At 42.4% G+C, this 70,008-nt stretch overlaps 9 protein-coding genes across 10 annotated transcripts in view; 5 read left to right on the forward strand and 4 right to left on the reverse strand.

Annotated features, from left to right (window-relative positions):
• The first annotated feature begins 3,305 nt into the window (after positions 1-3,305).
• LOC128304367 (chitinase-like protein 3) lies at positions 3,306-4,847 on the forward strand. Its single transcript, XM_053041549.1, has 2 exons — positions 3,306-3,378; positions 3,454-4,847. Exons 1-2 carry the CDS (start codon positions 3,306-3,308, stop codon positions 4,845-4,847), a joined length of 1,467 nt encoding a protein of 488 aa, XP_052897509.1.
• A 797-nt stretch (positions 4,848-5,644) lies between these two features.
• Positions 5,645-7,548, reverse strand: LOC128302528 (brahma-associated protein of 60 kDa-like). The gene is made up of 3 exons (XM_053039368.1): positions 7,367-7,548; positions 7,104-7,288; positions 5,645-7,032 (listed from the first exon to the last, which is right to left on the reverse strand). Exons 1-3 carry the CDS (start codon positions 7,490-7,492, stop codon positions 5,835-5,837), a joined length of 1,509 nt encoding a protein of 502 aa, XP_052895328.1. The 5' UTR covers positions 7,493-7,548; the 3' UTR covers positions 5,645-5,834.
• Positions 7,549-8,104: 556 nt separating this feature from the next.
• LOC128303480 (uncharacterized) lies at positions 8,105-8,869 on the forward strand. Of its 2 annotated transcripts, none has more exons than XM_053040447.1 (3): positions 8,105-8,251; positions 8,316-8,395; positions 8,471-8,869. In XM_053040447.1, exons 1-3 carry the CDS (start codon positions 8,158-8,160, stop codon positions 8,825-8,827), a joined length of 531 nt encoding a protein of 176 aa, XP_052896407.1. In that variant the 5' UTR covers positions 8,105-8,157; the 3' UTR covers positions 8,828-8,869. The 2 variants fall into 2 exon arrangements, with proteins under 2 accessions (XP_052896407.1, XP_052896408.1); XM_053040448.1 differs by having other exon boundaries at positions 8,534-8,869.
• A 51-nt stretch (positions 8,870-8,920) lies between these two features.
• Positions 8,921-9,717, reverse strand: LOC128305810 (C-type lectin 37Db-like). Its single transcript, XM_053043424.1, has 3 exons — positions 9,512-9,717; positions 9,368-9,444; positions 8,921-9,303 (listed from the first exon to the last, which is right to left on the reverse strand). The coding sequence occupies exons 1-3, from the start codon at positions 9,615-9,617 to the stop codon at positions 8,941-8,943; spliced, it is 546 nt and encodes a 181-aa protein (XP_052899384.1). The 5' UTR covers positions 9,618-9,717; the 3' UTR covers positions 8,921-8,940.
• A 520-nt stretch (positions 9,718-10,237) lies between these two features.
• Positions 10,238-20,105, reverse strand: LOC128302781 (C-type lectin 37Db-like). The gene is made up of 6 exons (XM_053039632.1): positions 20,096-20,105; positions 19,421-19,452; positions 18,119-18,272; positions 11,356-11,456; positions 11,174-11,282; positions 10,238-11,109 (listed from the first exon to the last, which is right to left on the reverse strand). Exons 1-6 carry the CDS (start codon positions 20,103-20,105, stop codon positions 10,868-10,870), a joined length of 648 nt encoding a protein of 215 aa, XP_052895592.1. The 3' UTR covers positions 10,238-10,867.
• A 2,241-nt stretch (positions 20,106-22,346) lies between these two features.
• Positions 22,347-45,400, reverse strand: LOC128305809 (uncharacterized). Its single transcript, XM_053043423.1, has 6 exons — positions 45,319-45,400; positions 33,619-33,642; positions 31,948-32,415; positions 29,383-29,397; positions 22,748-24,543; positions 22,347-22,680 (listed from the first exon to the last, which is right to left on the reverse strand). The coding sequence occupies exons 1-5, from the start codon at positions 45,398-45,400 to the stop codon at positions 22,886-22,888; spliced, it is 2,247 nt and encodes a 748-aa protein (XP_052899383.1). The 3' UTR covers positions 22,347-22,680; positions 22,748-22,885.
• Positions 45,401-48,071: 2,671 nt separating this feature from the next.
• On the forward strand, positions 48,072-49,956 carry LOC128303568 (regulation of nuclear pre-mRNA domain-containing protein 1B). Its single transcript, XM_053040558.1, has 4 exons — positions 48,072-48,398; positions 48,468-49,078; positions 49,147-49,290; positions 49,356-49,956. The coding sequence occupies exons 1-4, from the start codon at positions 48,248-48,250 to the stop codon at positions 49,509-49,511; spliced, it is 1,062 nt and encodes a 353-aa protein (XP_052896518.1). The 5' UTR covers positions 48,072-48,247; the 3' UTR covers positions 49,512-49,956.
• A 565-nt stretch (positions 49,957-50,521) lies between these two features.
• Positions 50,522-55,953, forward strand: LOC128304736 (intraflagellar transport protein 172 homolog). Its single transcript, XM_053041953.1, has 4 exons — positions 50,522-50,560; positions 50,618-52,656; positions 52,733-53,073; positions 53,150-55,953. The coding sequence occupies exons 1-4, from the start codon at positions 50,522-50,524 to the stop codon at positions 55,951-55,953; spliced, it is 5,223 nt and encodes a 1,740-aa protein (XP_052897913.1).
• Positions 55,954-67,875: 11,922 nt separating this feature from the next.
• LOC128304571 (uncharacterized) overlaps positions 67,876-70,008 on the forward strand; it is a 15,861-nt gene continuing 13,728 nt past the window's right edge. The window contains exons 1-2 of the mRNA XM_053041770.1: positions 67,876-68,080; positions 68,187-68,324. Of these exons, the coding sequence (XP_052897730.1) occupies positions 67,876-68,080; positions 68,187-68,324 (343 nt within the window). The remainder of the gene's footprint in view (positions 68,081-68,186; positions 68,325-70,008) is intronic.

Below are 70,008 nucleotides of genomic sequence, written 5' to 3' on the forward strand. Positions count from 1 at the left end.
GGAAACGAGAAGCGAGAATTTCGTGCAGCATAACTGCCCAGTGAGCCAAATTTCGTTAAATTACTCTTAAGTCCTCCCTAATTTACCGGGTAAGTAGCCCTATAGTAGCCCATCATTTACACTTCCGTGCAGTTTTTAGATGTTTATATTGGGTCTTTGAGGAATGCTGATTTTCCCTTAATTTAGCGCCCAATTAAACGGTAAATTAGGGGAAAATCTTTCACTAAGCATGCACCACGGGTAAAGTAAAAGTTGTTAAACACTTTAAACCCATTTTAAAAGCATAGACGCATGAAAAACATTGTTTTATTTGGTGCATTTAGGGATGTCCAACCCGAACTGCCTCCACAACACACGATCGAATGATACAACCTGACGTAGCAAACCGCTCGAATGGGTAAATTTAGAGCGCGCTGTCTGGCGCTACAATTTATTTTTCACACAGAACAATTTAGACCACCGTGTTATGTTTCTTTCTAGCTGAATAATGAAGTCTTCACTTGTCTGGATGTCGAGCACTAATCCTGCGCAGCGCTCACTGCGCTTCCTTTTTATTACCGCTCATCTATTCACTCATCACTCATGGCATCTCATGAGAGATGTTATACCGCGGTCTATGCACGTCAAGCTCTATAACAACCGCATATCAAACTATAGACCAGAGTGCAATTTCAATAATCCCTAGATCAAGCGTTCGCACCACGTCCTATCAGTACGACACAAGCGACACATTTTATGCAAGTGTAATCGATCGTAACTTGAATCGGTAGTTTGATCGAAACCAATAGCAAACAGGAAACGCATTTATAACCATGCGTGCCTATAACGAACAGGTGAAAAAACTGTAACAACGGCAACAAAATAAAGGAAAAAACATAACAGAAAAATAAGTTAAAATATGGAAACTATTGAGCCTGTACACTCTGGTGGTTGCTTATCGACTAAAGTTTTATTATAAATGACACGCACCTTACATCTAACTTGAACTAATACATAGATAAAATACTTAATACTATCATAATGGCATTCGATCGTATACGATGCGGTAACTTGAATAAAATAGTTTGGGTCGTCAGGCTGGTTTTTATTCAACTCAATCCACCCAACCAGGGGTGGGACATCAACATGAACACAATTTAAATGATAATGAAAAAAATGAGTTGATAAAAATACATTAACGTAATGGAATTCATTTGGATCTTACGTTTAATAGGAATTCAAATAAAAAAAAGTTTCAAAGCATTACCGGGCGACCATACCTTTGTTAATGTCATTTAAAACCATAAAGTTATTGGATTTAACTCACTAATCTGATCTGTAGTTAGAATTTGGTACTGATTTGGGCATTTACGTCACTGGCGTTGCTATCACTGCACCACATTCTGATTTAAAGCAGATTTAAGCTTTTATACCCATAAATTCAAAACTCACATCATTCGATCTTTGTTGCAGAGTCAACTGTCTGATTGCTGCAAATTCTTTTAAGTTTATCATCATTATCTTCTGACTTTCTCTGGTACCAACACTGATATTCTTATTCTTTGCCAACACTCTGCGAAACCTCCAGTATCTTATACATGCAAATCAGCTCAAGGTCTAAAGATGATACAATCTAAAAGTCTATCCCATGATAGATTAGGTTTTAATATAATATAAAATCCATATAATCTGTGTATTTAATCACAATTATAACGATTCTATCCTAGGCAACTGATTGGGCAACACGAGAACCCAATATTGGAAAACATGCTTAACCTTGAAAACAAAAAGGATAGGTCATTAGCCCCCTAAAATATGCATGCAGATTTGAGCAGAAGCGCCGTAACACTTGCTATCCGTTGCCTACCAAAAAAGTGACTACATCCAATTGGGTGTTAGAAGGTTAAATTAAATGATTGAACAGTTGGTTTGTGCAGATGTTTGAAGTACGAGAACAGTGTAAAATTTGCCAGTTTGAATAATTTGCCATGCCATGCAAAATGGGAATGGAACGTTCTAGAGTTTCGTAGCTGATTCTATACTGCAGATGTTTGGTCAATTGATTCAGCTGAAAAAGAAGTATGTTTTGCAGACGTTTTTTGACACAATTTGCGACAATTTGAAAGGAAAATGACACGATGTAAGTTTTTTTATGTATTCGGGTAAGAGCTGCCGATGAACATATAAGGTATGACAAGAATAATACTTTATGCACTATTGAATTATTAAATAACGATCGTCAAACTTTGTAAATGACTATAGCACTACTAAACACAATTTTAACATAAAAAAATAAAAGCGTGTAAAATGGATTCAAAAAAGGGCTCTAAGATTAATTATTGGTTACTTACAGTAGGTATTAGTATCGTACCGCGATTATTCCCTACGTTGTGATATGTTTTGCTTGTTGTTTAAGTTCGATTTAATTTTGGGTGGTGTATGGCTATATCCTTTCTATTCGACTGCTAGGACATGACTGAAAATCAGTACAAAGCGTCACACCTTGTTGTTCCCACTCATACCAATACTGATACAATACCGATAACAGTATTATTCTAGATTTCTTTAAACAGTATTAATTCTAAACATGAGAAAATTTTAAATAATCGGAGTTTTCCATTATTTTTTAAAATTATCGATAGAACGGCCAGGCCTTACATCAAAATTTCCCATTGGAGATTGGGGCGACTCCAATGCGGGTAAAATAAGTCAAAGAAAGCCAGAAATGGTAGGCCTGGAACTCTTGAGGTTGTTGTGCCGATAAGGATGGAGGAAGGAAGAATGAGATGGACAATTTATATTGCTAGCACCAACTTGCTTCTCTGTAACATGGAAAAATGACCTCAGACACATGATAGACGCAGTCCTGGTAGGTTTACACTGCTTTGGATGCTTCCGAGAATTACACTCTTTTCTGGAAAGTAATTGTACCACAGCCAATGTGCTTCTTACACTTGCTATTACTACCGATGGATTAATGTAGTGACACATAGATGAGATATCTGTTTAGATATATCGTTCTTTCTTGTCTATTTCCAACTTAACTCACCTGTATCACTACCGTTGTTCACTGAAACTCCCTATCACGCTACGCAACTGACGCTTGTGTTCAGAGATATACGACGTATGTTGGGTAAAATGAACGTTTATACAGTTGGCACATATGGTGTATCGAATGTATCACATGTGTTCCTGAAACGTTGCATTTTTTCGCTTTTTGGAGAAGTATAAAAGAGGCCTACATTTCGTTCCATTACCAAATTACAATTGGCATCAGGAAAAGGTGTTTCTGCTGGGAGCGAATTGGTGCAGTCAGTTTTTATAAAATGGTTCATTTCATATCTTTGTGGAGCTTGGTACTTGTGACCATGAGCTCGCTTATGGGAGCGGTTCAAAGCAGTAAGTACAATTCCAGCATTTACCAATCGAAATCAAGTCTTCAAACACTTTAACGGTTCAAATGTCTACTTCCAGAGGAAGTTGTATGTTACTACGGGACATGGGCTTCTTATCGGGTGGGCAACGGAAAGTTCACCGTAGATGATATCAACCCATTGCTTTGCACCCAGCTAAATTATGCCTTCTTCGACATCAATTCGAATGGTACGATTAGGATAATGGATGAATATCTGGGCCTACCGTCCGGTCTCAACGCGATCGGAAAGTTTAATAATCTGAGGCAGAAAAATCCCGCTCTAAAGACATTTGCCGCCATCGGTGGGTGGGATGCAGGAACAGCTAACTTTAAGGCGGTAGCCAGCGATTCCCAGCGGCGTGCCACGTTCGCGAGAAACGCCGTAGCGTTCCTGCAGCAATATCGGTTCGACGGTATGGACATAGATTGGGAATTTCCCGATGCCGTCGACAAGGCAAACTTTGTGCTGTTTCTCCAGGAACTTGCTAAAGCTTTCGCACCGTACAACTATCTGCTAACGGTAGCGGTGGGGGCTACAGAGTGGAGAGCTAACGAATCGTACGACATTCCTGCTATCTCGCGCATTGTCAACTACATAAACTTGATGGCGTACGACATGGATGGCAACTACGGTGTCACTAGACATCATGCCGCAATCTTCCAAGGACCAGGATCAATTGATGATACGGATTTCAAGCGGCAGCTCAATGTGGATGCTGTCATAAGGTATTGGCTGAGCAAGGGTGCATCGGCAAACAAGTTGAATTTAGGCGTTCCTTTCTATGGACATACATTTAAATTGGCCAATCCTGGGGTGGACGGTGTCGGTGCGCCTACTAGTGGTGTTGGTAGTGGCGTCATGGCATACAACGAATTTTGTGTATCCTCATTTCCTCGGAAGCAGTTCGACTCGGTACAGGGAGCAGCTTTCGCTTCCGGCAACGGAGAGTGGGTCAGCTATGATTCAGTGGAAAGCATCAAGCAAAAGTGCAACCTGATTGCCAAGTATGGACTTGGTGGAGGAATGGTATGGTCTATCGAACAGGATGACTTCAAGGGCTTATGTGGTGGTCCCAAGTTTACGTTACTGAGCACCTTAAATGGATGTGTAAACACTGATGGTCCTGCATCCGTTACCACTACCAGTGCAACTACTCAAGTAACCACAACGACCACAACAACGACTACTGCCAAACCAGCTACAACGAAGACTACTCCCACACCGACCACAACAATAGCTACTAAACCAACCACAATAACAACTACCAAAGCTGTAACTTCAGTCTCTGGTTCTTTCGTTTGCACACGGGATGGTTACTTCCGGGATTCATATGATTGCAACAAGTATTACCGATGTTACGCTGGTACCAAATATACCTTCAACTGCCCTTCCGGACTGTACTTCAATGAACCAGCGATCACCTGTGACTGGCCTTCTAATGTGAAATGTTAATGTATTACGAATAAAATTAGTTAATGAAGTGTTTTATCCAAACTTACACAACTTTACGTGTTCTACATTACGAGCGCTATTGAAGCACTGGAATCTCCTAGACCTGGTAGGGAGTTAAGCCTTTTTGCAGTGTAAATTGTGGAGTTGCGACGTACAATATTTAACAAGACGTAAGAATATCACTAACAACAAAGAATTTTTAGTAGTAAGAAGGCATACAAACACGACTGATCTATTTCATCCGAAAAATCCATTCGTTTCCCACAGCAACTTCGATGGCAGAGCACGTGTCCTGAGGCTATAAGTTTGGCGGGTTATCTGTGGATCAGAAAGATTTCTCGACTCAAATCTGTCATTTTTTTTGCTTTAACATAGCCAAAAATGTGATCGGTATAAAAAAACCAAAATACCATCATTACATACTCAAGAAAATCTGCTACAGTCTCAAGCATATGTCACACAATTAAACGTCTTGTAAACATTGTAGCAATCAGAACAAGCGGTGCAGCTAGGCCTAATTCACTATCAAATCTGATCATTAGCTTTGTTTGTGGAGACGCTTGGTCTTTCGTAGCCATAAAATATAGTTTGGCCAAGTAATACATATTGAATCGTTGAATAGTCTGTTCGATCCGGCCTAGAATCTAAAGTAACCAAGATAAACTCAGACTAAGGCGTCTTAACGGTGCTTTGTGATACGTGTATGAAATCCTACTTCTTAGTCCGACTTCATCCTAATTAATTCTTTCTATGTAAACCTTGTAAATGAACCTACAACACTCGAAACCTGTCTGCGGAATGGGAACTCACTCCTAGAGTATTTATTGAATTCAATTACGAGAGCAGTTCGTAAAAATAGCGTTAAACTGATTGCAGATAGTAGAGACACCTCCGGAAACGGATGGGCTGCCAGCGTCTTAGTATAATAAAATTGATTATAAGGACAATACAAAATGTGGGATTTCAATGCATGAAAGTCGGACCGAGTTATGAATTCCGAATGCCGAGCGCTTGTTCTAGCTCGGCTCGCTTTTGGTTCACCTTGGTGAAGAAGTATCTGGATACCGCTTCCTGTGTCCATGGCTGGTGATAGAATTCGGCTCGCCGTTCTTCCTCCGGATTACCGACTATGTCGGTCATCGCCTTCAGGTCGCGCGTTTGTGACACGATCCACTTCTGTATGAACGTTTGTGGATCCTTGGCGAAGCTTAGGAAGAACTCGCGATTCGTTTTCAGCTGGTTGATCGTTTCGACCGTGTCGTGAATCTTACCGTCAAGTGTTTGTATTTCCTGCTGGCTAGCTGTGCTAAGCAGGAACGTATTCATCTGATTCTTAAGCGTGTCGTCGACCTCCACGTCGATATCGTAGCAGGCTGTTTGCTTATTTTCCAGCCCACCTTCTACCGTAATCACGTGGTTGATCACGATCGGATCTGGTGGGTGCAGCAACGGGTTTAGCCGCTGCGGAATCTCAGCAAACTTCATGCGTGGACAACCGAAGATCTGTTCCAAATATTTGTCACACGCAATGTACTCGCGCTCGTGCGCGTCCTGCAGCTTGTGCGTTTTGATGTACTGCCACAGCGCAGAAATAATGACTGGGCGCGTTTGTGTGTGCACACCGAGCAGACGGGCAAGGCGTGGATCAAGCTTAAACTGCAGCGGCTGATAATCGAGCAGCAGCAAAATGGTACAGCGTACATTCCGATCTCCCGGACGTTTCACCTGAAACCCGTCCGTTTCCTGTGTGGAGTGGGTACGGTGCCACTCGACCAAATGATTGTCCGGGCCATATAGGTCTTTATCCAGTTCGATGACGAGCGATTTAAAGAAGCTGGAAAACTTACGCTTTATCTTGGTCGGATCGGATTTGTTGTCCTCCAGCAGGCGACCCTCCACGCGCAGCTCCCACGACGCTACGGAACCGTCTGGGTTCGCATCGCCGTCACTTCCATCCTTGCTGGGATAGAACGTGTTAGAGATGAAGATACGCAGCTTACGCTTCTGCTTCATCGGACGCTTCAATGCTTCCTGAATGTCCAAACGCTTCCGCATAATAGTGGCATCCAGCTTGCGCTCGAATGCTAACAAATCCATGTAAGCCTGCGATTCGGGTACGAGATCTCGCACCTTTTGGGGTAGAATTTTATCAGCTAGCTTTTTCTTCTTTTTTACCGAATATTCACTGGAAAGCACGAAATTGCATGATAAAATCAAACCTATCTTATCGCACTAACGCCAGTTCTGCACACTTACCTCTTCGGCTGCACTTGATTCATCGCGGCCCGACTTTCAGAACTACGTTTGCCTCCGGAAGAACTAGACATTGGGGAACCCCGCATACTACCACCCTGGAAACCGGGTTGCATCGGGCGTTGATGTTGGTTCTGAGCCGGTCCCCCGCCTCCCCCCATTTGTGGCGGTGGAGTGTATGCACGTGGCTAGAATATAACACATGAATGATTTGCAAATGTTGTCCCATATTTAGTCGGGTTTGGTGAGAAAAGCAATTAACTTACTGAAAAATTATTTCCCGGTCCGTACGGGCGCATCACTGGTGGCTGATTGTTTTGGCCCGGAGATGCCGGATAACGCTGCGAACCCGGACCAGCATTCACATTAGCCGCAGGAAACCGTTGCGACATTATGAAACGCTTCGGTATGTAGATGTATCGTATAAATTGTGTAGTTTAGGACACTTTTCTTCGCACAAAGAATAAAGCCAAGCCAAAGCTACATCAAACGCCTTTGACAGTTTTGACACTTTTGACAGCAGATGTTTTGTAGTGGTGGTTCGCTGTTCGCAGAGAACGTATGTTCCGGTTGCCGGATCGAACATGATATTGATGTGTCAAATTCAAATTTAAAATAGTTCGGTAAAATGTAAAATGTAATATAATCTAATGAGAAATATGCAACGATAACCCTGCGTTATAAACAAAGCTTCATTTAATTTCTGCTAACAATCTAATTTCGTTTAACTAATTCGACAATTCGCTGTGTTCAGATTTCAAAACGTCCAGTATTTCAGTTTAAATCATAACAAAACAATTGTCATAGCTTTTACCACATCAATGAACACGAAATCTCTAGGGAGATTGGGGCTCAGAAGATTATGTTTTTAAATATTTTCTTTCTGTACTTTCTTACTTTTGCATTACGTAGCCTCTTCTGCGGAGAGTAATCGATTTACTCTACAGCAATAGTACGTACACGCTTCAAGAGGGAATTGCTATCAGCAAACTTATTTGCGGGCATTCCTTCATTTAGCATTTATTCAATAATAAAAAGCGTATATCTCAAGTGCAAAATGAAGCTAAAAAATACAATTTTCGGTGGATTTACGGTGGTAATGTTTTATATGATTATTAATACAGAATGTTACAACCCGAAAACTGCTCTCGGTAACTAATTTGTGCGAAAAGACTTGAAAAGAGTGTGGGAGTTAAAAGATGCTTTACATTACAGAAATGATCCATCAGAAGCTTTGTGTTTGCCCGTGTGGAAATAAACAAGGAGGAAAGCTTTATACTGTGCCCAGTGTGCGTGTAAGTACAATTACGTTCCATCATTTACATCTTGAAAAAATGCACCACATTACACAGTTCATACTCTAATTTCAGCTTAACTGGTTCGATGCGATGGCACACTGTAACTTAATTGGGATGTCTCTTGCTACGATAAAGGATGCAAATGAGCGACGATTGTTGCAGCTGTATTTGCAGCAAAACAGAATCGGATTACGGTCATCTAAAACAAATCCGGTACCGTATTGGATTGGAGCTAATAATCTTGCTGCTGGCAGTGGTTTTCACTGGAGTCTAAGCAATAAAGAAGCAAAAACATCTGAATGGAATTCAGGATCAGCTCCGCGCAATGCTCGAATGGAACGGGTCTGCGTTTACATACTGGGTGACACTATGCAATGGGTTCCAGACCTTTGTGATAATGAACCGCGGCAATTTATTTGTGAATATTAACCAGCATGAGATCACCATCAAATTAGCATGAGGTCGTTCTTGTTCGACAAAAAAAGACAAAAATTGATCACGATCAAACAATAAATGTTGTTGCATTTTAATCAATGGTCATTTTATTCCGCTCGAAATTGTTGGCAAACAAACTTTTTCCGCTGTGTGCATTGGAAATCATTCCAACGGAACGTATCCTTTGCAATGGCCACGCATCTTTCGGACTGCTGATCCTCTCCTAGAGCATTGTTTGGTTCACCATCTGTCCAGTTACTGTATGTTACCGGGCGTCCAGTTAGAGCCCAACGATGGGTTCCTTGTACACCCAAATCATTTGCACCGATCCAGAAAAATTCCACCTCTTCGTCGGGATCTTCTTCCCGAATCGCTTGTTGCAATGCTTCTGCTTCTTCCTTATTTAACACCTCAGCTATCTCCATTTGGACGCTATTGCAGAAAGTAACTGCACCGAACCAATCACTGATCTGGGAATAGTCAAATTACTGTTAGTGGAGCATACAGGATACATTGCCAGTATTGCTATAGTACCCGACTGATGGGAACATAGTACTCTTTTTGCTCAAACGGCTTGCAAGAACAAAGGCATAGATTTTGCTGTAGTATACCTTAAACAGGATAGTAGAACGACAATTAATTCTGCAGAATAGAATGCTTAATCGGTCGTGTGCTTACCCTCCACATTGTTTTTTTCAGTTAGATTGCTCCAAGCAACGGAAAAACCAGCGATAAACACTAATATTGAGTACAAACCCGTTACACTCCCGTCTTTAAAAGCCATCACTTGTATCCGATTGTTACAATCCAACTAGAAACGAATTAGAAAACCTTACTTTATGTATGGATGAACACAAAACCTGTTGTCAAAAGGGTAAGTTGGTCTAGGAAATCTTTGGTCGGAATAAATCTCCACTACGATGGGATGGTCGGCGATAAGACGTATGTCGAAAAGGCTACATACAGGTCAGCTCTCTTTACTGGGTATTGATAAGGCTGGGTATTCCCCTTGTTTGTTTTTTGAATCATTAAATGAACCTTTTTACTAACATTAGTACGGAAAAGTGTTGAAATAGTATTATGAAGTAGAAATAGTAAAATTTACTTTAGCTTCTAGATTTTTTTGATACTATATTTTTTTCTTTTCGATTGAAAATCGTTACTTCATATATTGGGTTAAGAACAGCCTAGAAGGATACAAATTGCATATTTTTAAAATCCCTAATCAAGTCGTAGACCGTCACATTCGTCACCGTCACCGGAACACATTCCAACGAAATAACGATGGACAAATTAATTTCTTTTCAGGATTTCTACATTTCTAGAGGAAATGTTCTACGATGTAAGTTTTGGTAAATTTTTATTTTTATCAATTACACTACACATTTCTGGCCAGTAATGCGAAACCTTATGTACATACACTTAAAAACGTGATTGAGAGCGAAACAAACACATAAACGAGCACGATGCCGGGTGACAGGGACAAGGGCACAGGGACAAAACCTAAAGCAAAAACAAATGATGTACTATTTATGGAATGTCGACGGAGGAAGAGGATAAAACACGGATGACAACAGTGCACGTGCAAAACGCGTCCAGTGTTGTCCATTAACTGCATAACGCCTGATTTAAACCGAGAGTGAAGAACCGGTGAAATAGCTAACTTAATTCACTATACTTTGTTCCAAGTCCATCGTACACGACCATCGTGATAGTTGCATCGGTCTCGTATATATGAACTATATAAATACTACACGATAGAATAGAGTGGAGCGACTTCGAGGTGAGGAGCTTGGAGTGTGGCGACATTATTATCTCCGAACACTCGCATTTGTAATGACACACTTTCATTGAACACAAATAGCATGACAGCAGGAAACAGAAGCATTGTTAATTGCTTCCAGTGCCGATTTGATGAGAAGTTAAGAAGGATTCAACGAAGAACCGGGATTGGTAATTTCCATTTACTTCGAGGTGGAACAAACGGAAATGCTGGTGGACGGAAAGGCAACTCAAAATCAGTCCGACAATCGTTTAGACCTCGCAGATGAAGTACGTTTCGAAGCTACAGGGTGTGTCATTCCACTTGAGACCCTTGCCATCACGGTTCCACAGCTCGAGACAGTGTTCCTCCTCGCCGTTTTCGTAGCGGAAGTTATTCGGTTCACCGGCGTTCCAATTCGTGAAGGAAAGCGGTCGCCCGTTCGACACCCAGAAGAAGCTGCCTTCCTCGGCCAAATCGGTACCAGAGGTCCAGAAATGTTCCGTAGCGAGACCTGCGTTAGAGGGAGAGAGATTTAATGAAGTGTAGCAAAAAAGCTTAATTTATATCAAGCTTACCATAATCTTTCACATATTTCTCCAACCGATCGTTTTCTTCCTGTGTCTGTATGCTAGCGAGCTGCATTCCGTGGAACCGACAGTACTGCAGTGCCTTGAACCAGTTAGCCTATAAAGAGAAGTAAGCAGATATGAGTTTGAATAACATCGCAGTTCTACCTTGCTCGATTCTTAAAACATACTTTGAAGAAAATGCTAAGATAGTAACGCTTTTCTCCGAGCTTCAACAACGGCATAGTCCATCGAGGCGGTGCAGACGATTCTTCCACGCAGTTCGGACAGTCTGTGAATTTTTTAAGCAAAAATAAACGTATTTTAATAATCAATTTTTTATAATTCAATTATTTTTCTTACATAATATCAAACAAGCTACGAATATAATTCACCTTAAATAAATATATTGTTAACATGTTTTGAGTAGTAACACTTTTGTTCTGTTTTCTTTTTCACAGCAAGTGTCTTCAATTTCTGAGCAAGTGTCTGAGCTATTTTAAGGCGATATTTGCTATCATGCTAATTTACTATTAATGTTGTACCCGTATTAATGAAAACATTAAAAGGACGCAAACGGGGTTTACTTAATGGAACGCATTTTGCTCTGATATACACTATCGTCTGTTATAGGCTCCTACAATGGCTGGAGTAATTATATTTATATGGAATTACATTATCATTATTTGTTGAAGTGAAGTGACAGTATACTGTGTGCGTGACATATATACAGCAGTACAAGCAGTGTTACCACCGCAAGCCAACATATAGCATAATGCGAACTAAGCTATTTGAAACAAGCTCGATCGACGATCAAACTTTCGATCGATCGACAAATAGAAACAAAAATAATTAAATGTAAAAGTGCTGATCGCGATCGGCCAGCAGTTTTTATGTATAAAAGCGATATGTTGAGGAATAGCAGGATGTCATTTCAACTAAACGAAACGATTCAGAACTTTTGTTCTCTGCTCGGCATGACCAGCGACTGTCTAAAGAAAAGCGTCGCGAGGTAAGCTTCGCGCACGCAACAAGCAGAATAGAGCAATGAATTTAAAAGATAGTTGGTCGTTGATGCTAAATCTATTGTAACATAGTTTAAATTAACTTTAAGCTGCAGATAACTGTAGTACATTCAAAGTCCGATCCACCAAAATCCCATTCGGACCAATCCCCCGTAGCAAGGACTGACTATCCGGCTACGTGGTAAAGATTGTTACGGTAGGATTGTTACTGTAAGCGGATAGAGATGTTTATATGATAAGAATGATTCATAATATTTCCCATTATATTTTAGATACATTGTAGTTTGAAAGGAATTACTTATGTGTTTACGCAAGTTTTTGATAAAAAATCCATAGATGATCCACACTTCTTAACAAGGATATTGTATAAATCAGCACCAACCAATTTTACACTGACAGTAAAAATACATTCTTCAAAATTTCTATCAGTTTTTTTTTCTAAAAAATTCGTTTTCATAGAATACATCCGAAATGTAATGCTTTCTGGAAATACGTTTTGCTCGAGGTCCCCTTTAGGTCTGGGTTCCCCGCGGTTGCTCAGTCCGCTCATTGGAAGACCCGCCTCTGAATACTTGTTCAAAAATGTAAGTATAATGCAAATGCAACTAGGAGATTAATAATTTACTAAATGTTAACACTTGTTACTATATCAAAATGCGTAACAAAGGCAACATTTTGTCTACCTAATTATTCACTTACATTGAACAATTTCTGCCATAAGTAAAATGGAATGAAATTAGCTATAACACTCACTCGCCATCATTGCGACAAACTAAATTCCCAACAGGAAATGATGATGCTTAGTCTCGAGCAAGCATGCGAGAATTAAGGGGATTCATTGCTTCATTTCTCATTTTACTTTTTCTGCTCTGTTTTCCCCAAATCGTAATAGAGAAACATGTCCATTCGTTTCAGGCCGTAGACAAATGAAACCACTATTTTAAGACGCCGTTTAGAAGGCCAAGGTTTGGATGTTGATCAAACTGAATAGCTAAACCAGCCACAGAGAAAAAAAAACAAAAGCTTGCCAAAACCAATGTGTTGGGGAGGATCATTTGAATAGGATTCCGATAAAGCCGCATTATTTCTCGAGAGTATGTTTTTTCAGCGAGGATATGTTGCAAGCCACCATAATACGGCAGACGCGAACAAGATTAGATGAACCATGACATACGGTGAGCAATGCACCGTGGTCGGATTCTAGCGAAACATGATCGATCATTATGTCTGCTGGACGGACAAGAATTCATCCTGAACCATGCCGTTTCCGATCACGTACGTGCTGTTAATCAACAGATTCGTACGACACACAGGTGCATTAAGGTTGAGGTCATCCGACGAAGTCTCCGACAGGAGGATCTGCTGTCGGTTGTGCATTAATTAAATTCCTTCAGCAAACGAGCTCTCATCGGGCAGGTTTTGACGGACAACGTGCCAAGGTTTCGCACAGCAGTACCGCGGTACAGTTTGACAATGTGAAATATGACATGGAATATTATTACAGGCGATTGAAGTGAAAGGAGTCTGTTCACGGGGCCTCTTCAGTTACGTGCGGGAGGTACCTTTGACGATATTTCTTCTGGTTTTTGTTTCCAGCATGATCTTTTGCCATCAATGTAGAAGCCTTCACCGTGATGATAGATGTTGTCTTCATCGGGTAACAAATTAGCGTACTTTAGGAAGTGTTTCTGACCAAAAAGGTACGTATCTGCAGTTTTGTTCGAAACCTGTCAGATGATGAAGTAAATGTACGTCAATACCTTGCCACTACCCATAAACTCGCTTTATTACTTTTTCTCTCCTTTACGCTAGAACGCACCGTTGCATGATGCACCGTTCCGACTATAGCACTACACTTTTTCATTATCCTTTCAATCTTGGAAAGCTACATTAATCGTAACTGAAATAAACTGGAAACATTACGCCAAACAAATGGCGTTTTGATTTGAGGACGAATCATGCACACTGAAATATGATCGCATTTCCCAACCTTTCTACAGACGATCATACTGTAGCACCCACCGTACAAGGGTGCTCCCTTCGGAGCGCAACATTGGGATTCGTGATCTGTGTCCATTAAAGCTGGTGCTTCTTATGTAAGCGTTGTTGTAGTTGGTCGAATTGGATGAACACCGCTACCGACCTCGGTCAACCCCCGTTCGGCCGAGTACCCATTGCATAATGGCGTGGTGAGTATGGAGATAATTCAATTTTGACATTCCCGTGCAAAGACGGAAACCTCGGTAGGACGATCATCTCGGTACTCAAAATATTCGATCGAAATGGGAAGGATCGCATCAGAGATATGCATTTTGCTTCCCGCTGGAAGATGGTAGGATCGAGAGAAAGAAAAATCAACCACCCTTCTACTCGCACACATTCCCCCCCGAAACTCTTGCACCTCTCCATTTCGACCCCCATTGACATCCGCACAAACTTTTCGGGAGGTTAATGTGAGATTAATTGTGCGGTTACGCCTTGACATTTATTTCACAGGTTATGGTGACAAAAGCGGCACATTTATGGGAAGCTGCGTGCGCAAATGGCATGCACCTTGAGGAAATGTCGTTTGCACAAGCGGTCAAAACACTTCATCTTTGCCGTACACTTCACTTTTACGCTGCCAAATTGGTAGGATGAACTTTGGCGTTGCTGATGGCACGGTTTGATTTTGGTATTTCGCACATTCATGCTTAGCGAGGTATTGTGAAGTGCAGAAGTGCTTAAGGTCTGCATGTTAAGCTATCAAGCATTTATTTGTTCGCCTGTCTAATCGGTTTGAATAGGCCAATAGGCAGATGAATGATTTTATATTTTCTGTTGAACAAAACCAAGGATAAAATAATTTGTTCACATGTACCAATTTCGGCTCTCTTTTATTTTTGCTTTGATAATATTTTGATTAAACTAAAAGCTTGCAAAAAAAATGTAAAAAAATATATATTATACTTTTGCATACAAATGAATGAAGAATCGTCAAACTGTTTTGTTGGAAATATAAGCTTACTCAGTTAGGTATTAAAACTCACAAATATATATTATCAGTATATAATTCAAGCAGAACCATCATTTGACATAGGATTCCTCTAACAAACTCCTTCTTCCTCTAGTGATATCTTTCTCGTGACCAATCTTTTTTCGCCTCAGGGAAGGATACGTCCATGAAACTCAATCATCCTTGTAAATGTATCCGGTTTTATCTTCGCTTAGCGCATTAACCACACTATCATAAAAGCGGTCCATGACGTATAACAAACTCTCTTCAAATGGTCACGGGGTCATTCAGGGTTGGCTTTGGTGGGAGAATCCTTTGACTATTCCATTTCATTCCATTAATTGTATTGTGATCTACTCGCTTCATCTGTCGAAGAATGTGCATTCGTTCGCTCCTTATGCCCCTCGGTGTGTCTCGTAAAAAGATATCGATGAAGATCTTGATGGAATTTGAGCATCGCGAGAAAACGTTCAGTTGATGCTCAAAATGTCATTAAATTCACATGGACACTGGATTAGTTTGTGGGCAGTTTCGGGGATGGAAGAATTAAATATCACCTTGTAAAAAAAAAAGACAATGACAGCGTCCCTGAGCCAGGTTAGTGCTGGACTCGTTACGAAACTTTCAAACTCCACCGAGCAAGGAAGTTCATTGAGATCTTTGATGTCTGTGCAGTACGGCCGTACAATACAACCGATCGATCCACAACGCCAATCGGTCTCTTACACCACAATCAACAAATGCATTGAGTGTGCGTACGCTTTAGCCCCAGCGAGCTCAAACCCTATCTGTGTGAAACAATTAATTCGGGCAGCTTAAAACCGTATTATGATCACGCAAACAAACACATTGCAAAGAGAGCATGTGATTGATATGAGGCAATGCAGGTGCGTTAAATGGATGCTTGCCACAAACGACAACGAGGCTACAACATACATCATAATTTGAAGTACGCATGCTGCCACACCAATACGGTGCTCGTGGTAATTTAAATACAATTCTTCGTTAATTTTCTGTCCAATAGGCGCAATAGACACAGCGCACGGTCTTGTCGGAAGGTGTCTCAATAGTGACAAATGTACGCACCGTGATTGAAACGGATCGTGCACATTTTTCCATCATTTTGCTGAGTAGTGGGCCGACTGCCCATAAGTGGGAAGGGCAAATGCATGCTGCGTTTCATTATGTATATGCGTTCGACATTCTTTATCAGCTGATTCAAACCACTCCAAACACCTGCTGTGTCTGGTGGCTAGCCTGCCTTGCGGTAATGGTTCGTTTGCCGGTAATGGATGAAAGCGTTACCTCACACCGGCACCGGTTTTAACACATGTTTGATTAAACCTCCTATTCGCTCTGCCACACGGCGGGGTTAAGATGGATGGATTTTCGATGGAAAGGTTAAGCTAATTTATTACCCCCGCTAAAGAGCTTGTTTCATACGATTCAAAATCGAGATGGATGATGTTGAAAAGGAAAGTATCATTAGTAAAAATCATCAAATTGCTATTTTTGCTCAATTTAGAGTGCGCAATTTGTTAGGCAGAGATCATGACCATGAACTGAAGAGTTTGAATAATGGTTGGTATGTCTTGCAGGGATCAAAATATATCTGTAGTAGCGTTGTGCAGTTTATAGCTAACTTTATTCTTGAAACTATTCAATTAGCAGTTTTAAATGTTTATTGTATTCATTAACTCGAAATTTAGTATGTTATAATTTGTGAAATCTTTCAATCTCGATGGAAAAGAACTTTTCAATTGGTGGAAATGTTAAAAATAATTTTACAAAACCATTGAGAAATTAAAAGAATAATTTTTCAGGTTGTTTGGATGAAAAGAAATGGAACGACAGTGTCTCTCAGTGGATCTCAGTGTAAGTTTTGCACTAAAGTTAAAGTAAACGTTAAACTTTAATAAAAAATAGCTTTAAAGATTTGAAAATGAAATCAAGTACTCAAGGAATCACAAAAAATTAAACAAAGAGCAACAACATATTAGCAACGGAAATCAACAGGGGCTTTAAGTATAATTCACCGTGCACCACAAGGTAACCGCGAGAAAACAAACCACCTAGAACAGCCTTCAACATGTGAAAATGTACCAATTGTTTATTGAACCTTCTCGGTATGAGCCACATGCCTGCACGCACCGGGCAAAGGGTTTTGTTTTTTTGGGGAACGTAACAGTCATTCGATTCGACACCCAACCGGAAGCTTGCGCCATCGACGACGTGGCCCCTTTATTTCACGCAACCAACCCTCACGCACCGTCTCACGCACCGCTGCGATTGAAATCGAGAATGACAGTGGATGGGAAGTGTAACGCACCGTACACCGTTGCGAGATCAAGTTTCAAACAAACGAAGCGATCTGGCGCACCACCATTTGCCTGTAATTAAGGTCATTATTGCGAAAGGACATGTAAGCACGGTAGCATAACATTGAATCAATCTAGCACGACTGTTCCCATCAACAACAGGGTACCCGCGAATCAAAATCGTCCCCAATGTTTCCAACACGTAACGTAATCCAAACGATCGGCGTAATCCTGGCCCTATTCCATCATGCCACAATCGGACCGGATAACACCGTTCCCCCGTGGGCCCCCCTGTGTACTAAACCAAACCGGATTGTTTCGGCATGTGGCGAAGGGTCACTTTCTTCGGCATAATTATGTTAATCGTTAGTCGCGAGCCCACCATCCGGGCATGAAACGTGCACCGAAACAGTCGGTACTTTTATCGTTGTGATGTCATAAAGGCAGAGAGAAAGGCAAGATGGTTTCATCTCCCCACAAAACGCACCCCAGCTGTTGAATTTCTTTTTTCATTTATATCACACATGCACACACACACACACTCTCACGCACAGCTATGGCTAGGAAAGAATCCACCTACCACCAACAGGGGGGTAAATTAGGGAATAATAATTACTGGTACCGTGAGAGTTGCCCGCAAGAGCCTTTGGAGTTGCGCACTGAATTACACTTTCACTGAGCAGCACGACCAACACTGCCAGGACGAACCCCATCCGATTCCATCGCACACAAACAAGCATTTTTGGTTGCATCATGAAGCTTTGGTGTAACTTTGTGTGAAGATCGAAATTGTTAAGTCAGCACTTTCCAACGGGTACGGGTATTTGCACTGCTCACTTCCAAAAGTGCACTTGGTTTATGTTTGCGTGAAAAAAAAACACCTGTATTCGCACGACCTAGAGAAGCTAATCAGGATGCACTTTACTATTCATGCATACAATCACGAGAAGATCGCGAGCCGCAGCTATAAGATGAACCCACACGCGCCACGGACGTGAGCTTTGTGATCAACGACTGCCAAACCGCAACTAAACACGCACGCGCTCGAAAAAAGACACCAAAGACGCTGTGCTGCATGCGAGCCGGTGTGCCTCCCTACTACGGTGCACAAAAGCCACCCCCTCCCGACACACGATTCGAACGATCGAACGAACGAACGAACGAATCAACCGAAGCAACCGTTCGACAAATGGATGCAGCGGGTGCGCTGCGTCTTCACCCGAGCGAGGTTCGTCGCTTGTCGCGTCCGAGCGCAAGTCTTTCGTTCCATCACCAGCAAGCGCAACCAGAGGAAGGACGAACACGCGAGGACAACTACATGGGAAATCGGATCGGTTTGTGACCGTGCGGGAGCTGGTGACCAAACCTAACCTTCCCCCAGTTTTTGCACACAAGCTAACCGCAAAGCCCCAAGTCCTCCGTTATGCTAATGGTGCTGTTTAAATCATTCGAACGTACAATAACACACGAAACAAAACAAAAACTAAAACAAGACAGGTGGCCTTGGGGGGGTGTGTTTGTGAGAGTGCCCAACCGCCCGCTAATCCGCAAGGTGGTTCTGTTCTGGGGTTTGTCTGTCGGGTTGCGAAAATGAAGAGCACAACCAACCAACGGAATGCAGCATTTGGTTTCGACACCACGGTACGAAGCGTGCGTGAATTCTAGTACCATCTAAGGGTTCCTCTGTGCTTGCAGTGTCCCTGCGTACCCGCGTGGTGGGTCAGCCTCGTGCCGTCTTTTTCGCTGGGCAATATCTGATCGGTGAACCGGTTTCAACCAACTGGTGTTTAGGAGAGATGAGTCGGAAAGGGTTCCAATGTATGGCGGAATGTACACGCGTTTTTTTTTTTGCTGTGAGCGTCTTACATGAGAGCCCCCCCCCCCCCCGTTCACAGGGAAACCGGACGACAATCTTTACATCATCCCCGGGATGATGATGATGATGATGGCCTGAAGAGGTGAGAAAAAGAGATGGTTTACGATTTCGTCGCCACTGTACGGAGGTGGGAATTGAACTATTGAACGAGATGTGTTTGTTGTTTTCTCTCTGCCTTGATCAAATATTTCGAAGCCGCAGCCGTGCGTCCGAAGTAATGAAAAAAAAAACAGAAAAATGGAACACATCTAACGGCTGCTTCACTGTACTTTAAATCCCTCAAGCCGTGTGGCGTCGGATCCCAACCGATGTAAACAAAGTGATTACACAAGCGTGTCTGTTTTTTCGTGCTCTCCTTTTATAGGATGTAGTGCCATTTTTTACATGCCAAGGAAATTTGGACATATCAGTGGGAGCGAGTTTTTTTTTTCTCCTTTTGGTGGTGGTAGTAACCGTGCTAAGTACCGTTACGCTAACTTCGAGACGTTTTGGAATGAAGCATCCAATAACAAAAGATTAAGTAATATGTAATGCAATAAAACGACTTATGTCAGTTGGCTTGGCTTGAGCTTCCTGATTCATTTAAGCGTGAGAGTTGTTCTCTTTAGATTCGTTTCAAAGCCGTCTGGAATTTTGAACAATCTAAACGTGGCACGCATTCTACTTGCCCTCCAGCGACGCGACGCATAAATCACTCTTGGTGGTCAATGGTCATACCGACAGCCATCTTTGTCCCCCTGCAGCCCAACAGAAAATCACATGAAAAATAGTTTCGATAACGAAAGATCGTGCCATAGCTGAAAACGAAAGTAATGTCATGTGAAACGAAAAGGTGTCCTGTCTTCGATGCTGCTTGCCCAACTGATCAGACCGGACGACAGTCATCCTTGAGCTGAGCTTTTGAGCTTGATCTCGGGTCACTGTGAGTAGTTCACATGTGCGCGTCCTGATTACGCTCGGTTCCAATGTCGCAGTCCACCGGTACGGGTATCACCAACAACCTTGAGCAAAAGTCCAAGTGAATGGGGAATACTCTCTTTTTTCCATTAAAAACAATTTCAACCGCATAACGCATATAGACAATTCAAGGATTATTACACTTTCCAGCACCGAGTTTCTGCTACCGGTGAATGTTTTCGTGTTGCATTTTCTGGACGGTGTAACTTCAGGTCAGGGAAACCACATTCTTAACACGTTCCAACGGGAGCAATGCTACTTCACACTGCCACTTTGGAAGAGAATGGCGAGTTGCTGTGCTAATTAACCGACCAGCTGGCAGGGTTACGCTGAAGCTGATTGTTCGTTTGTCGCACTAATGCGAATTGAACATTATGACAGAATTGTGCTTTTCCCAAAATCAGGTCAATTTGCTTAACATTCCCAACAACATGATTTTGTAAATAAAAATAAAATAACAAGCTATTAAAATGGCACCGCTTCAAAATCAATGTCGTCATAGAGCAACAAGCAAAGAGTTGAACACTGTCGGCACTAATCGCAGTCGCGCTAGTAGTTGGTACCGTTGATGTAAACAAACATTTCAGAGAATGCTGATTGGTAATAAATTCCAATTAAATTGGAGCGTTCTTAGCGTGTTACATAAGCTCTCGTTCTGCAGGAAACATTCCAGTTCCATAGTGAATTAGAATCGCGGTATGCGATTCGATGCAGGCCGGGTGCTAAGTAATAATAATAACAATTAGCAAATGTTGATTATTTATGAGGCAATCATATGGTAGCAGGTATCCCTGTCACGACATGAATGTGTTTTGCCGCCAGCTAAATAGCTTGATTGTTCTGCGTTCGTTCGACATACCGTGCGTACGCCGTGCCCAAGAACTGTGATTGGGTTGCCTTCGGAAGTTACTGTTTGGCATTCATTTCAAAGCACCACCAGTACCTAACTACACGTCCTCTTCGTTGGATCGATTCCGTAAGCCGGCGAAAACATGGGATCGGTTTCGATGGATGTTTAAAAATAGTGCCTTCAACCTTCACAGGTCGTAACTGAGCCAGAACTCGTTTTGATTCTCGGTAATTCTAGATCACCGCTCGGTTCCACCTTGGTTGATACGCGCACAAGCGCCCCGGTGTGTGAGGTCATTGTGTTTCGGTGACATTTAAAATCTTCTTACTGCAGGATTCATGTTTCCGGCCAGATGGATTCACTCGCAATTTATAACATATTAGCATATTAGGCTGATTGTGACGCAGAGGGTGCATTAAAACAAATTGTGGATAGCTTTGAGCGTCTTAACTGATCGCTCGAGACATAAAAGTTCAATCGCATGAATTCTTTAGGAGTTTTTAGAAAGCGTAGAATTGTTTTAGAACTATACTACAGAACAAACCCCAATAAGCCTAATGTCAAAGTTCTAGAGATATCTGATCGGTTGGTTGATATTTCAACGCACAGCACACTTTGGGGAAGATCGTTTAGTACCGGGTATGCAAAAGGTGTTAAAATGTCCGTTAATTAGCATTTGACATTTGTGTAAATGGCTTTCATCGTGGAGGAAGAATTAAAATGGAGGAATTGGACAAAAATGGGGAAAATAAATAAAGCAAACCTTTATGCTCTAGACGGTTTAAATGATGCAAACAAATGTTAATGGACAAAGATGGACAAAGCGAAACACTAATTAAATGAGAAAACCCATGTGGGGATCAGTTAAAACACCGTCTCCAAATACCAAATCAAATCGACCGGAGAGAGCTACGATATTAGTGAGGCAATTTGTTAGCACAAAGAATTAAGTTAACTACCAAAGCACCAACCATATATAAATGTTTTACGAATTATAAACAAGACTAGTTAAAGTATTTGAGGAAAATGATGGATTACTCACCAACAATTGGAACCATCTTACCTTGGCTATTCTGCTCAGTGAAAGGGAAAAGGTGCAAATCCACCCTAAAAATGGTGTCTACAAAGCTACAGAAAACAATTCTGACCTTCCTTTTCTATCTTCACAGCTTCAGTTCGATTTATTCATGATGAAAACAACTCAATCAACCCATGCGCAAAAAACTCTGACATGGTTTGGTCTTATGCACGAAATGTATCTGTCTGCTGGTAAGCCCGTTGGTTAGTTTTTATGCTTACGCTGCCATAGTTATCTCTATCCGTTGTTGTAGAGATTGTTTTAAACATTACTGTACGGTCCCGACGGTTCTATCAAGTCGAATTGGGGGGTGCTGCTTGATGCTTCTCAGATGTTGTTGTTTGACGTCTTGTTTGAGATGAAAACGGAAAAAAACTCAATCGGGATCGGGTGACTCAACGCTAGCCTACATTTAATCTGAAAAAACAATAGTCAACCAACAAGCTTCCCGCGAAGTTTCTCGCCTAGTGTTATGTATAGTTACCCTAAAATCATGTTGAGTATTGCAATGTCCAGTAGCAAGTGTCCCGTTGCACTACGCGTGCTAGCTTCGGGATGGTCTACTAGCAACAGGACCTCCGGGAGTGATTGCTCCTCGACGAGAGGTCCAATATTGCAAGTTTTACGTATTAAATATGGTGGTGAAGGACACGCTGAACTCGCCGGGATGCTGTCCGGACACGTACACCTTCGACACGGCACTGGTGGCTGTCGGCGAGGGTGCAATCGTTGCTGGTGCTGGTGAGACGATCGGCAACGTTGGTTCAATGGCAGACAGAAGACGGTTTTGTCGCTCGCGCTCTTCAAGCAGCGGCAACAAAAGACTCAACTTGTTGGACAGATCGTCCGCCGGGTTCGTTGTCGGTTGAATGCGAATCGTGGAAGTCGTCGGGATGGTAAGCGTTTCGGTAATGAAGGATGTTATGACCGTGCTGGTAACGTCACTCTCGTACACGGTGGTAAGGATCTCGCGTCCCTGGAATGTGACCGGCAGTACGATCGATTTCGTTTGCGTGACCGTTTCGACAACTTCCTTCACGTGTGTCTTATAGTCGGTGGCCGTTGTCACCACCACCTGGTAGCGGTTCGGGTCCGGCAAGAATTCGGTCGGGCGCGGTATAAAGTTAGGCTCGGGCGCAACGCCCAGATTGCCGAGCAGCAGCTGGGAAAGCAAAATATTTGCCAGCGGTGCGTTCGACAGTACCGAGTTTGGATCGGCAGGTTTGCCCTTGGTTTGCACGAACGGTGTGGCTTCGTAGATCGTGGTCGAGATGGTGGCGGAATAGGCGGTCGAACGGCCACGGAAGGTGTTCTGGGACACCGAGATCGTAGTGGTAGGCGTTGAACTGAGAATGAACTTGGTGATCTCGAACAGACCATCATTGTTAAAGGACGTTATCTCCTTGTTGAGCACGTGCACGGGCAGCCCGTTCGGGCCTTGTGTCAGTGAGAAGCAGGACGTACATATCTCCTCGATACTGGTGGTAGTGGTCTTGATCAGACTGATCTCCGTCTTGGAGTTGGCAACCACCGATACGGTTGTATCCGTCGGAAGGAAGAACGTCACCGTCAGTGCGGCTGTACTCGGCTGGATGTTGGAACTGCCGAGGCTAACTGTCTTCCGGCGCCAATCCTGCGTCGATGGCGCTGACTGTCCGAAACGATTCCAGTTACGACCTTGCTCTTCTTCCTTGTAGGTACCTCGCGAATTACTTCCGCGACGTGAGTTGCTGGGCCGTGTAGGAACCTTGTTGTACGCTGACAGGGTAAACGTAGGTCGTCGGCTGTTGGCGTTGTAAACATTTGGTTTGTATGCCAGCGATTTTAACGTGTTACGATTGCGCGATCGGGCTGCATTTCTAGCCAGGGTCGTTTGTGTTGTGGTGGCACGTGGCCGACTTGCTTTGACCGGTTCGTTCGCAGCAATGCGACTCTTTGACAATAACCGATATTCGGAATAGTTGTCGCGTAGGTTCTTGTTCAATCGGGGCGTTGTCGGATAGTCGACGTAATCGTCCGCCGTGTAGTATCGAGCGTCAACGCGATTTGTAATCGTTGGTGTGTCACGATAGGTCACTCGACCGCGCCGCGACGTTCGGCTATTGATTGCTTGGCGCTTCACTCGTCCACTGCGATCTCCAGCGTCTTCCGGAGATGCTTTTGCCGCTTCCTGCTTTAAACGTATTTCGTTCGTAATCTCGCTCAGCACGCTCAGCTCAGGATCATCTTCGAAATCTTCATCAAGCGCATTCAAATCAAGCAATTCGCCAGAATCGCGTGCTACATAACGTTGAATGTCAGCCGAAGATGTCCGCAAGCGATAGTGCAGTGCGCATGAAGGGGATTCGGCACCCGTCAAAAAGCACGAGACCATTGTTTTCACAACGCAGTAAAAACGGTAGCACGGAAGAAAAAGAGAAGAAAAGAGAGAAAGAAAAACACATAATTAGGCTAGAGATGACCACCTGGCTGGCTAGTGTGCTACGGTTTGCAAGGTGTATAAGTGTATTGGGCGTTTGTTTTGCGGTCAAGTCCGTGTGGTGCGGCACGTGCTCTGTGGTGTTGCAGACAGATGCAGTCAGTGTTACAGGGTCAGTAAGATTCGGTCAACACACCATACCGACAAACAGTTGAGCCGTCTCCCTCCGGTCGCTTGCGAAAGGTAACATTTAATTTAAAAAAAAACTATTATTAATAACAAAACTCCCAACATAGATGATCCCCATGTCCATTGACTGTACAGGTAAGTTGGTTAATGCCGTGTACGTATAGATACTGAGTGGATATGGTGTGAAAGTGGTGTGAAAGGTGTAAAGTAGTGTGTTAAGATTGTGTAATATTACTTACATCTAAAGAATTTTATTCACATGCGCTAATATTTATAATTTGATAATCATATACTACAGTCTTTCAGGGACTATGAGATAAAATATGTTTAGTAGAATTTAAAATATAGTACAATAATACAGGCGTAAGCATACTTCGAATCGTCACCGTTATCTACAATTGACTCAAGTTAATGAGAACTTGTTTTATTATGAACAAACTTTCTTTTTCTCCATTTCAGCTTTTGGGTTCTCTTGGTTTCTTGCACTCTCTGGACACTCTTAGTTTCTTTGCAAATATAGTTATTTTCCTAATATGATTGGATATAACAGTAACTTTTATACAAAAGTAACTTCTCATAAAAATGACATGGATTGTCTACGTAAGTGATTCCTTTTAACGTTGCTTAACCTGCTTGAATAAATCTTTCCTGTTTCTACGCTTTATCCCAATGAGTAGAATTCTATGTCTCTGATGGCATCTGAAGAATTAGATGTAAACATAATTGATAGGAGACAAAAATGCCATTAGATGATTATAATATAGGTATACAAAGTTTTTTATAATTATATAACTTCGAGAGCTCGGCAGTGCTAGATATTATCGACAGGCAGTCGATTTTCTGATGTTGGCAAGAGGTGGCTACCCAAATCGAAAGAACGAAAGGAAATGTGTTTAAATTAAGGTTGTTGATGATTTATATATTGTTTTACAATGGATTGACTAGATAAAATTTTAGGTTAGAAAACAACCATTTTATCAATAATCGGTGTTTCAATAATAAAAAACCTTACATCCTCTCGCTTGTACGTTCGATTGTAGCTAGGATGTAGCTTGGTCTTACAAAATATACCTTAAATACTGTGTATTTCAGGGCCACACACGTTGTGCTCTTCGCTACGAACCCCAATTTCATTACCATATTATTCGTTGATGTTATACAAGTGCGTATCATGCACCAATCAATGTTCGTTAATGCCACACATTATCACGAGGTGATTGTTATCTAAAATGTTTTCTCGTGCTATGTTTTCTCACATTTTTGTATACGCAAGCTTCGAAAACTAGCACCACTTATCAGACACCAATAGGTACCGTCCGCCAAGACTAGCTCTGTCCTTGAACTTGATGGCTTACCAGCTTCCTTCCTGGTAGGACACTCGTCTACGAGAAACGCAGAGACGGAAGAGGAAACCCCAGCTTAAATGGGCCTGAGAAAAACTGGTACCCGGCGTCGTAAGGGCTTGTGTGATAAACGAGTCAAAGGAATGGTCAGATAATACCCTTTGGTTTACACCCGTCCAAACCATCTCATTCCCATCGTTCGGTGGCATAAACGGAGCCTCGGTCCGGTTCACCAGTTCCAGTCCGGACGACCTTTACGTACGCGTAACACGTCGGATTCCAAACATCCCACGGTGGACCCACCGCGGACTACACCACGGTGCCTCGGGGCTAATTGGCGCGGAATGATAATTGTGCTCTTTTATCGTTTCGCTTGCCCAGTGCTCTCTTGCAAAGTTGATCTTGCGCAGCACCGCGAGGCGTTGACGGTTGCAGATGTATACCATCCACATCGTCATCATCATTTCCATTCATCCGGATCCAGCTCTAGGAAAGCGGTCCCGTCTCATCTTCCCTTTCCTTTCCAGCCGGCCAATTTGACAGAAATGTCAAGGACGAATTTTCTGTTTGATTTACCACCCGTAGGCAAGATGCGCGGAAGAAGGTTTGTCTTTAGAATCGAATTAGATTGTCGTTTTTATTTCACGCATCACAACAGTTGGTGGTAGCACTCACCTTCTGTGGAAGCTCTCAAGCTGCCCCTGTCTATGACAATGAACGTTGCTTATTGAGCATTGATTTCAAGAAGGTTAATTTGTTGAATGTGGTATTTCCGTCAAGGAATGCTGAGACAACAGATGAAACAGATTACATTATACGTGCCTATAATGAAGTCATCAGTGTGTCAATACCGTTTATTTTGAGCTCCATGGGAAACATAATCATGATGTGCTCTTAGAGATGAACTTTAAACTGATTGACAGTCCATCAGGAAGAAGAACGCACTTCTTGAACTGTTAAAAAAATACAATGGTTTGGGAAATAATAATGGTATAACAGCCGCCGTCAACATTACAAAAGTTGTGTTTAAATATTTTTCATAGTTTTGGATTGTATAGTATTTGCAGTTAAATTACTTTTAGTATCACTTTTGGCACTTTGGTAAAAAAAACTTATTCTCATTAGCTTCATAGTATATACTAGTTTTAACTGCAATGTACAGCTTCACTACATCCTGAATTGAAGAAAATTATAGGGTATGGCTTAGATAACAAGTTGCGTGATTTGAAACACTTTAAGCCATATCTTGTTTATGGTCATATCGAATTAGTTACGACTCTCTATTATCAAGACCATTCAGCCAGGTGAATGTAAAATCGTAACCACCTGATTAACTAAATTGCTACTTGTTTAGAATAACTCTCTTACAAAATTTATTTCTCCAGTCTGCAAATGTGCTATTAAACTGAAGTGTTAAAGTTCGTTGAAGCACTTAAGAAAAACGATACCATTTTTCTTTGCAATATTGGGAAAATATTGTACGTTATAAGCGGTATAGTTACAGTAGCCCATTGTATTTTTTGTTTCTTTTGGTTCGCAGCGATCAGTTCTTTTCCCATAATCTTCCAGCTCAACCCGTTCACTTCTGCTAACTAACAGTTAGCTAGATGCCCAATAACAATAAACTAGAACTGGATCATTATCAGGGTTTAGTGCAATGTTCAGGAAGCAGCCCAGCAGATCAATGCCCAATTACCTTGAGCATGAAGACGATTGCAGCCTCAGCCTTGGCTTCGTTTCTTCACGTGATTGCACCTTGAGTTTCATGTTTTGTGTGGAATTCCGTCAAACGATGGCCCAACGAATATGGCGAAGCCGAAACAACTGCAGCATGGGCTTATGCAGTTACCGCTGATGTTAAACTGTCGAGATGGCTTAAAGGTTAATTACCTGTTCTGTTGCTGGCAAGGCATGCTGACGTTTCGCACCGTATGCGTGTAGCGTGAGTGGCGATTCCGCCATGAGAGGAAAACTTTTGTGGCTATCTTTCTTATTCTGTACAGCGGTGGTTGCCAATACGGCACAGCCACAAACTGACGTGGGTGCGAACAGAAGCGATCTCATAATTTGATGTTGCTCATGTATTGCGGAGCACTCATCGCGATAGCCATTTTCGAAATATTGCCCGCTTAGCAGGCAAAATACATTACGATGATCACATGAAAGCGATATGCATATAAGGCGCTGGTTACTGCCGGTGAGGAAAGAAGCTGGGATAGTAAATTCATGTAAAAATCTATCCGTGAAGGGGAAGTTTCTTTGCGGTTTGATCGCTGGCTGGAACGATCGTAAAATAAAACGATGCCCTACAAAAGGTTACTTCGATTGAGACCGCTTAGGCTTTCTTCTCCTGCCTGAAACTCAAGCAAGCGAAGCTTTTAAAGGTTCACCCAATGAGGACAAGATTGTGTCGCGCAAAGGCAAAATAATGGCCTCCCCAAATGAAAATAATAAAGAAAAATCCACAAATAATACCAAATGAAATTTCCACCCAGCGAAGCACCCAGGTGGCATCAGCGTGGAAAGTAGTAATTTTGATAGTTTTTGACGACAGCTACTACAACGATTGATGCGCCCAAATGATGGGTTACAATGTTGGCTCGAGTGGCACTTGATCTTTCGGGGGAATTTCGATACGCATGAGTGGAAACATTTATGAAGCTCGATATGCTTTTTTAAGTGTCGGAGTCGCGTATAAAACTAAATGACGACTTGCACGGCAGCAACGACAGTCGAGTGGGTAAGCTGCACTTAATGTACCTCTATGACATGCTTAACGAAAAAGGCCATTATTGTGAGAATCGATAAGGACGTTTCACGGACGGACTAGATACGACCAAGATATGAGTTAAACGCTGGTTGGAATATTGGGCGAAAAGGAAAACCGAGACAAAGTCAAAAGGTCAGGTAGGATATAAAGATTGCTTTGAAGAGCTTGTTGCTGCTTGAAAATACTATAAAAAGATCGATGTGTTCTCTTTAACGCTGCGAACTAATGCTTCCTTTTCGAAACATATGTATTTATATTATATCGTATATGTATCTATAAAATGCTGTGGAAATAGAAAATCATCACTGAACAGGTGCGTGGAATCGCATTTGAAATTTACTTCAATAGAATTGTCACATTTATCATATTTGCTACAAATGGTTTATTTTTGTACGTACCCGAGAGCTGAGATGCTGTAATGAAAAAAAATGCAAATAACACATTAGATTTCCAAAACACACACACACACACACAGAGGTAGCAATTCAAATGAGTGGATTGTTTCAGGGAAGGGTACATAATAGTGATTGTTTAATTGTTAGAATTATCCGTTCATTTATCGTGTGTCCACCTGTACTTAATTTAATAACAATTCATGCTTTTTTAAAAGACACTGCTCAAACATTCCACTTGATGTGACAAAGTAGCTAAGTCCACCGAACGCCGATTCCGAAGTGCATTAGTCCATTTCCCATGAGTTGATCAATGCACCGCTAGTGCACAGTGTGCCAACAAAGTATTGGGAGACACCGTTGCGTAACCGCTCATTAGTCCCTATCACTCACCACTTATCGACTGTCCGCGTGGGGTGTTTAGAAAATGTTTCTCCAACCAAGGAACATGTTAGCTTTGATTAGTTGTCAAACATTTCATCCGCCATATTATGGTGGCTTGACGTATGGTCTGAATGTAGCAAACACCACCACTGCTGTGTGTCCTAAAATTGAAAAGAATTTACCACTCTACGTTCCCCATTCATCCCATCTGCTCTTGTTGCCATTTGACCATTACGGATCGTGGCTATCGGATTCGAGGTTGCACTGTTGCTGCAATTGGCAATCGATAGGACTACCGTTCGAAGTAACCACAAGTGGAATGGTGGCTACAGTGGAAAAAATACCTATAATTACCACAACTATCGATCGATCATCCGCCACGGAACGAACGGGTTGAAAGGCGACGATAGCTAAAGAGCATTCAAAGCTTTTCCAACGAATCGATAAATTAAGTCTAATCGAAATGCTTACCGACAGGAGCTTTGGGTAATGCTATGGAATGCCGTCTCAAACCTTTCCCCGGGAGCGGTAAAATCGTAAGCGGAAATACGTCTACACTTCCTGATTGTGGCCAAGATAATTTATCTAGAGTCTGTTACATTTCCATTACTTGTCATTTCTGCCGTCTGACAAATGATTTGAACTTGGCTTAGCCCTGTGTCTGCAAAGCTCAAAAGGATCGTTGAAAGAGACGTTTAATTGACGTTTATTAGCAGATGCATGAAATCATCTGCATCATGAGATTTATGTTAATAGCTGGGTCCATTCCATTGTAGATAGTGAAATGAATTAATGAAAATGAAATGAGATAAGTAACGCCAACTAACGCAAATTCAACAAACAAACAGGACGTACACTAAAAAGAGCTAGCGTAATAATCGACTCCGCCGAATCGAATCTCCTAAACCGTTGCCCATCTCTTCCGGTTAGATTTGACACATTGCAAATCGTACTAGGGGAAAGCCCAGTAAAAATAAACAGGTCTGTTAGGCTCACTGGTGACAGCAGACGTAACAGATCATTAGACCCCGTGTCTCATTTCCTGGTGATGTTTTAATTCATTGCTCCACATGGACAGTAGCCGCTAGACGATGCCCACTAGAAAGATTGCAGCAGTGGACATTGTGGAGACAGTTCCATTCAAATCAACTCTTCCCGCTACCGATTACTGGCGAATTGGTTCGTTTACAAGTGTTGATGGTGAAAAAATATATACACGGGTAACTTTCACAAGACACCACCTCTCTGGATGCTGTTGTTATCGGGTGGTAGTTATTCCGGTCTGAGATGGAACGAATAACAACCTATACGCTGGAGTGTTGGTCAATCGTGAAGAGTAGGATTTGCATAACAAGCGTTATAATCGAATTTTACGTTAGACTTGACACATGTCTCTTTGCGGGAACGAAACAAATTTTCTTACGTAGATCTATTATCTACCCAAGTGTTCATAAATCTTTTCGACCAAAAGTATATTACCACAATTACGCAACGAGTGATCATAATTTTACGTTGCTTGTTAGCAATTTTTGGCTTCAAGTATGTACAAATGTGATTCCATTTGTTCGAAACAGCAATCACTTTGAACAACAACAAAATCACGATCGTTCCCGAACCAGCTGATAGCATTTCATCGCTAGCCTAGAGAACGAAGGTCTTTCATTGATGGTTTGTTCCCTTTACAACCGCACACACACACTCTCTCTCTCTCTAACTCGCTCTCTGTGGTTTCTTTCTCTTTCTGTTTAGTCCTAAGTAGATGTGGAAATGTGCTTTAGTAGTGTCGCTAACCACCGTGTCACCGTGTCCTTCCCAAGGCATGCAGCTGTCACTGTTACCGCCTACCGGTGATATCACGATCGCTCTTGATCGTTCGGCTGTTACAAACGGAACTGAACGCCATTGCTCAGCAAATACTGTTTATGCGTCTAATTCCTTCCAAGCACTAAATTATGGGTCAAGAACGGAGTAAATAGAACAGGTATCTTTTGCACCGGCCAACCACACACCACCAGACCCACCACACCGCAATGCCACAAATTACCTCCCGGACATTCGAGAACCGAACGGTTGTTAATCGTTAGAATGAGTTTAGATTATGACTGGAGGACTTGGAGGAAAAGGAAGAGGGATCGTTTGAAGGACGCTTGATCGATATAGATTGGATAGGGTCCGCAGGATAATTACCTCTCTGTTTGCTGTAGTACTTGTCGCGGTAGAACGAGTCCACGTGCTCCGACTCACCGGACTGGAGTGACTCAATGTCGTAACGATCGTTGTCGAACGACTCGCCCAGATCGTCGTACTGATCCAGATCACGCTCCTCCCGGTAATCCTCACCGCCCGACTCCTCGTCGTTGTACTGTTCGTCCTGGATGCCACCGTCTTCCTCGGTCCGATTGTACCGCCGGCCATTCCGACCATTGAACAGATCGTACCGCGAGCCCCCATTTTCACTGGAGGTGGTTTGGTTTTGCTGCCGAACGTCCCGGACGGATGCGAGTGGGGAGAAGGGTTTCGGCAGAATCTCTTCCACCGATGGCACGTGAATCTGTGGCTTGCGGCCCGGATGTAACCGCCGTTCCAGGTAACGCTGGAGTATCTTCTGCGTGATTAGGTTCTGTCGCTGGATTTCCAGTACTTGTGGGTCTATATCTGTCGGGAGGGTGTTTGTCGTTGGTACGTGTGTGGGTTTGTGCGGTTGTGTGTGTGGGACGTTGTTTATGCAGGCAGGAAGTGGGATTGTTGCGTTGCGGGTCCGGTGGCAGATGCGTTTGCGGGTCGGGTTTATCGGCCATAACGGTGTGGTGTGGAATTTGGTTTATAAATTTCAAGTGGCAAGCAAGGTAGCGAATGCAGAAGGAAATCGTTGCGATAGATTTGGAAAAAGAAACAAAAAAGAAACAGAAATAAAGAGAAGGAAAGAAAATACGGAAATAGAGGGAGAGAGAGAGAGTTTGTGTGTGCGAGCTCGGGACCATATGAGTTGTGTAATGGAGGCTCACTAGAGAAACAAAACAAACGGCCCCAAAGTATCCCCGGGATCCGCACATCCGAAAACATCCCCCTACGTTGGGGTGTTGTTTCAAAAGGGTGCTTTATCTAACGTTTATTGAATGCTTAGGAGTGGCCCTCGATCGTTTCGATACGTTTGGTTGGCGGCATTTCCTCTTGAACAGATACTTAAGACGACGCGAGACGACGGTAACAGTAAACCCGATCCGCGTAACATTGCAAACCGAGGTGGGATCGAACCCTGATTTGAGCTCCAATGGAGAGCGATGGGTTCATAAATAAGCAATGAATAAATTGATTATGTTTGATTTGTGTATGCGAACCGTCTCACCGTCACTCGACTGATGTGCTTTGGAATTCTGCCCCATGGTAGGATATGAAGGCGCCACAATGAGGTTAATGGTGAGCATGTGTATCTTATTAAGCTGTTGGTTGGTCGCTTATCTGGAAGGGTTTTGGATGCCAAGCCCCGAAATGGTGACGATCGATGAATGTAATATGTTATTACACGCGTGTGTGAGTTACGTATCCAGCCTGTTTTATGTTTTATGAATCAATGTTCAATTTTGGGACATGCATTATCCCAAGTTTACTGTAATTTGAAGATTACCACAAAAAGGTGGATAACATGGAAACAACAAGATTGTGCTTATATTCCACATATAAATAGTTGAATGAAAAATCGGCAACTGTTTTTCCGATGTTTACTTGAGCGAAATGTAACGTAATTAAAGAGCACTTGTACGATCCCTAAACATTACATCATTTAAACAAAATTGCCGCATTTCACACGATTCCGCTCAATGTGATGCACCGCTGGTACACAAAACAATTATAACTCACCGTAACTTTGGCTGCTTTTGAAACCTGCAAACAACGAAACAAGACAACGAGAGTTTCATTACCATCCAATTCAAATCCGCATACGCAGGGCGCGGCACAGCATTAAAAGCGACAGGCGGTGGTTAGGAGCGCGTGGAGAAAAGGAGGAAGCAAGGAGGATGACGAAACGAATTCTTTCGCCAGCAGCAACATTAATGGTAAAAGCTCCTACACAGCCTCCGTATTTACCAGTCCACCATTCCACCCCCAGGCCAACACCTTGCGCGATCAGTCATTGCCGGAGCTTGGTTTGCGGGTCAAGTTGCCAATAATTTCACTCCGCGTTCCGTCCGATGTCGCTGTCGGGTTGTATCGATGGTGGATTTGCGTTTTTTTTTGTTTAGTTTTCAAATTTTGTAGGACATGGTCAGGTGTGGTTCACGTTGGAGCAGAAATTACACATACAATCTGGCGGCGGTTTGGGTATGGAAGCATGGGTTACGATAATGACAAGAAAATTATTTGCTATTTGGCTACTGTTTGGACGAAAGCATGGAGGATGGTAAACCAAGCCGAGTAGGGAGAAGATGTTTGGCATTGACCTTGGGATTGTGCAATCATACGAGAATGTGTAGCGAGATGAGTGTTGCGGTTGTCGCAATATTTTTACGCACAACATTCGACGGCAAACATTTCAAACAAACAATATTTATTGACTAATTCAAGGGGTTTTATAGCGTATTGAGCATCGAATCTACTGTAATACATAACATTTAAAAATATACAAATAGTCTTTCACCAGTTGAATCATTCATATATTTCATTTTTGATAATATAAAAACACTTTGATATCAGTAGCTTCACAAGCTCTTCTGGGCATGGGTTTTAATTCACGTTTTCCGTTAGAAAATCTTTGTTGTTATTGTGTTTTGTGTGAAAATTTTCGTTTTTTCCAATGTGTTGACTTCGACACCGAGAAGATAAATAAAATGTTAAGAGTAACTCAATTTAAAGCATTACCGAGAGGTTTTGCGAGAAGTGAGATAAATCTAAGTGTTCCGTCAGGAGCAGCAACATTAGAAGATTAACAGAATATTCTTGTGGTATTAAACCAAAATAACAATATTTAAATGAAATATCATCAGAAAATGTCTAATGAAAGTATGGTTATTTTGGGGGCAAATTTAATAGCAATTCCATGCAAGAAATTATGATTGCATATTGGAAGTTCGAGTAATTCTGATTTGACGACCCTGGTTAGCGGTCTGGAATAGTGATGGCATTCAAATTCCGATAATCTTCTTAGATTTTCTTGCTAAGTGTAACGGGCTTGCTCAGTTACTTTTGCATGGTTGGAATTCCCATGTTGGTATTAATTAGGAATTATGCCTTGGCTTGAGCTTGATTATGTTGGCTTATTAGATTGCTTGGATAGATTGCAAGAATACACGCTTGCACATCACTTATATTTCCCGGGAGCCCATCGGCGCAAATCGTGCGCACACATCAACTTAAGTCAGTGGTCATGTAACAAAAAAAACCCTGGAGAACCAAAGTGCAGTTCATTGTGTTTTAAGGCAAAGAAATTCACAAGCAATGTATGAGGCACACCATACCGATTGTCTGGTAATTTGTCAAACGATAATCAATAAGAGTCAATCAATAAGAGAGTTGCAATTGCTTAACAGATAATGTCACAAACATCGCCAAATAAAGTCCTAATATTACTGTCTAATATTAGGAACATTACAACATGAGTTGCACAACAATTAAAATGTTTCAACTTCAAAATAAAGCTCAAATCCACACGCTCTATGCTCTTAACGGATGAAGTGATCTTTTAAACAAACCCCCTTTGCAAAAAAGATATGTTTTTGCTTTAGTTATAAACTTTCTCCTCAGAACTAGCATCAAGGGCTTTCCCTCGGGAATGCAAAATTCCAACCTAACCACTGAAGCTGCATGCAACTTCCGCCTTCAGATGTCTACTAATAAACGTTTATAAATCCCTACCCAGAAGCCATTTCCTATACTATAATATCGCTTGCTTTACGGCCAGATTTTATTTCCCGGTGTCCAACGATCGACCCAGCTAGTGGGCATGATTTCCGGATCACGGGCCGATCCTAAGACCAACTGATGGCGAGTGATTTTCACCCGACCATTGTTGCGATCATAGCCAATGCAACCAAGGTGCAACACTTTCTCCTCAAACCCCAGAAGGACGGTAATGAATCGACGTGGCGCAAGTGGGTGGAAGTTTGTAAGAAAATCCTTCCGCAGTTTGTCGTTGTCCGGTTAGATTAAACTCAAATTTCTGCAACTGATGACTGAGACCCATGGCGTTGGCGGGCTCATGGCGATGAATGGTGGTAAAGCGGTGGGCGATGAAGCTCGAGTTCGTGCCTGCACATTCGCTCTAACGTCTGTAAAAGCGTGTAGCGCTCGGCAGCTCGATAGGGGAAACGAGTTTTTCCACACACCGAACGAATGTTGCTTGCTGCCCACATACTGTCCAACTAGCCGAAGTATTAAGGTGTGTGTTTGTGGTTAAGGATTGTGTGCAAAAAAAATCAACAAGCATTCCAACACCGGTTGACTTCGCTCGGATCGGTAGATCAGTGCAAAAACATAACAAAATGAAAACTATAACATGCCTCCTTTCAGCAACGATCAAGTTGACCTTGCACCGATCTTGTGCCACCATGCCTGTAGTCCCGATGGTCATTGAGCTGTCGTAACGGACCAATCTACTAGATCGGATCAAGTACGTAGCAAGAGCAACGGAGCTCTATTATGCTCGAGCAGCTTTGTAAATCAATTCCATCTCCAGATCTAGCTTCTCTGGCTCTATAGCTTATAAAAAAAAGGATACTTCTTTGTCCGTTCAGGTAGTATGAATTCGTTTGCCAGCGAACTCTCTGTTCGCGTCATCAACCTCCCAGCAGGCAAACAAACAGGTAAATCATCTTTCCGTTCACATTTCTGCGTTACTTTCGGGCCAACAAAACACGCCCGAAAGCAGCCAACTTTGCACTGAGCCGACGAGCAGATGATGATTGTTAACGCAGGTTGCTCCGTACGAAAGGCCAGGACCGGCTAAAGGCGGTCGGTTTGACGTAGAAGGTCGACCGGTCTTCCGGGCAAAAACGGACACCGGTCAGATCAACATTCTTTTGCTCCGTACGGGCTCAGTGATGATCCTTTCGCGTGGATGGAACAAGCGGAACATTGGGTGCGGAATAGTAAGCAGTTGCTCAATGATTGTTGATGCTACTTCATGGCATTTAAGTAGTTGTTTGATGGGAAATTCCTGGTTAAATAATCATTTTATTTCAATTACCATTATCGTAAAACCCAACCCAATCCTCAGCTCTTGGTTTTAGTGCGCTGAATGTAAATATTGTATAAAAGCCAAATTGTTATTTTGATATTTTTGTTCCTCTTTTTTCCATTCGAACGTTCCTGATTTGGGTCTCGTTTCGGTTCTTTTCACACTAGTCGGCTTTAATGTTGCACTTCCAATTTTTCGTTTTCACTTTCACCATGAGGGTGTCTCGATGTCAGTTATTCCAAACCGAGCAGGTTGGTGTTCCTTTACATCCCCTACATCCACCGACTGGCGAGTAGCGAAGGTAAAGGTGCAATTGCATCGTCCACAGATTTGGCTGCCACGGTGAAGTACGTTCACTTTTTTCCTCTGGAACACATTTCGCACGAGTCACATTCCACGCGGCCGCTGGAAAGTGTGCGAGAAGCGTCTTTTGTCCGCTGGTGTTTGTTTCAAGGAGAGGACGGAATTCATTCCCTACAGGCTGCAACTCAACTGCCCGATCCTTGCGAACCAAGCGAATTGTTCCGTCGGTGCAACCAAAGCTAACAGCGCTTTCTTTTGCACAGCTCTCGCTTTGCGTGGAGCACACTACAAAATCTAAAACTATACCACCCGCTAGCGGTCGGGTCGCCCCAGCCGCACAAACATACGGTGCATAGTTTCTCCTTTGCATCCCGCCGCAACTGCGAAACAAACCGCACTCATTGCACAACTTTTTAGCGGAATTAAACGGTCGGTTACTTAACGATCGCGACCCGGTTCCAGGCGATGCGAGACAGGATTTGCACCGCGACCAGCAAAACTGTCTTCGGTGGCTTTGTAGCGCAAATTTTTACCGTTCCTTTCACTATTGTTTCAGTTTGAACATGCGCCGGGTGGGTTTTCCTTTTCCCAATTTTTGCTCACTACAATTCCAACAGGTCCATCCACCGAAGTGATAGTCCCTTTTAGGGGTAAGGTTGATGTACTTTTGCAACAGGAAACGATTATGTAGATTGTGACCATATGGTTTACAAGTAATTGCAGTAGCAGGATCTTGTTAGCAAGCTATCAGGACCGGTTTTTAAATCGATTGTGATAGTTACTCAATCGCATCCGGAAAAGCGATCTCGGTCTGCCTCGGGCAGACCATTGTTCATAATCCATTATCCAGCTAGAAATCTTTTAACACGAGGGATACCACGATCATAAGGTTCATTTAATGTGTTCCCCAATATGATATTCGTGTAAAGCATTGAGATTATTGGTACTTTTATTTTATCAGATGAGAGAGAGTAATTTTCATGAACTGATTCCTTTCAGATAGAAAATATTTGAGATACAAAATACCTGTATATTAGTGGGTTTGATTACATGAGGGTACATTCTTTTTGGGTTGCTTTTGCCATTATTTAAAAATCATATTTCACACGTTTCGTACCATGTCACCCAAACATTGGTGACACGAAATGTTCCCGGGGTCCGAGGCCACCAAATATGGGTGGCGCTCTTGTACACTTAGAATAAAATAATGAGAGTGATAGTTTTGCAGAACGAGTGATATTAGATGGACTAAAAATGATGATTCACGCTTGACTCTCTTTTGACTGTGTGCTGTTTAGTTTTACAAATTTAATTCTAGTTCTTGCAATTAATCGTTATATAATTCACATGCCTAACATATTGCGTCCTGTTAACAAATGTACATTAACATGGGTTGTCAAGTCCGACATGTACAAATTAAATGATTTTATCAATTTACGCTAACGACAACCCTCAAAATTCAACATATTTAGTTTATATTTATGAAATAAGTTCGTTTGGATAAATTAAGAATGAACAACAAAACACTAATTTTAAACTTTTGTAGATAGGTATGTGAGAAATGTAGTAAGAAGTTTTTCTCGGACATCTAATGTAGTTGTTTGTGCCGAAGACTTATATTTGTGAAAACCGAACTTTGATCATTGCATGGAGGTTTTTTTTATTATTGCTATCATTGTAGGGTTTTAGACGATTGGAAATACTTTTACAATTATTATCCTAAGCAATATTAATAAAATTGTCGATATTGTCGATTGATGAACAACGGCATCTAAATCAATCTTTTCCATCTTCTTCATCCTTATCTCACAACCTTAACAGGTCCTTCAAGAAATATTGGTCTTTAATTTAATTCAAACATAGCTTAGAAGCTAAACACGGGGTATGCGCGAATAAAAAGTCCTTATGTGAATGAGTGCTGTTCCACAATATAACTGCCCAGCCGCATAAGCCTAAACAAATGACTCAAGTGATCTGAAAACAATATACTTATTCAAAAGTGTAACGTAGGATAAATTACACTTCATCAATATATTTGTATCTGCTGGGTGTATTAAATGTGATTATAATATATCAATTGCTTTTTTCAAATGTCATACAAGCAACATTCACAGCAAAATCCCACGCATTCAATCTGAATGCGGGAAACCTAGGAAATAGCATCTTCAACCCGTGAGTCAAAGTTGTAACTTATCTCGGATCATCACCATAAACCGATTTACTCTATCGCGCAAAACATATTATAGCATCGTAATTGCTGTACAAATCATCCGTAAAATCCATTGCCAATATCACAATCTCATTCCCTGCCACAGAACCGCGAGCAAGTCACGCGATAATTAAGTAGGTGGGTGTGCGACCAGCGGCGGAATTAATGTGGCTAAAGTGTGGCGGATCTATGCTGAATTGATTCACGTGTGAAAAACGTTATTTACCCAACCCATGCCCATGCCGGTGAAGACTGTAATCAATTTATTGCCGTCGAAGCACACCTCTTCTTCCTTCACAACCGCTCGAACTGCCGTCGTCTTGTTACTTCTCACAAATTAGTTGCCAATCGCAAATTCATGTTCATGAGAGCGTATGGTTTATGTTTTTTGTTTTGCTTCTTTAAGCAACAAGTTTCTGCTTAGCGCCGCATGCGCCTATTTCTTACTACAACAATGGGCCACTGGAAGGGTAGGAACGGAAAATGGATGCTCGTTGCGGTACAGCGGTACACAAATCCGGCAACAATTCAACCAAATGCGCCGCATTGAAGCAGGTCTAGCATAAATGGTTTCATCTTCGGCTCGACCTGCTGTCGGCGGTGGCAAACGTGTTGTCAAATTGTGTAAGTGGTAATTGTCAAAGTTTTCGAAGAGAACGTTTCAACGCGCCTACCGCAGTGAGCTTGCGGGAGCTAATTGATGATTCGTCGCGTACCGTGATCGTTGATGGTGAGATGGAGCTTTTCTTCCTTCCACCAGGGCAGGTGAGCTTCGGAATGCTCGCGAAACGTGCCGATAATTACTGCGAACCTTGAACTGACTGGTAAGCATTGTAGTCCAGCTGGTAAGCACTGCACTGTGATGCTGGTTTTGCAAACGCAAACACCATACGTTGATCAGGGTTTTGCAAGAGCCAAAATTAAGTGTATTTAAAAGGCGTTCATGTGCTTCAAAGATTAAGACAACCGGTTGCAGAAAGAAGAGTATATGCTGTTCGTTGCCGTCATTTTCCCACACGTTGGATGCAATCCTACAAATTTTGAAAAACAAGTAAGAAGTATAAGTGTTTTATGTTGCGGAGCTACAAATTTACCTTTCGTTTCAATGAAAGAACCAAGAATATTTAAAATTATCCAAACGTTCCAACGTTTGTATGGACAGATCATGAGCAGTGGCGTTCAGTGAAGTTATGAACAAGTTCTCGGGGGATTGGCTATTAAAAAAGGGCTTTTGAGAATTGATCATACTGAAAACGAATATATGAAATGGCGGGTTGATGTGGCACTAGGAAGGTGAAAGTCGTTGATTTCGCTTGGATGAACACCACTTTTCGATAACCGAAATTTTTGAACAAAAGAATTGTAGCTTAAAAAACATCGCTAACGTAATTTCGCTTCTTCTGAAAATGCTTTGGAACCCTTCGAATAGGACTAAAAATTAAACATAAAAATCCCAATGTATTAGGAAAAGCATAAAGCTGTATTTGATAGCATGAAACATAAGAATAGAATTAGAAACATTGCTTATATTAAAGCTTGCAGATTTGATTGATCTACTGTTGTCATAGCCCTTGATCACACTTTTTGAGGTTGTCAAACATGCACCAGATCCGCTCCGGCTCAGCGGGTCGTCTCTTGTTCGCAAACAAAAGCCAATGCATTTCATCAACCGCCGAAGCATCTTCTTAATGCATAAAATGCGGATCGGCCGTCACTCGCGCACGATTGCTCAACATTTTGGCTACTACCGAAGGCTTTCCGCAGCACGGTCAGCAGCACGATCATGTTTCGTTTCGATTCATGCTGTGTGCGGCGTTACGCCACGGATCAGACATGCTGTAGGACCGCAGACGGTCATGGAATTCTCCCGTCGTGTTAAACAAAACTAGCCAGCGAGAGAGCAAGAAAAAACAAAAATAACAAAACGCGACAGACCGTGAGCGGCTTCGGTGGTTGGATGGCCTCCGTAGAATGTGCTACCATCGTTCTATCGGCGAGTAGTGGTGGCGATACCCAATCCTATCTGACCCCATCTTCCAGCGCTAAAGATGACCACCGCCGGAGATTGGGTACCGTCGTTGCTTTCGCGTCTCGGTCGATCGTAGCGCGAAGCAATTAATCACCCGGAATGAATTAATTGAAATTCAAATTCCCTCCACAACATGAAACGCCCGACCGATGGCGCACTGCTCGGCGGCGGATGTTAGCCGTGAGGGAAAAAATGTTTTTGCCTACTTTTCACGCGACTACCGATGTGCGGTTGATCAGGTTTCCGTGAAAAGGTCTCGAATGTACCATGAAGCGGGCATGAGTACAGCCGCTTCGGAAGGGTAGTGGGTGCGTGTGATTTTTAAGCGATATGTTACCCGATGACGAAACACAGATTCTTCGCGGATCAACTACCACATTCCTCAGGCGAGGTAAAATGGGTGGCTGTGTAAATGAATAGAATATCATCCACAGCGCCCATTGAACCGTTCTTCTACAGAACAATGGTGTTTTATGCTAATCATAACCAGTCTGGAAGGAGGCGAGACAGTAGCGATCTCGGATGAGCTAATAATAGAACACAGGGTAGGTGGGACTCGAAAATCTCACAAAATGGTGCCATAAGACAGCTTCCTTGTTTGCTCGACAAAGAATGTTTTGTCTGCAGCGGGAAGGAAACAATTCGCAGTTACTTTAAGATTAGATCGCTGATCAGTAAAATTTGATAACATAGCAATGTTGGCGAATCGCCTGGCAACATTTTACAGTTAGTATTGTTGACAGTTCATTGTACCTTTGATGTATTGTTGTACCTGATATCACGAACAGTAAATCGCAGTACTTATACAGAAAGAACTTATTCGTGATAGAATGAATAATTCTACATACATCATGCTCTTCATAGTATACAATTTCAAGATGCTTTTCCTGAATTGGACTGTCATTGAAATAAAAAACCATAAAAACACTTTCAATGCTGTAAAATGTTGATTTCATTACGTTCAAGGTTATCCTCACTGCGTGTTATAACATACAATCGCGTATCTTAGCATTTCATTTTCCTTTTATCTCCTCCATGCGTACCATTTTCACTCCGAAGGTCTAATCAGCAAAGAGGGAAAGCAGCGCTACAGTTATTTTCAGATACGGTGTGACAAACGTCATCATCATCACCATCCGCGGAGCAGCATCGCGTTTCAGTGGGGAAAAAAACAAACCGGTTCATCACTCTCACCTGATCACGCTTGCGCCCATGATAGGTCGCGACCAGACAGACCCATGCACCTCTATTAGATAGCGCTCCACAGGGTACTCCACATTCGAACCAACGGTATTTAGGTCACCTACCGCGTGTGTTCGGTATGTGCGTATTTTGTGTTTTATATAAAATCGATTACGTCAAGACGGGTTCGTCGCTTGGACGCTTGGAGAGTTCAAGTCTTTCGTTTCGAGTGATGTGCGTAATTTTACTGAACGTGTGGGACATGTTGGGATGGAATGAAGTTATTTGGAGTGCAGTCAACAAAAATGCTCTTTTTAAAGTAACATTTTACAAGCCGTATGTTAAACCATTTCTCCCGCTTTAAGTCTCTCCTCTTTGTCTCAATCAAAGCATAACAAATAAACCGGTTTCACTTTTCCGACGACATTGCGCCATCGCTAGCGATAATAGTGATATGCAACTGGAACCCGGAGGGCTGCTTCACTGACGCCACGCAGCTTTAAATGCACTACTTTTCTTAACCGCTCCATAGAATGTGAGACATGAGAGATGATGGCTGATGCGATGGTGCGCTTAAATGTGTGATGAAAGTGTGATTGCATATGCAGAAGCGTACTATGCTTAGATAACACTTCGATCTTAATCGTCGTAGCATGTGGGTTGAGCAGCCGATGGCAGCGTGCTATTAATTCTATTGTCCAAAACGGTAGGGCAAAAATTTTGCAATCGATGGTTATATGTACAAAACTAGAAACATTCCGCGTTGACAAATGGGCGAGTGTTTGTATGAATTAAGTAACATGCAGGACGGGCTGATAGAATTGGCTTAATCAAATTATATTTGGAGAAATGGACACAAATGGTAACACTGCATAAATTCCTGCTTGTAATGATTTTGGGTGGTATCAACTATTCTGGAAATTCCTATATTGCTTCAAAGTGTGAAGTGAAGGCCGAAACCGCCTCCAAGCAAAAAGATTTTAGATATTAGCATAACTTTCGCACATATTATGAATTTGTTGTCTGATGGTGGAATATTTGAATAACGGAGTTTATTTTTCGACATTGACATTTTCATTCAAACTAATTTCTTGTGTCATTGACCACGCCACGTTTGTGACGCATTGCATTTCAGTAACGATTTCAACCATCACTGATTGAATTATATACATCATTTATTCAATATGACTCTCAATATGATTACTCAATGATTTTATATGATTTACTCAATAAAGCATAACTCAAACACTGTTTAAGGTTTACAGTTAATACGGGGTTTAAAATCGCAACTAATAATTATTATTAAATTAGATTAAATAATGCAGACAAATGTGTATTAAGAAATCTCGTTACATCAATAGACACTTTGATATTGTGATGTTGAATATGCAAAATTCTTTCCTTTTTTCTGGTGTATGTGTTTCCTTTTTCTGGTGCGATTAAAAATAACTTAATCGCCGATTTACATCGATTAAACTGTCGCAAGCAGTGATAATGTTACTTGAATCGTGTCAACACATAACAACTGCCTGCGAGTTGAGTCAAACAAATTTGCATTCGGCAAAACAATCCTCCACAAACATCTAACCACGACCTACACCATTCATACAGAGTGAAAAATGGTAAAATTTGCACGTTTTGTTCCTCCTTTCTTTCTTCAAGGGGAACTTTCAACTTTGACTGGAACGAATTGATGAAAGGATTTCCCCATGATGATATATTATGAAATGTTACGGTGTGCGGTGTGTGTAAAAGATGACTAAAAAATCACGAAAAGGTCAGATAATGAGTGTGTTGCATCCAAGTGTTGGGAATATTCCTGATGATGGAATTATATCGCAGTACCGTTTCCTTTCGTCCCAATTATCACGGTTGTCGTCGTCGTCATCATCATCGTCTTCAGCATCGTCCTACGAATTCGTCCCCAACACTATTCGATTGCGATTACATAAACAAATGCGAACAGCAGGAGCAACAAGAAGACATAAAACATGCCTCACCAAAGGGTAAGCCTTCGGCCGGGATGCATAACGGGTGCGCGAGAAATCGCACCAACCGACCACCTTGCCGTATGATTGGGGTCATCGAAGGCTTATGCTGAAGTTGTGTTTTTGTAGTTGAGGTGTGAGGTAGTACGAGGTTCGTTTGGGTCAAGACTTTCGCAAAGAAGGACTTTATTGTGACTGTAGTTTCATGGTTAATGGGGCAGCGATTAAAAGAAGCATTGGGCCCACAAGGGGTGTACTATTAAAGGATAAGGATGTGCTACTAAAGGAAGGTGTTATACAATTTTGTGCTCACGAATATCCATTACTGTTACCGTGTGACATTTTCAATATTATATCTACCTAAAACTGTCTACAAAACGCTACAAAATCACCATTTGTTTCGACTTTCAAACGTACAATCCCAGTAGTGAGTGTAGTTACAACAGGCAAACCGATGGAACAGAAGGCCAGCCCAGCTGGAGCGACCGAAGGAGGACAAACATTATGCAACGTGTCGGGGTCCGCTAGTCCATGGGGAAGCACTAAACGGCACGCAGTCCAAAGGTACTAAACTAAAACGGAGGCAAGCAGACCGAGCGTATTCTGTGCAAGCCTCGATGTAAATATGATTTTAGACCTCCGCGATGGGGGAAGGGTTTGAAGACCGAGCACTCACCTTTCTCTTTGAAGTTAAAATTGCCCGGTTTTTGCGTTGTCGCCATCGACACGCACAGCAACAGAACCACTAAGCGTACCATGTTTATAGCATAAATTTGTATTTTTCTATTCGTTTCTCGATCACACTTTGGTCCTTTGAATCACGTTCGAATTATTCTAAAATCTGAATTTGCAGCTGAAAGGAGTACACTTGTGATCAGCAGCTATTAACTCCTTGTTGGGCCTACGTTGGAAATGAAATATTAAAACACAGCAAACACTGCAATCGATTAACGTAGCACAAACAATCTATAACTGTCAGGTCAATCAGACCGTTACACGTTACAACACATTCCGCGTAAAATACGATAAAGGTTTTTTTTGTATTTTTTTACTATCAAGTTACAATTTAAGTGTTATTTATCGTTTATTCTACGCGTAACGCCACACAAATCCTTACACATAGGAAAAACCTATGTTAAACTAGGGCAAACTGACAACTTTCGATTCTTATTCGATCACATCAGCGACGATTCCGATCGGGACATGACACACTTGGTAATTACATTTATATTATTGATATGGCGCATTTTTAGCTTTACTGAAAGATTTGTAATAAAACTGAGGCCATGAACACATCAACCCGAGAAATTTCAATAAAAATAGTTAAAACGCTACTATCAGGTTCTTTAGGTTGTTTGACATCCGTCAAAATCATACAACAAAGCTTCTAAGCCCTATCCTAAATTACAAACTACATGTCCTTGTGCTTAACGCCACGTGACTGTGCACCGGAAAACGGAACTACGAAATTCGAATTATTACAAATCAGCCCGATCACGAACGGATCTCGCACACTCCACAACAGCTCCACAACGGCGCTAGCGAGCAACTATGACTACTACTGAGCGCGAACGATCTCCACCCGGCCGCAGATCGATCTGTCGAACGTTCGAGCCCCGTGAAACAATCCCGCACCACTACCACTGAGCGCACACAACGAACGAGCACTAGGCGGAGAGGCGGATGGCGATTGTTGTGTGTGGTGTGCACCGGTTTTCGGTGAAGAAACCCGCACCAATCTTGCCCTCCTTGGGTTCACTCCACCCACCAACTGCCCCACCCGCTCGAGAGTGCATGCGCTGGATGCTGTTTGCATCTTGCGACGTTTGCCTTCTGTCAAACCGGGCGCTAAAGTTTGCACAACGACACACCGGCATCACGTACGTCGCGTCGTCACCACAAAACTGCACCGTCCGATGCCAAACGGTCAGGATCTTGGCTCGCAATAGACACATGCACACATGTACGAAAACGCACGAACCTCCTCCAAACTGGATCCCAAGCCGCTACGATGCTGCACTGAAGAAGGTCGAGTCAAGACTGCTGGATAGCGACCGGTGATTTGAATCACTTTCGATTTTTGAACACACACTGGTCGTATATACATGCGCGCGTGAGATAAATGAGACTTGGGAGGCTGCTGCAGTCTTACAGCGTGTTGATCGCGAAAGACGATCTGAAGGAAACCCCTTGTTTCTTGCACACCCTGCCCGTTAGCCTCATCAACGATACGGAGGCTTGTGTTACCAGTTTTTTTAGCTGCCGTTGTTTTTCGTCCCAACAACAGCAGTTTTACTTTCAACCATATTGTCACTTGGATGCTGAGATACCTGTACCTGTGGAAGATCGGTGTAGATGTGAATGAAATACAAACGCACACCCATACACACTTGGTAGCGGGAAACGGGATTTTAAAGTAACGAATCTTGAGACACCTACACGTGTGGCTGCTACGCGAGATCAGGTGGCATACGTTTGAATTCATTTCTTCTGGAATTCAAGACCCCTTTTCACTAAGAAGGTTTTCATCATATTTAAAAAGATAATTATTTCATTTGATTCGGGTTTACGTTACATACAAAATTATAAATCAAATGAGGTCTAAAACAATTACATTATTGAAAGAAGATTTATTGAAACGTGATCGAAGCGCTAACATACCGAAAAAAGGACAATAGTTATAGTTATTAATGTTATAAGTTAATACTAAATTACACTAAATACACTGCAACTGCTGGTCAATCTAATTACACGGCTTTCTGTCGAAGGCATCCACGCCATCAATCCATCTTAATTTAGGCCTACCACAACTCCTCTGTCGATGTGAACGATCTAAAAGGACGAGGACGCGCTGGGTCGTCCGGTATTATTCTAATGGCATGACGCAAAATCGTTGTACGGTAGTGAGTTCATCATACAGCTCTTAGAATTCATTATTGTAGCGGTTATTCCATTGACCTTTCACGCATGCACCCAAAAATCGTAATGAGTATCTTCCTCTCGAATTCTGATAAGAGGGTTAAGACAGTTTTGAACGAAGTCCGTGTCCAGAAACGATTGTAACAGTTACCTGTACCCATAAATATGTAATAGTTTTATAACTATCCATAAAAAAAAAAATTCAAAAATTCCAATAATTCAGCTTCAGTCAAAAAACACATGCTTCTACTACGCCCGTAAGACATAAGTGAAAAGGTGCAGTGTAGTAGTGTAAAAAAAATCTGAAAATGTAAAAGGAATTTATGTCACATATTTATATACACTGCACTGTACGCTTGCATTACCGCTATTTTACCGGCTGTCAAATACCGATTGTCAGAAACTTCAAACGGATCCTTGAACCGCTTGGTATAAGCTTCCAATTGACCGATGCGGATTATCCGGGGAATAACACAGTGCGTTTGTTTTGATAAAAAAGTCTCGAAAGAACGACACCGTGCGACGCTAAGCAAATTTCTCTGATTTCTCTAAGTTAATTATTTTTGACTGAAAACCTCGATACTAATATAAACATCAGCAAAGGCACGGAAGCTGTGCAGATATAAACTAATTTCATTAGCATTTTCGGATCCGGAAGTAGTGAGATTTGCAGATATTTCGAAAGAATGTCCTCGTTCACTGAAACGGGGCTGGTGAAGAAGCTGTTCGAACTCAACCAAAGTCAGCAAAGTATTCAGACCCTTTCACTGTGGCTGATTCACCACCGAAAGCATCACTCAATAATCGTTAAAACATGGCTGAAAGAGCTCCAGCGAGGTAAGTGTGCCAGGTGGTTGACGGCATCTTCCGGATCGCATTGCTCATCAATGTATAACTTCTTTGCAGCACCTTCAGCGAAGAAGCTCACTTTCATGTACCTGGCGAACGATGTGATACAGAACAGCAAGAAGAAGGGGCCCGAGTTTGGGCGCGAGTTTGAGCACGTGTTGTTAAAAGCGTTCAAAAACGTAGCACAGTCATCACCGGAGCCGAAAACAATCAACAGTCTCAATAGAATTCTCGGGATCTGGGGAGATCGGGCTGTGTATGAGGAACCTAAGATCAAGGAATACTCGACAGTACTAAATGGAACGGATGCTATCCCCAAGGTGGAGGTAAACGGTAGTGAAAAGAAGCGGAAAGGCGATAGTAGCAGCAATGAAAGTGATTCGTCGAAAAAACCTCGTACAGCCGTCGTAACGGAGAAGAAAGTAAAGAGCGAAGTGGTAGAGGTTAACGGAAAGGTAGAAACACACATTACACTCAGTCCCCATCAGCCAGACGGTGATCCTCCTGAACCGGAGGATCTCATTAAGGTTATTTTGGAACTGGAAAATTCTGCTTCAAGTGATGCTGCAGTGCGCGAAAGAATAGCCAGTCTAAAACCAGAGGTGTCCGAATTAGCTGCCCTAGACAAGCTGGAAGACAAAGAAGCAGCAATGAAACTGGCCGCAGATGTGAGTTCCTAACCTTCTTATCCTTACGCGATAATTCTCATTGACATTTTTTGTTTAACATTTTCAAGGTTAACGATGCCATAAAGATTCTGAATGATTATAACGCGCGGCTGGCAGTGGAAATGGATGACCGCAAGAAGCTGACGACCATGCTGAGAGATTTCTTACGCGAGCAGCAGGAACTACAACAGCAAGTGGAAAACCGGCTAGTGGTTCGTAACATTGTAAACCAAACGACTCACTTAGTGGGTTTTGCTAATCCAGTTTTCTATTTTAGGAATACCAGAATAAACTTTCTAAAATCAAAGAAGTACAAAAGGAGGTTCGAAACCATATGAACAATCTGCCTGACTTGACCTCCCTCCCGGACGTGACCGGTGGTCTAGCACCGCTACCATCGGCCGGCGATTTATTTAACGCACATCATCACTAGGACAGCGTGTGTTTGATTATCTGACTTTTAAACGGTGACTAAATCCGAACTCCACCTTCCGGGAGCTTTTTTCGGTTAAACGCTTACGTTTTTACGAAGAATTTTACTAGGTAAATGAACAAGTGTAGTCGAACATTTACTTGTGCTCCTGTGTGCGTTTGTATACCTTCGTGTTTACACATGAAAAACAGTGTATGCTTTCTGATTTTCCAAACATTCTCCTATTAGCAATCTAGAACCTTGTATCGGAAAGGATTCGGCGCAAAGTATTGAGCATTAGAACAACAATCATGAGACCAAATAATATGTAGTCGAATCCAAAGGTTAGTCCAGCTTAGGTTCTAAATGCTGACAACCGCCGTAGGAGAAACAGTTTAATTTGTAAAATTTGTTACAATTTGTATCCTTAGTGCAGGATATATTGTCCGGGAAATCGAAAAAGCAAATAAATGACTGTTTTAGTCAAAAGTTAAATACGTTCTTTTAGAAAAAATGAAAGAATAATGACTTTCTCTTTAACATTTAATTTAACCATTTAAGTTTTTCATAAATGTTGTTTTTTCATTGCTTTGGTGCCACCTGACCCCGTGTAACACTATGATATTGTAATCATTATAATGTATTTTAAAATCTCTTTCAATTAACAAGTTTCTGCTTGGTACTGTTTGTTCATATCTTACAATTCAATTCGCTAAAAGTATGGACATATGCTTAAACAGTAAACATGCGCATAAACAACCCATTCATGAACTAAATCACACACACATGCGCTATCAACGATAGCAACCTGTTGCATTGAGACATGTTCATGTGTTAAAGGGGACCCACAACCACGTGTTGTTACAAACCCCCTTCAGTTTCCAAGGACGGCCGTTTCTAGGAGACCGAGGCGACAACAAACAAACAATACTGAGGTGCAAAATCGATTAAACCATTTTGAAATGTGTTGCTCGAGCATAATGTTCGCTGCTTTTGTTCTATAATTGAAATAATCTTATAAAACCGCGAAAATGCAGTTAAAATTCATGAAAACTATCGTCGAGGCACAGGTAAGATGTAAACGATGGTGTATGTTAGATGCTTGCTCACCGGATCCGTGTGTACAGGATCATTTGTACCGCGTTGCAGGATTATGCTGGTCAGCGAACAACCAGAAGCTAGCAGTGGCCACGGCTGACCGTACCATCCTGCTGTTCGACGAAAATGGTGATCGGCGAGATAAGTTCTCGACCAAAGCGGCCGATCCGAACGCAATGAAGAATTCCTACGTAATCCGGGGCATTACGTTCAGTCCGGACTCCAGTCGGCTTGCGGTAGCCCAAAGCGATAGTATCGTGTATGTGTACAAACTGGGCGAACAGTGGAACGAGAAGAAGGTGATTTGCAACAAATTTCCGCAGGGTTCGGCCGTTACCTGCATTTCCTGGCTCGTCGGAGGATTAATTGTGGCCGGTCTGGAGGATGGCAAGGTTCGTTCATTGTACTGCAAAAACAACAAATCAAAAACACTGTATGGTACGGATAGTATGGTGGTTACGTTGGCGCAGAACACCAAAGGTACTGGCGTCCTATCAGGACATGAGGATGGATCGGTGGTGCGCTTTCTGCTGGTAGAAGAACCCGGTGAACCAACCGGGAGATTGCTACAACATCCGGTTGCACCGGTAGCACTGGCCTGGCCGCAAGGTGGCATCGTTGTGGCGGGATGCGATAAGAAGATTTGCTTCTACGATCTGCAGGGACGTGCTATGCGCACGTTTGACTACGGGCGGGATGAAGTTGAGCGGGAATTTACTGTTGCCTCCGCCAGTCCCAACGGGCAGGCTGTTGCCGTCGGAAGCTTCGATCGTCTACGCATCTTCAGTTGGAGCCCGCGTCAAAATGCCTGGACAGAGTCCCTATGCAAGACGATCCCAAATCTGTATACCGTAACAGCGGTTTGTTGGAGAAAGGATGGCTCGCGACTTGCCGTTGGATCATTGTGTGGAGCCGTACTTGCATATGAATCGGTACTGCGACGCACCATCTGGCAGGACAAGTTTGAGCTAACGTTTGTAGCCCCGAGCCAGGTGTTGTTACGATCGCTGCACGAACCGATCACCACGATGCTGGTTGAATCGCAGCTTGGGCTCGAAATTGACGACATAAGGATTATGGGCAAGGACAGCTATCTGGTCGGACGCACCGAAGACTCACTGATCTTGTGCGATCTTACACGCTCGCTAACGAGCGAAATCCCTTGGATAGCTACCGGGCGCCACGAACGGTTCTACTTCGAAAATCCAACCGTAGCACTGATATTCAACGCAGGCGAACTATCGCTCGTCGAGTATGGCGAACACTACATCCTTGGCTCAGTACGGACAGAATTCGTAAACCCACATTTAATCTCGGTACGCTTGAACGAACGTGGTAATACGCGTAACAACAAGAAGCTGGCCTATCTGCTCGACATGAAGACGCTGTGCGTGGTAGATCTAATGCTGCAGTCAACGATCGCACAAATATCCCACGATTCTAAGATCGATTGGTTGGAGCTGAGCGAAACAGGCCACAAGTTACTGTTCCGAGATCGCAAGATGCGTCTCGTGCTGGTCGACGTGGGCACCGGGCAGAAACAAACCCTTCTGGCGAAGGTCGCTTTCGTACAGTGGGTACCGTCGAGTGATGTGGCCGTTGCTCAAAGTGACACCAATCTGGCAGTATGGTACAACATTGATCTGCCCGAGCACGTCACGATGATGCCGGTGCGGGGTGACGTGGTGGACGTGTTGCGTGAGGATGGCCGAACAGAGATCATCACACGTGAGGCCGCATCGGAGCATGTGTACCCGCTGGACGAGGGTTTGGTGGAGTTCGGTACGGCGGTCAACGATAGTGACTTCGGACGGGCCATATTCTACCTTGAGTCTCTTGGCGATCGTCCGGCGGCCAAAGCAATGTGGCACAATCTGGCCAATATTGCACTGGCGCAACAAAATCTTCGTGTTGCACAACGCTGCTTTGCCGCACTCGGAAATGCCTCGAAAACGTTCTACATCGGAGAGATGATCAAGATCGCTGAACAGTACGAGGAAACAACGGGACCCGGCATGACATGCCCAGAGGTGCGCGCCATGATGGCACTTCTTGGTGGAGATCTAAGGTAAGGTTTATGATTGGACGGGTTAACAATTTGGAAGGGAAAAGTTGTTGAAATATATCGCTTTCTATCTCACCAGAACGGCGGAACGTATTTACATCGAGCAAGGAGATATTGAAGCCGCTCTCGCTATGTACACCAAGTTACGTCGTTGGGATGATGCCATAAAACTGGCAGAACGTCGTGGATATCATGGACTTCTTGAATTGAAGGAAGCACAAATGGAGTTTTTGCTTTCGACCAGCCAAGAGGAGAAGGCAGGTGAAGTACTGGAGGAGCGCGGGGAAAAGGATAAAGCCATGACGCTCTACATGAAGGCAAACAAACCGGTGAAAGCCGCTAAGCTGGCGTTAAAAACACCACATTTGTTATCAAATGAGAATTTAGTAACAAGAGTGTCGGCGTCGTTGATTAAAGCAGGTAAGTCGTGGAGGCCAATATGGCATTAACCCCTTTTAATTCTTAATATTTCGCTATCGATTGCTCCAACTTTAAGAACTTTTTGAGCTTGCGGCGGAACTTGCAAACCGTACCGGACAGCAGCAAACCGCTATAACCCTCTATCGGAAGGGTGGTGCCTACGCACGGGCAATTGAGCTTGCCCGATATGTTACGCCGGATGATGTGACGAGTCTGGAGGAAGAATGGGGCGATTGGTTGGTGGGAAAACGGCAACTGGATGCCTCCATAAGCCATTACATCGAGGCTGGTTGCACGGTTAAGGCACTGGAGGCCGCAGTCGGTGCGAAACAGTGGCGCAAAGCCGTACAAATCGCAAAGGTCGTCGATGATCCAGAAGAAATACAAAAGTACGCTGTCGAGCTAGCGGAACACCTATGTCAGATAGGAGACGTTAAGACGGCCGAAGAACTGTTGGTACGTGCCGAACTCTATCGGGAAGCGGTACAGCTGCTGAACAAACATGGCCAGTGGGAGAAAGCGTTCGACATCGCAGACCGGTTCCTACCCGGTGCAGACGTGCGTGAGATGTTTGTGGAACTGGCGAAAGGACTCGAGCAGGAGGGAAAATATAGAGACGCGGAACGCGTCCTGCTCACGGTCAATGAGCCAGATTTGGCTATCAACATGTACAAAGAGTTGGAGCTATATGACTCGATGCTACGTTTAGTGGAGCGCTATCACAAGAGCCTGCTCGAACAGACGCACCTGAACCTGGGCCGTCAGCTAGAATCGAAGGGCCGGCTCAAGAATGCGGAGGTTCACTTCCTGGCAGCCGGTGACTGGAAGGCGGCGGTCCACATGTACTGCACGGCAGGCAAATGGGAGGAAGCACACCGTGTGGCCAAACAAAAAGGTGGTCAGCCTGCTTCGGAGCAGGTTGCCTTTATGTGGGCAAAGTCGCTTCCTTTCGAAGGTGCCGCCCGGCTACTCACCAAGATGAGCCTGCTGGATAGCTGCATAGCGTACGCCTGTGAGGCGGGTCAGTTCGATTTTGCCCTCGAACTGTGCAAGGTGAGTGGTCGATCCGCGGATGATGTTCACTTAAAAATTGCGATGGCGCTAGAAGATGACGGCAAATTTACCGAAGCTGAAGCGGAATTTCTACTGGCAAACAAACCACGTGAAGCGATCATGATGCATACGCACGGTGGAGATTGGAAGTCGGCTCTTCGCGTGGCGGAAAAATACCTCCCGGAAGCGGTACACGAGGTGCTACTCAGTCAGGCAAACAGTGCGCTCGAAAGTCGCAACTACCCCGAGTACGAGGCACTGATGATTCGTGCCGATCGACCTGATTTGATCCTGGAGCATTACAAGGAATACAACATGGTGGCGGATGCACTGCGCATTGCCAAGGAATACGTTCCCGGAGCGGTAGCAGAGTTGCAAAAACTGTACGCCCGAATGAATCGAGGCGCTGGCGAATCAACGGACTCACGATACCTGCTGCAGAAAGCATCGGAACACGCAAGAAATGAAGAGTTCCGTCGGGCTACAGAATGTCTGCTGCAGATTAATGAGGGAAATGCCGACGAGCCGACGGTGGCACGGGCATTGCTGCGGGCCGCAGAGATATGTAACCAGTTCCTCGAAGGATCGGAAGCGATGGAAATGGCTCGCGAACTTGGTCCGCGCCTGATCGAGATCAATCAAATAGGCCCTGCTGCCCAACTGTATCTTGCTGCCGAGTTACCTCAGGAAGCGGTCGACGTGTTTATACGTACCGATAACTGGGCGAAGGCGCGACGTCTAGCAAAAGAAATAGACCCACAGCTGGTAGTGTACGTGGAAGCCCAGCAAAAAGCACGCCTGCGCAATCAAGGCAATGTGGAGCAGTTGGCGGATATTGATATGGTTGGAGCCCTCGATCTTCTCGCCGAACAGGGCCAGTGGATGCGATGCATCGAAAAGGCGAAACAGCACAGTGTTCCAGTGCTGCAGAAGTACATGGCACAGTATGCGGCCCAACTCATCCGCGACGGAGATTGCGTGGCAGCGCTGAACCTTTATCTGGAGCATGGCGTTCCACCGGTGAGCGCAAACTTTAACATCTACAGCCGGATCGCGTTGGAGTGTTTTGCCCTGCGGGAACCCGATGCAGCCACCGTGTGGAAGAACGTCCGTACATTTTTGCTCAATCTAGTACAAGCGTTGCGTGGTTCGGATCAGGCCGAAGCAGAAGTTATAGATCGTTTCGAGCAGCTGCTAGTGATTGCGCACTACTATGCAACGAGGGCGGCCTGCCGTCAGGCACCAGCGTTACAATCGATCGCGGTGAAAATTTCGGTCGCATTGTTGCGCTACACGGATTTAATTCCGTGCGACAAGGGATACTACGAAGCGGGTATGGATCTGCGCGGAATGGGCCGTGAATCGGAAGCGTTTGTAATTCTCAATCACTATCTGGACGTTTGCGAAGCAATCGAAGAGGGTTCGGGCAATTTGGTCGATCATTCCGACTTGTCGTCCACGGACTTTCCCAGCTCGGTGCCGATACCAGCCGAACTGCATCTGAAGAACGAACTGCAGCTGCACGAGGAGATTCGCGAGTGGGTGCTCGCCGTCAGTATGGATCAGAAGGTTGATCAAGCGCTACCTACGGATGATCGGAATCTGTACGAGGCCAGTCTAGGGTTATCGGATCAGCCGTGCTTGGTGAGCGGATATCCGGTGATGGGACGCCAACCAGTCGTCTTTCAGCGCACGCACCGGCTGGCCAATCGGGATGCATGGAGCAAGCTGACGGTTGCCGCTCGGATGGCACCACAGACGGACATTCCTGGGGTGATCGATTTCATTGAAAAGTGGTGCGGACCGGCCAACTTTTTGTCGGGCTAGAGGGGAACATACCAGTTTGCGCCTGGTAGTATGCAAACTATTTGTGATTCGCCAGATAAATAAAATATTTCAAAAGATACTCCATACAACATTGAAAATGATTTGGCGAGGACTCTACGTATACCTTATTTCTTCGTATTTGTAATATTATTGTTAGCTTAAACGTATTCATCTCTATCTACTTAACCTGTGTAGGGTAAGCAACGCCTGAAAGTATATAACCATTGTGTTAAGGACTACATTTGAAGGGCTGCGCGAAGAGAAGAGGAATAATGATCATTTTTTGCTTTAGTTAATAAACGATTCTTCTACCTATCAGGTTTTAACTGTCGAGAGGAAGAAGTTACAGATAGCGAACAATAAATATTGCGTTGCCTAAATGTGTGTGTGTGCACAAAAATCTTCAATAAACAAAATAGTAGCCTCCACATACATAGTGTCAGTGTCATACTTAATGTTGTTACATAATAACATTAACCCAGCAATAGCTTTTATCATCACCAAAGGGTTAAAACGCGAGGCCACCCTAGCCGCGAGCAATCTCATCTTCAATATTTCGCTATCGCTCGGTGGATAACAACATCCGCCGAATGCCATCGTTTGTGTTTTTGTGTTTGTACCGAAGCTTTTGTTCTACTCCCCGTACAGATGCCCAGCGACGAGCAGGTGCGCTGTTTCCCAATGTTTCGCATACCAGTTCCCTCCAATCGTGTCCCTCTCCCAAAGGATAAAAAAAAACAAATACAAACCACCCGACAGTCCCAGATGGACCGAAATTTCTACCCGCAAACCCAGGATACGGCTTGGTAGCAACGGATGTTGCCAGCGGACGTTGGAAGACAGATGAAAGCATTGCGCGAGAATACAATCCACCAGCGTGAGAGCCATGGCAACAATATCAACAATAGCTGTTCTGTTTGAATAAAAAAGAAGAATGGCTAAACATCGCCATCCGAAGCGAGTGCGATGTCCGGACAGGATGCGCGCATGGCACCTGTTGCGAGCGACGGAAACCTGTTACGGATAAACTTTTCCTTTCGCTGATAAAGAGTTGTGGCTCACTCTCCGAGAGATCGTACATTTTAGCATGGCGAGAGTTATGGAGCTGTTATAAGTCGCAAATGTCTAGAAAGGATGGTGGATGATTCATTCGTAAAACATTGAAGACAATGCAAAATAATCACACAATAAATATCACGTTAATAATTGCAGTTGTTTTGTTCAAATTCTAAAAGTAATGCAATATCTGTTATGAAATAATCATTGATTAACCTTATTAAATCTTGTAGATGTTCTAAAGATTTACGATTTACGAAAGTATCATTTGATAGCATAATAAACATCATGGTCAATTAGGAATACGAATTGTTTGGGAATATAATATTAAGAATTTGTTTTCGATGCAAAAAGGCGCGTTTTTTTGGTTGTTTGTATCAGTGTATGTTGAACGAACCACACTGGTTACAAGTGGTTTGTCAAAACAAAATACTTAGAACATCTCACTCAGCACAGCCGTTTTGAGAACATCCGAGAGCAGCTGAGAGCATACATCCAGGCGTACAGGGATGCTGCCATCTCACGCAGTCTCCGCGTGTTATCAGGATGCTATTCTCTCCGCTCTTGAACAACACCTAAAACAGACACCTGAAATGCCTCGCCAGAGCTAAAGTTATCAGTTGCGTTTCCCGTGCCACTAGCTCAGTTATCAATCTCGGACGGTCGCGAGCGGTTCACAAGTGTATCGCAACCCAGTTTTCCTCCGTTTCGTCACAAAATCAAAAGTTTTGTAAGTAACAGTTTACATGCCAGCTTCTTGTAATAGTGTGTGATTTGCAGCAGCCAAATATTCTGAGGCCCGGTACCGATCGTTTGCAATATGTGTTGGGTAAATTTATGATTCCGAATAGGTGCAAATTGTTTCCAGCAACCCACATCAACAATTCCCGGGGGTGATTTATCGCTATTAATAGGTGTAATGCTTCGAGCTTTCCATTCCCTAATCACTCAGCATGAAGCACGATGCAAATGGAATAAGAATAATGGTTTCACAGCGTTTTCTTTGTGTGCGACTTGTATGTGTGTGCGTGTATGTGTGTGTGTTTCTATGATGCGTGATGCGTAGAGGTTTTTTGTGAGATAAAAGTTTACTTAGTAAGAAATAGGTCCGACCTATGTGTAATGCTTGATATGGAAAATATTACAACGATGTAGTGAAATGTGGCATATAAATTGAAAAGTGTTATTTGTTTTATTTTTCAATCTACCTAATATTAGTATAATTTTGTTAAAACAATATTTTAAAGTGTATGTTTAAAAGTTTTCATCGACAATCGTGTAACGCACGTCGAAAAGTGCGAAAAGTGTTATTTTTGTAAAAGCTTTAAAGAATGATGTTCCTTGTGGAAAGTGAAAATATGTATTAACAAAAGCTAACCGAAAACGATTATATTGATCCACGTTTCGTAGAGATCGGTGTTAATGTATTGTAGCTTCTTATAAAAAGGGCTGTTGGGGTTGTAAAATAATGTTTGGGGAGGGTATATTTATGTTGTCTTTAGATTACTATAAAAGAATTGATCGCAATTTGATGATGAGGTGAAAATTAAGTGATTAAGAAAATAAATAAATCGAGTGTTTAGCGTAAAAATGATATCAAAAATCGTGATGGGTTAAAAAAAGGTGTTAAAGAAGCTAATTACAAAAGTGTTATGATGCTCTAAACATAGTGAAAGTTGCTGCGAAAATTTGCTGCATCTTACCAATAGGTAAGCTAGAAATCTCCATTCCCTCTATTATCCACGTGATTTGCATCGCATTTAATTACTTCTAACTTTTGAGTTCACATTCACTACTCAAACCGCAACCGCCTGTCGTATTGCCATTTCCTGTACGATATACTACGCTTCGTTACCACGGCGTGGCGTTTCCATCACGAACATAAGCATTTACACTCCTTACGTTGCGTTTTCCTGCAAGGGGGAAAAATATCTATATTTAAGACATTTCTAGCATCCATCATAACGGTTCCCGGGGTTCATAATGTCGCGCATTTTGCGCTTAAATAATTTCACCAGACACTGTTGAGTTCCACAGAAAATGTTAACTTTGTTCAGGTGGGTGCAATTTGGAGTGCAAAAAAGGAAAATTGAAAAGAAAAATACATAAACGACACGCGCTATTCGCATGCACACAGAAATGCTGTCGACAACGGCGAACAAACGCTGTGTGTGTGTGTGTGTGTGTGGAAACGCAAAGGACAGGAAAGATGAAAAATCCGTTACAGACCCACCCGACCGCCCCGGGGGCCAAGCTCTTCATCAGCATGGTCTGAGCAGTTTCTGGTTGGCAAGCGGGGAACAAACCGTACGGCTACAGCATCCCTGAAAATGACACCTGACCATGCTCCGTGCCCTGTGTTGAGTACTGGTGAAAGTGGGTTATGTTTTGTGCTGTTCTTTTCTTCCTGCAAGCATCTACTCAAATAGCTGTTTTTTTCTTGTGCTTTTTATTACAATTTTTGTCCCAATGGAGCGTACTGGAATGACAAACCTGGGAAGGAACGGTGCACCTTTTTTTTGGTGTTTGATTAAACGGAAAGTTTCGGTTTGTACTGTGCTTCACAATTGTCAAACAAGTTATTATGAAGTTGATTCATTCGGGATGAAATTAAAACATAAAGCAAATAGGTTTAACGACTTTTTTCCCCCGGATGCATTATGAGCTTGTTGTACTTCCATATCATTAAAGCTCAAAAGTGTAATATTTATACTGCTTCGTTCCCGTTCCCGATACCCGTACTAACTCAATTAACGTTTATCTGCCAATTTGATTTTATGACCTTTTAACGTTTAAATTGTAGCCATAAAATGTGGGTAAGGTTAGATGCACCCTCCTGCGCGCTTAAGAAGATCACTGATCAAATCAATGTGCCATCCCTGGGGGTGCGAAAGTGAATCTCCACACGAGCACGGATATCATTCGACTAATTGAACGGTCGTCCGACCGATGAACGGTGTGAGAACCTCCTCGTGTGGCCAAAAGCTTTACGACAATCGTCGCGTATAAACCATCCTATCCTCGGGAGATTGTCATCGAGCCCATCCCGGGATCGTCCCACCATTTTATCTTCAAGAGATGACCTTTTCTGCGATTTCGGTGACGTTCTGTTCTGGGATCCTCTCTTGTATGCCACTCGCCGGCAGAGGTCGAAGGGTAACGAATCTAGCATTTGATTTGCTTTATAGTACGGCAGCCAAACATTCATCGTTTGTTGGATGCACGACGTTACGCACCGACACGTGGTCCTGCTTTCGAGAGCATTTCGTCCTTCATGCTGCTTTCGGATGGTGAATGTTTTAAAGTTTGCGGGGCGAATTTGTTGCCGGTGTGGGTAATTTATTTCCATATTTATCGTATTGCATTAAATTATCTTTCTTTGCTCGAATTCAATCGGGGGAAAAGTGTACCGCTTAATGCGACGTTAATTTTCATTTGCAACATTTATAGTGAATGTATTGTGTTAAAATAAAGAAAAAACTTATATTTTTCTTGATAATAATTATTATTATTAAATAAAAAGGATAAGGATTCACAGTGGTTTGTCTGTTCAGTAATTTAATAATATGAAAAGAGATAAAGAACGATTTCGTCAAGGAAATCAAGATTAGATGCCAAGACAGAAAGCCAGCTGATAGTCATGATGAATATTCGGAGTTTCCCATCCTTTCAAATAAAATTATTCCTTATCTTTCTAATCAACTGTTTCAAAATCTTAAGTTTTATTGAATCTAAAATATATTATTCAAAATATTATAGGAATTTATTTGAATAGTCACATACTAAATTGCTGCTCAACCTAAAGGCAATAACTGATTTGTTGGGACAGTTGATTTATGTAAGGACAGTCATGATTTATGTAAGGATAATTGAATAGAACGTCGATAATTGTCGACATGAACGGTTGATTCACTTTTTTGGTTTTTGTATTTTAATTAGAGACAGGCATTCAATTTGATCGACCAAATTTTGAGGAAATAAACCACGGGACAAGTTTGTTCTTTTATGAAATTAAGTTGAATGCCGTCCATCGACTGCGATCTTGAATCTTGATATAATGATTTCGGAGATCCCTGTATACATTTTGCACCATTTAAGTTAGTTTCAATTTGCCACGATTAAACAAACGTTTTACACTTCAAATTCATTTGTAACATCAAACATCACATTTTTTACGCCAAAAATTGCAGTTTAAATTTAATCTAAAAACTCATGAAATCCAGCATCACACTCGTGTGAAAGCGTGCGATGAACACGATACGGATACACGACTCCCATCCCGTTGCCTTGCTGTGCTGTTTGCTCAGCTTCCAACCATTGTGCTCATTATCTCTCCATTATCTCTATTGCTCCATTAGCGTACGCTCCGTGGGGCTAATTTTCACCTTTCGACTTTACCATCTAATCCTCGTTGCAAAACTTACCAGCCCGGTGGGGCACCACCCAGCACAACCAGGTTTGGGTTGGGCGGACACAACCACATTTAAATGCAATTAATATTTTATACCTCCATGCTAAGTTGTCTACGTGCCGTTACCGTGTTCCATCAGTACGCGAGAACATCTTTACCAACTTTAAAAACTGTTATAGTTTAATTAATTCCACCCAGAATCCCGCATCAAATCGCAGTGATTCAACCAATTTATTGTGGGGTTTGGGAGATTTAATCTCCTGGCACGATACTAGTGTAAAGCGGGAGGAAAATGTAAACGTATTGTAATAAAAAGCATACCACACCAAGCGCAATATGGCATTTCGTGCGAACTCCCTGTGAGTTCACCATCCGACCACGCTGATCAAGGTTCTTTTGGTATTCGAATTGCGTACAAATTTCATCTTCAAATCATTGACTTTTAACAGTATATTGAGGCGATTGCCCTTCGGTTGCTTAAGAGATGCTTATCGTTGCAAAGAAAGCAAGATTCTGTGTCACACGCGGTCGTTCGCGTGCTAGGAATACGTAAACAGAACAGCTTTGAGGTTAGAAATGCGTTTCGCTGTCTCTCAATTCTGATTTTGTGTAAATACAAACACGTTGTGCAGTTGATAGCTTGTGTCAACAGTAGATAAAGCTTTGACCGATTATTTCAAATAGAAAAAGCACGAGTTTTTCATAACGCATATCAATAAGAAGCTTTTTACACAGCTTTCGTTCGTTTATCCATAGTATAGAGAAGAATGTCTACATTACTGCAGGGATTCATTTTCCTTAGAAACAAAGATCAATGCTTTGTATCGTGTTCACGGTACCAAACAGAAGAGAACAGAAATTACATTTTCGGAACTTATTTCCCTTTTGTTGGTCCCACACCAATCATAGCATTGTATTAACATTCAAATTTCATCCAAACCGTAGCAGAATGTCACAAACCCACAAATGGGAAAACATTCGGCGAAGGATCCCAAAAAGGGAAAATGAACATTTTTCATCTACATTTTGGCGTTGTTTTTGGATGGTCGCAAAAGTTCGTCCATCCTCTCCTCTGGCTTGGGAAGATAGCTACTTTAAACCGTTTTCCAACTGATCTTTCGGAATTGAATATTTTTTGCGTAACCGTTGTAAATCAGGATGAGCAATTGATAGCTTTTTTATGGTTAAATTAATAACATAAACAAGCAAATTAATTGTACGCTTGCGTATTGCAAATTAATATGTTTTGCGAATCGCCATTAATATAAATCACTTCACGCTTTCCCTTCGATGCACAGCCCGATTATGCCTTCTGCGCTGAAAATCTCGGCTATTCGATTTCAGCACGATGATTGTAAACATCTACATCTCATCCCTGCTCGTTGAAAACCCCAAAACCCAACCTACATAACTCGGGACGGTTATGAGTGATACGCATTTTTATGGAAGTATTTCAATTGATGTGGCACCTCGAATGACCAGCGTGTAGTTATCGTTGCGGTAAGGACCCCGCTATACCGCTGCCACCGTAAGGCAAGAAGGCTGATTGCAGTGGGTGGTTTGCTTGTTTGTGGTTGAATGTTTGCTTCAATAGCGGTCAAAGTGATAAACTTTTCCCATTTTCCGCACGGGTGGAATATTCATGAGAGGCAGCTTTTGGAATCGTACCAAAACAGCCACAGCTGACTGGCGGTTCGATTGCGCCAGGGTTTCATTTCAAATCGGAGCAATTTGTTGTTTATCTGTTACATCCAATCGTACGGTTTTTGTTTCTAATTATTTTTTCTTTCATTCCATTCAGAAACATTAACAAGAGGCAAGTTTTAAATATTACTTGTGCTAATCTGTGCTTCCATTTATTTTTACTATTTTTGACCTTCACAAAATTATTAAATTTTTACCATGGGGCTTTTTTTTCAAAACAAATTTTAAATACGTTAAAAAGAAGCAATATGGCCTGGTTGTTCTTCTTAAATAAAAATAAGTTAATTTATGTTATTACACTTCTAAATAAACATAATCACTTCATTTATTATATTGCAAGAAAAATATCTAGTTTAATTAATCCGGTGTTCCCATTTTGTCAGCGGTGTCATTACCACTTTCTAGGCTTTTCCGGCATTGAAGCCACCATAAGTTGTATAAAGGCTATTTGAGAAATAGTCTGTTTGCACAATTAGAAAAGATAGACGGATCGAATAAAATCTAGCAGTCTTAAAGTTTTGTCACATGGATTTAAAGCTGGGTTCGCTTTAAAATTCGATACTTAATATTAGATTGGAGATAAAGAAATTCGTTATTTTTGCTTAAAATATCTGACTTAATTTAACTGATTTAGATCAGATAAACGCTGTTTTGCTGTACAATTTTTTTGCCATTACAGTGGTATCTTCATAACGAAACTCTCACAGAAGTTAAAGTGAAAAACTGAAGTAATCGATTATTGGAATACTCTCTTAATTCCAATATCTTTACGCTATGAAAGTTTTGTAATGCTAATAAAAGGAGGCAATCTCTTGGCACTTGATCAGTCCAATAAATGCTGGGACTACTAGTATATAAAGTAGAACTTCGCAACCATCGATAATGATGCTGAGTTTTATAAATTTTAAAAAAGTAAAAAGTAAGCTTTAAACAGTACTGAGCTCACGCGTGTACAAGGGGACCTTAAGAAAACCTTCAGTAATTTTATATATTTTTCTGAATGTTAGTAATGGAATAATAAAAAGTAATGGGATATTTGTTGTACCCAGTTATAAAAACGCCAGAAAAATTAAAATGGACATAATATGTGGTTTTCGATGACCCAACTTGATCGTAGAAATTTAAAAAGGTAAACTAATATTATCATAAGATACTTCCGTTTTGCTCAAGCCTGTTTTGGGGTAAGACGTGGGACTTATCATCATTCTTCTAAACTACTGGCGACTAGATATTGCTTTGGTGGAATACAACATCTTTTCTGTTGACCAGTTCCATACGATACCAACTTATCATAAATGATTCTCTTCCAATCCCACCAAATACAGTAGAACCATCTGGTTAATCCTTAATTGGCCGGCGTTTAAGCAGCTTCACGACGCTATGATCACGTCTGACCAATTTCTCAACTCTGTCAGCGTCCCTTTTAAGAAATGGCTCATTGTCCTTCCGATTTTCCGCGGCAAATATGATCCACTTTGATTCCTACTTTCAGTAGACAGTGTAAATCTTTTATATGACCGATCATTAGTTTCTGAGCGATGGTACGGTGTCCAATATGTCGTTCATTTAAACCATTTATGTGATTTTATATACATTTTATGAAAAATGACAAAAAAGTGGATCCTTTATAGTAGAATAGAAAAATGTACCCAACCTGTGCTTTCATATTTGAATATTTATATTTTCTATTCCGGAATGAGGCAAATTTCAGAAGCTTTCTTCAAATATACAGCGGCGGATCAAACGGTAGGCGGAGTAGGCGGTCGCCTAGGGGCCCCAATAAATTTGTGCCTATTGTGCGATTTTTGAAAATTTTAAAACAAAGTTAAATTATAGCAAAAAAAAAATTACAAGGTAGAAAATTGATCAAAAATATCTTCCTTGGTTATATAAAACATTTGTTTCTATGTAATTAATTAAATGCAAAGAAGAAAATCGACTTTGTGACTTTAAAGTATAAACGAAATTGCACCAGGACCAGGACACTAATTTTCCCGTTGGTCGAGAAAAATTTCTTCTAAAACTACCTGTTTCCGAATGTATAATACCAGGAGAGCATCCACGGAAGAGGTAGCACCTAGTACAGCAATTTTGGTCGAAAACCGCCGAAAGGTATGCAATGTTTAAACACTAACTTTCCCGTTGGTCGTGAAAAATTTCTTCGAAAACTACCAGTTTCCGAATGTATAATACCAGGAGAGCATGCACGGAAGAGGTAGCTCCTGGTACTGCGCCCTAAGGTATGCAATGTTTATACACTAACTTTGCAACCAACTTGCAACGCAATGCGCCGTAAGGTATGCAATGTTTATACACTAACCTTGCAACCAACTTGCAATGTAAGTTTGGTGCATGCAAGAAACTTGCAGCAAGATGGCGCCCAACTTCGTACTTGCATGCAAGCTTGCATGCAAACTTGCATGCAAGTTCTTGCAAGCAAATTCTTGCATGCAAACTTGCATGCAAGTTTGCATGCAAGTTTGTATGCAAGTTTGCATGTGAGTTTGTATGCAAGAACTTGCATGCAAGAACTTGCATGCAAGAACTTGCATGCAAGAACTTGCATACAAGAACTTGCATGCAAACTTGCATACAAGAACTTGCATGCAAACTTGCATGCAAACTTGCATACAAGAACTTGCATGCAAACTTGCATACAAGAACTTGCATGCAAACTTGCATACAAGAACTTGCATGCAAACTTGCATACAAGAACTTGTATGCAAACTTGCATGCAAACTTGCATACAAACTTGCATGCAAGTTTGCATGCAAGAATTTGCTTGCAAGAACTTGCATGCAAGTTTGTTGCATGCAAGTACGAAGTTGGGCGCCATCTTGCTGCAAGTTTCTTGCTTGCACCAAACTTGCATTGCAAGTTGGTTGCAAGGTTAGTGTATAAACATTGCATACCTTACGGCGCATTGCGTTGCAAGTTGGTTGCAAAGTTAGTGTATAAACATTGCATACCTTAGGGCGCAGTACCAGGAGCTACCTCTTCCGTGCATGCTCTCCTGGTACTTTAAATTCGGAAACTGGTAGTTTTCGAAGAAATTTTTCACGACCAACGGGAAAGTTAGTGTTTAAACATTGCATACCTTTCGGCGGTTTTCGACCAAAATTCCTGTACTAGGTGCTACCTCTTCCGTGGATGCTCTCCTGGTATCGGCAATCTGAAAACAGCTGGTTTTGTATGGAATTTCGTACCAGCTAATGGCGATCCAAGTAGTGGCGTTATCGTTCTCCTTAGCGCATACAAACGTTTATATATAGAGACTAGCTTACTAGGCCCGTTTACAGGGCTACGCAACAGAACTCTGAGATGTACGCAAGGGAGCTTTCTTTCCGAGACTTTGCTGGTGTTGTTACATCATGTTTGAAGTACATCTCCCTAACACCGATACTGCCGTAGCAAAATTATGGGCCCCCTTGAAAAATTCCGCCCTGGGCCTCCAAGGGGATTGATCCTCCACTGCACATGACCCATCTCACCTGCAGTCGGTGCGTTGTTTCGGCACTGGTCAATACCTGGTATACGTGAAAGGAGGCAAAGGCACAGTTCATCGCCAACAGTTCATGCGTTCATACGTATGACTGAACATTCATGTTAGGAGATTGCGGGTGATAAATACTCGCTGCAGGATAGACAATATCGATTAAGTCCACCACCAACTACTGGTGCTTGAGTGTTTTGTTAAGTTAAGTTAAGATCGAAGAAGTATAACTGAGTGTTGCATGGCGAATCTCCAGGAAGCACAGCGAGCGAACCAATTCCATGGCAAAGTGTTACTTGGATGCTGTAGTTGTAAATTCCACCACGTGCAGCTTCTCGAAGTTGGCGCACGTATGATTGTAGCTCCATTTAGAAAAGTGCAGGTACAGTGGTAACTGTTGTTGGTGGTGATAGAGTCGGTTCCGTTATTGTATTCGAAGATGGTGATTTGGGGTGGCCCAGCGGCGGATCAAACGGTAGGCGGAGTAGGCCCCTTCTTACTGCGCTTTTCGACTTGTCTCATTTCAAGTCCCCTCAATGTTCCCCTTCCCTCCCTCCATCGTTTTTGAAATTAGAGGCCCCAACTATAATTCCGCCCTGGGCCTCCAAGGGGATTGATCCTCCACTGCAAATATAGATGATAGATTCAATGGATTAACGACTAAGAGACGTTAATTCTCAGTGAATTCAGAAAACTCACCTCAAAAATTTTAGTATTAAAGCTAACAGAGAGTTATTCATTTTTAAAATTGTTCAATTCTAAAAATATCTCAAATCAGTATCAAACCACAACAAGACTATCCTGGACATTGTGTTCCGACATATCTAGTAAAACGCTATGATTATTTTCCTGTTATGGCTCATAATAAATTCTCTTTCTACCTTCTATAGCTCTCGTATAGGTAGATCCTCTTACCTAAGTGATTTGTTCAAAAGAATCCTGAAACTCTCTTCATGCTTTCGTCACCCATTTTCGGCATATCCATTAGTACATTCATTATTCTACTTCATGTAGCACACTAGCAGCCGCAGGATGCTTAGTTTCCCTTTCAATAGCTAATAATCTGCACATACTTTCTCTCGTTCACAGCATTTAGTGATAAATCATCGCCCGTGGATTACGATTCACTCTCGCTCGGTGAATGTCAGTGCGCGCGCTAATGTACCGGCCGTCTCTCGTGCGTTTCCGGCGGTGGTGTTGATAAGGACACGAATTAGCGCGACAGAAACTCCGGCGCCACCTTGGCCTTGGCTATGCTATGCACGCTCGTGGCGGTTCGCAATGGCAGAGCCGTCGCAAAGCATCGCTCGGACCGCTCCGACGGGCCCATCCAGCATCCGGTGCGACATGGAACGTGCAGGTGGTACGGGGGAAAATGACTTCCCGCTGTCTGTGGCACGCTTGTCGCGCCCTCGTGCTCGGTATGGTGCTTATGTTCGTTGGCGGTGGAATGGCCACCGTAGGTAAGTAGCCCGCCTGCCAGTGTGCACAGTTTTTGCTATGGGTACCATCCTGATGCCTTTATCCTATCTTTGGTTTCCCATTCGTTTTTGCTATTCGATCCGACAGGATACTACGCAAACAACTTTCCCTCGCTGTCGGAAATGCGGAGCAATCGCACGTCGACAATAAGCGTTAAAAACGAGCATCGAGGATTACACCTGAACAATCTATCCTACGTCGGACCCATCATTATGGGCGTTGGAGGTAAGTAATGCTGGAATGATCTCTATTATCTAACACAAAAGTGCATAATGGAACGTCAGTGTTCGGACATTAAGAAACAGATTCGATTGAGAATATTATATTAGACAATGGAATGAGAACAGCAAATCTGAGGTTAGATACTGCGTTTTCCAATTTTTTGTTGTGAAACATAGAATACATGAAAGGTTGCTATACGAAAAATATGTGAATTTATTGCATGTGCTTGTTTTAATGCACAGAAACTTCGTTCTACAATGTATGTTCTACGTGCAAATCTTGTTTCATCAACAACATTCATTTCACATTTAAATTCCACTCGGCAGTAATTCCGTTGCGCATGAACACGTTTAAAGTAAACCTCTTTGCCGTTCGTCTGCACCGTAACACATCTTTTCGATGATTAATGCCATTGGGTGTACGGAATGAAGAAAGAACGGTTCACAATCGCATGTTTTCCATCTTAATAATTTCTCAATGCAAAACGGTACGGCAGCGAGCGCGAGACGGTAAGAAATATTCATGTTTAATGAAGTGATGACTGCACGAACAGACTGTGTGTCGTTGGGTCCGGTTCAGTTCATGCCATCAGCACCGCCACGGAAGGCAACGCGTTGATGAGGTTTACATGGAGAAGGATCACACACTTTGTATCCTTTTGGCGAACCAACGCGAATGGTGTGAAACTTCTCTTGATGGGTTTATCAAAGGAAAACATACATTTTCGCTGTAGATGATGATTCAGTTTGGACAGCCGAATATATAGCCAGTCATTCGTTTGTTGCTCTTCCGTTCCTTCCGCAAACATACATTATGCTACCGTACGCAGTGCGGTAAAGGAGCACAGTTTGTATGATGAATTTTATGGTTATGCAAGCTTTATTGGATGAAAATACGTTTCAAGTTACCAGTAAACAATGTTGTTAAATTTATAATATATTCAACATGTTGTATGTTTCTGTAGTAAAGTCTTATAGGTTCATTCATCATTGTTAAGAACTGAGGTAGGATCGATCTGAAGTAACCAATTAAAGTTTGTAAACAACACTCACGAGCGAGCCCGAATGTGAATATAGTTAAGAATAGCGATTTAGATAAAAAGAAAAAATATAAGTTAGTATTGATTAAGAACCTAACCGAAACGAGTGCCAATTTAAACCTTAGCCTACAATTTTCTTTAACAATCATCACTATATGTTCGAAGCTCGAGATGCTTTTTTTATTTTATTTGCCTAATAGAGACTTCAATAAAGAATTAGAAACATCTACAATTAAAAAGGTAACTCGACTCTGCAGACCAGATCGTATTGCATACAAACTTTGGGCGACGATGAATGAAAAACTGTGCAACTAGTTGCGTGAAAATCGAAATGATATATGCAAATATATGCACATCATTTAACAAATCGTCTATTGTGTGAAAGCAATTCGTAATCATCACCAATTAAAGGCCATATTTGCACATGTGCCCACAATCCAGTAGGTGCTGTTTCGGTATTCCCTTTGCTTCTCCTCTAATTCCATTGAAACATCGTTAAAAGCTTTATCAGATAAATGTTCCGTCTGATCCACTTCAGTTTGGCTGCAAGCATATTTTGTGCTCACCGACAATAAAAGCTTCCCCTTCCTTTGCTGGTGTTATTTCGAGTTTTGGCCTCAAACAAGATAACGATACTAAGCAAATCCA

The sequence above is a fragment of the Anopheles moucheti genome, chromosome 3, assembly GCF_943734755.1.
Source record: "Anopheles moucheti chromosome 3, idAnoMoucSN_F20_07, whole genome shotgun sequence".
Classification (NCBI taxonomy): Eukaryota; Metazoa; Arthropoda; class Insecta; order Diptera; family Culicidae; genus Anopheles; species Anopheles moucheti.

Coding starts and splice junctions, on each gene's coding strand:
- LOC128304367 (XM_053041549.1), top strand. CDS start 3,306: ATGGTTCATTTCATATCTTTGTGGAGCTTGGTACTTGTGACCATGAGC. Junction 3,379..3,453: donor TATGGGAGCGGTTCAAAGCA/GTAAGTACAATT, acceptor GTCTACTTCCAG/AGGAAGTTGTATGTTACTAC.
- LOC128302528 (XM_053039368.1), bottom strand. CDS start 7,492: ATGTCGCAACGGTTTCCTGCGGCTAATGTGAATGCTGGTCCGGGTTCG. Junction 7,289..7,366: donor GACCGGGAAATAATTTTTCA/GTAAGTTAATTG, acceptor GTTATATTCTAG/CCACGTGCATACACTCCACC. Junction 7,033..7,103: donor AATCAAGTGCAGCCGAAGAG/GTAAGTGTGCAG, acceptor CGTGCTTTCCAG/TGAATATTCGGTAAAAAAGA.
- LOC128303480 (XM_053040447.1), top strand. CDS start 8,158: ATGAAGCTAAAAAATACAATTTTCGGTGGATTTACGGTGGTAATGTTT. Junction 8,252..8,315: donor CAACCCGAAAACTGCTCTCG/GTAACTAATTTG, acceptor TTTACATTACAG/AAATGATCCATCAGAAGCTT. Junction 8,396..8,470: donor ATACTGTGCCCAGTGTGCGT/GTAAGTACAATT, acceptor CTCTAATTTCAG/CTTAACTGGTTCGATGCGAT.
- LOC128305810 (XM_053043424.1), bottom strand. CDS start 9,617: ATGGCTTTTAAAGACGGGAGTGTAACGGGTTTGTACTCAATATTAGTG. Junction 9,445..9,511: donor TGAAAAAAACAATGTGGAGG/GTAAGCACACGA, acceptor ATCCTGTTTAAG/GTATACTACAGCAAAATCTA. Junction 9,304..9,367: donor ACTATGTTCCCATCAGTCGG/GTACTATAGCAA, acceptor GACTATTCCCAG/ATCAGTGATTGGTTCGGTGC.
- LOC128302781 (XM_053039632.1), bottom strand. Junction 11,283..11,355: donor ATCTTAGCATTTTCTTCAAA/GTATGTTTTAAG, acceptor TTCTCTTTATAG/GCTAACTGGTTCAAGGCACT. Junction 11,110..11,173: donor GAAATATGTGAAAGATTATG/GTAAGCTTGATA, acceptor CCTCTAACGCAG/GTCTCGCTACGGAACATTTC.
- LOC128305809 (XM_053043423.1), bottom strand. CDS start 45,400: ATGGTACGCTTAGTGGTTCTGTTGCTGTGCGTGTCGATGGCGACAACG. Junction 33,643..45,318: donor TTTTAACTTCAAAGAGAAAG/GTGAGTGCTCGG, acceptor CGTTGTTTGCAG/GTTTCAAAAGCAGCCAAAGT. Junction 32,416..33,618: donor CAAAAGCAGCCAAAGTTACG/GTGAGTTATAAT, acceptor CCCTCCCGACAG/ATATAGACCCACAAGTACTG.
- LOC128303568 (XM_053040558.1), top strand. CDS start 48,248: ATGTCCTCGTTCACTGAAACGGGGCTGGTGAAGAAGCTGTTCGAACTC. Junction 48,399..48,467: donor GCTGAAAGAGCTCCAGCGAG/GTAAGTGTGCCA, acceptor ACTTCTTTGCAG/CACCTTCAGCGAAGAAGCTC. Junction 49,291..49,355: donor AAGTGGAAAACCGGCTAGTG/GTTCGTAACATT, acceptor TTTCTATTTTAG/GAATACCAGAATAAACTTTC.
- LOC128304736 (XM_053041953.1), top strand. CDS start 50,522: ATGCAGTTAAAATTCATGAAAACTATCGTCGAGGCACAG. Junction 50,561..50,617: donor AAACTATCGTCGAGGCACAG/GTAAGATGTAAA, acceptor CCGTGTGTACAG/GATCATTTGTACCGCGTTGC. Junction 52,657..52,732: donor CTTCTTGGTGGAGATCTAAG/GTAAGGTTTATG, acceptor CTATCTCACCAG/AACGGCGGAACGTATTTACA.